We start from the raw sequence: 70765 nt of genomic DNA on the forward strand, positions 1-70765 counted from the left end.
TCGAGGAGGTCAGGGCAATGACCAGAGCCTGCCGCATCTGTGCGGAATGCAAGCCTCGTTTCTACAGGCCTGACCGTGCACACCTTATCAAAGCCACACGGCCATTCGAGCGCCTAAGTCTGGAATTCAAGGGACCCCTTCCCTCTGCCAACCGTAACGTATACTTCCTCAATATCATCGATGAATATTCCCGCTTCCCCTTCGCCATTCCCTACCCAGACATGACCAGTGCCACGGTCATCAAGTGTCTCGGTAATCTATTCTGCATTTTTGGCATGCCGAACTACATACACAGCGATAGGGGGACGTCATTTATGAGTGACGAACTGCGCCAGTTCTTGCTCTCAAAGGGGATAGCCACTAGCAGAACCATTAGCTACAACCCCCGGGGTAATGGGCAAGTGGAAAGGGAGAATGCTACTGTTTGGAAGGCTGTCACGTTAGCCTTAGTCAAAAGGCCTTCCGACCTCCCGCTGGCAGGAAGTCCTCCCAGACGTGCTCCACTCCATAAGGTCTCGGTTATGTACAGCCACTAACGCTACCCCTCACGCAAAGATGTTAGTTTTCCCCCGGAATCTACCTCGGGCATATCTCTACCCACGTGGCTGATGTCTCCGGGGACAGTAATATTGTGGAAGCACGAGAGAGAGGCCATAAAACAGACCCCCTTGTGGAAAAGGTACAGCTCCTCCATGCAAACCCTCAGTACGCCTATATCGAATACTCTGACGGGAGAGAGGACACTGTTTCCATAAAAGACCTCGCTCCCTCGGGGAGCGGAGAGAACGATGAGAGACTACCCGAGGAAGACCTACACCAAAAAGAGACAGGACGCCCAGAGGTATCAATATCCAACTTTAACATGGAGAATACTGCGGAGGCCCGGACAGCGGAGGAACCAGAATCCACTCCCCTAGAGGCACGCCAACCGGCTTTGCGCCGATCACCGAGAGCCGCAAAACCTCCTGACAGACTCACTTATACCAACTTTTAAGAAACATCACCCCGATGGACTAAATCTAAAGAAGGGGTGAATGTAATGAAATGTGTTTGGCTTGCCTGTATTCGTTTTGCACTCATGTATATTACCCTCCCCCACACAGTGTATCGTTCCACTTCCTCTTTCCTGACTAACCTGGAATGTTCCAGGTCTTGGCTCTTGGCTCCGCCCCTGACTTCTCTTACATAAAGATCCCAGGATCTGTATGACTCATTCCTGCGAGCCAGTCAGTGTGTTGAGATGTTAGCTCTGATCTTAGTGATTAAAAGCCAACTTGTTAAAGTCTAAAACTTCTAGTTTTGTGGTTATTGAAGGCACATCAACTTCCCCTTCATAAAACCATGCTGACTCTGTCCTATTAAATTATGTTTATCCAAATGCTCTGTTACAGTTTCCTTAATAATGGACTCCAACATTTTGCCAACCACAGATGTTAGGCTAACTGGTCTATAGTTTCCAGCTTTTTGGTCTACTTCCCTTCTTAAATAAGGGTGTTACATTAGCAGTTTTCCAATCTGCCAGGACCTTTCCTGAGTCCAGGGAGTTCTGGAAAATAATCACCAATGCATCCACAATCCCTACCGCCACTTCTCTCAAAACCCTAGGATGTAGGCCATCAGGTCCAGGGGATTTATCCGCCTTAAGTCCCATTATTTTACTGAGTATCATCTCCTTAGTGATTTTAATCGTGTTTAGCTCCTCTCTCCCCCCTCATGGCCCCCTGTTTGTCCAGTGTTGGGATATTTTTAGTGTCCTCCACCATAAAGACTGATACAAAATATTTGTTCAGCATCTTTGCCATCTCCATGTTCCCCACCAGTAGTGTCCCGGTCCCATCCTCTAAGGGACCAACGTTCACTTTAGCCACCTTGTTCCTTTAAAAAAAAAAAAATATATATATATCCGTAGAATCTCTTGCTATCTGTTTTTATATTTGTTGCTAGTTTACTTTCATAATCTATCTTCCCTTTTGTAATTAATCTTTTAGTTATTGTTTGCTGGCTTTTAAATGCTTCCCAATCTTCTATCCTCCCACTAGATTTGGCTACTTGATATGCCCTTGTTTTCAGTTGGATACTATCCTTTATTACTTTACTAAGCCACAGATGGCTGTCTTTTCTTTTACTCCCTTTTTCCTCAGTGGAATATATTTAGCTTGAAAGATGTGAAATATCTCCTTGAATGTAGACCACTGCTCTTGTACCGTCTTACACTTGAATCTGTTTTCCCAGTCCACTTTAGTCAATTCTACTCTCATACCTTCATAGTCTCCTTTATTTAAGCTCAGTATGCTGGTTTGAGATCCAACTCACCCTCAAACAGAATTTGGAATTCAACCATATTATGGTCACTCATTCCAAGGGAATCCTTTACGAGGACATTTTTATTAATCCGGTCTCATTACACAACACCAGATCTAAGATTGCCTACCCCCTGGTTGGTTCAGTTACATACAGCTCAAGGAACCCATCCCAAATACTCTCGATGAACTCTTCCTCAAGGCTGCCATGCCCAATTTGATTAGTCCAGCCCATATGAAAGTTAAAATCCCCCATGATTATAGCTGTTCCCTTATTACAAGCCCCAACTATTTCCTGATTTATAATCCGACCCAGAGAGTTACAACTGTTAGGAGGCCTATAGACTACGCCCACTAGTGACTTCCCCCCCCCTTCTTATTCCTCATCTCCACCCAAACTATTTCACTACCCTGATCCTTTGACCCAATATCATTTCTGACTATTGCAGTGATTCCATCCTTGATTAACATAGCAACCCCACCTCCCTTTCCTTCCTGTCTGTCCTTCCTAATTGTCAAATACCCTTGTATGTTTAGTTCCCAGTCATGATTATCTTGCAGCTATGTTTCCGTAATGGCCACCAGATCATACCCATGTGTAGTTATTTGTACCGTCAACTCAGCTCAATTTTGTTACGAATGCTGCGTGCATTCAGATAAAGAACTTTAATATCTTTTGGCAATTTATTCCTGCTTTTACTACTTTACCTTTATTATACATTCTGTCCCTTCCTGACACGCTCTGGTTTTTAATTCCCCCACTGCTACCTTGCTCTATTGCCTTCTCTGCTGTCATTTTTCGCTCTTCAATCCTCCCCACCCCCCCTAATTAGTTTAAAGCCCGCTCTACAGCCCTAGTTATTCGATTCGCCAGCACTCTCGTCCCAGCACTGGCCAAGTGAAGTGCATCCCAACAGAACAGCTCTCTCCTGTCCCAGTACTGATGCCAGTGTCCAAGGAAGCAAAACCCATTTCTCCCACACCAGGCTTTGGAGCCACGTATTTAACTAATTTTATTTACCCTAGCCAAATTTGCATGTGGCTCAGGTAGTAATCCAGAGATTATTACCCTTGTGGTTCTGCTTTTTAATTTGACCCCTAGCTGCTCAAACTCACTCAGCAGAACCTCTCATCTGAAAAGGGCATTTGTCACCTGCTGGATGCAGCAATGTACCGCGAACTGGGAGATATTGGCAATGTCCCCAATAGCAGATTGGAAGGAGCCAGTGACATAGAAGTTGAGCCACCATCACCTTCACTGCCACCGACAGACATCCTGCTCCTCATCTGTGGCTGCAGATCTCTGCGAAGCAGGTGGCAGATCTCAGTGACCACCTCCCTTCTGCATCACAGCCTCCGAACACACTACTCCTCAGACATGTCCAGATATGAGAACTGCTGGCGGTATAGCCTGGGTAGGCAAGGCCTCCTGTGCCAACACCTGTTGGCCCTTCTGTCTGGCCACGATTGGCACTCACGGCATCGGAGTCGTTTGAATGCAATGCAGAAAGCCAACGTTTCCACCCATTGCAGCCCCTATTAGATGTGGCGACTATAGGCTGTGGCACTGAAAGTTAAATCCAAGTACAAAGCTCTGGCCTGAAGCCAGAAGTACCTGTGCGAGCACTGAGTCAAAGCAGAAAGCTCTCCCCCAGAAGGATTGGCACAAAATGGCTGCCACTTATAATACAGGAAGAGTACCACTTAAATAGCACCCCCCGCAGCAACTGGGAACCGTTCCCCCTACCAGTCGCTGGGGGCGCCAGGCGCACAGAGGGGGTGCCACTGAAGTTCCAGATCAGGGTGCCCCAAGGGCGTTGCACCATGAAATGACTTCAGGATCTGTGCGCGCTTCTGAGTGGGCACTGCAGTTTTGTGCTGCCGCTAAATCTTGACTGAAGTTCGAGAGGCGCAGATCGCGCCATGCCTGGGTGCTAGCTGCTTCGCGCCCCACTTCTCCGGCACTAACAACTGAATTTCTAATCAATGTTTCCACTGCCGCTTTAGTGAGGCCCAACCCAACCATTTATTGTAGTTTACCTGTAGAGAATGCCAGTCACATGTACCTACATCACCCCTGACCAGTGAAACAATGGGAGCCTGGAGACCTGTATCTCTGCCAGGCTCCAGTCACAGATCCAGTAATCTCCAAGCATCTGGAGTTCAAATCTAAGTGTGATGGAATACTCTCCACTTGCCTGGATGAGTACAGATCCAACACCACTTGAAGCGCTACTCCATCCAGGACAAAGCAGCCCGCTTGATTGGCACCCCATCCACCATCTTACACAGTCACTGCCCCACCGGTGCACTGTGGACCATCTACAAGATGCACTGCAGCAACTCGCCAAGGCTGCTCCAGCAGCACCTCCCAAACCGGTGACCTCTTCCACCTAGAATGACAAGGGCAGCAAGTGCATGGGAACACCACCACCTACAAATCACACAACATCCTGACTTGGTAATATCGCCATTCCTTCATCACTGGGTCAAAATCCTGAAACTCCCTCCCTAACAGCACTGGGAGTGTATCTTCACCACAGACTGCAGCAGTTCAAGAAGGCACCTCACCACCACCACCACAAGGGCAATAAACGCTGCCGTGGCAGTGACACTCACATCCCAGGAACGAATAGAAAACTGCTCTGGAACTCAAATTTGGCTGATTTTTTTTGGGCAGGCACAATTGTTAAGGCAGCTGAGAGAAGCGGCCCAATAGATTCTCAAAACAGGCTACAAATTAACACAAGGACAGTAAAATCCAGCCAGAATTTGGAATATAACGAGATCAGGTTTCATGTATAACAGGGGTTTATTATCCAACAGACACATCTACAGTTCCATGGAGCTGCACTCGGAGCCCACCCTGCGGCGATGGTCCATTTTCCACATGGCAACAGTCCCAACCAACAGGGCCACGGAGAGCAGAGCTACCCCAACCGCGACTCCAGGAACAACACGGGAGGGGGAATCAGCAGCAGCATCTGTGGGGAGAAGGGAGGGTTAGATGGGCACCAGTTACTCCATCACTAGACAGCGGCAGGGCCTCCTTTACCTTTCTCTTCCTGGTGGATGCCAGCAGCCAATCGCTCCTCATCTTCCAGGAAAATGATGGCTCCATCAGCAGTCACCAGGGACCCAGCCCGAACATCGGCGCTTCTTCGCCTCTCTGGGGGAGACAAGAGACAGAGACAAGAGTTCAAGGTGGGCGATTCAATGTGCAGCTGTCTGAAGCCCCAAATCAGGTGGTCAATCCGATGGCCCAATACAAAAACCCTCGGGCAGTGAGCACCGGAGTGAGATTGGACTAGTTAAATACGGTTCCCTCACTGTCAGACTAAGATTCACTCCCTATTCTCAGAAAGACCCGCTTCAACCCAGCAAAGTTTGCAGTCGTTGACGGGTCCAATGGCCAGTCTGGTCTCCTGGGGGCGGGGGAGGGAAAGAGACCCGTTTTGAAGCACTAGTTACGACCAGCGGCTACACTGGACATACACACATTGCCCAGGTCTCCCCCAGATATCGGTTCGATGCCACCCTGGAACTCCCGGTGACAGCAGGATGCTAGATCAATGTTCAAGGCCAGAGGTGGGTTCCATTCAGAACCAGTGCAAGATGTGCTCAGAGCCGCTGAGCCAGATTGCTATTCTGCAATAGACTAACTGGGATAGAGTTGAGCGGGCAGATTGAGGACACTGCTCCTGTGCCCAGTGTTGGGCCCTTGCTGAGTGAGGCCAGTGTCCAGATGCCCCACACCCACCCCTCCCCATCAGGGTTCAGTTTCTAGTCAGATCCCAGCTACTTACTGGGGCTGCAGGGAGCCGTGCAGTTCTCTCGGGTGGAAGGGAAGCAAACCTCAGCACTGCAGTGGAAGTGAACCTGAAAAGAGACAGTGCGGTCTGGTCAGTGCCACAGATCCCAGTCAGGAGATTCATGCTTCTACAGTCAAAGGGTCAACAGGGGCCTCCTCACTGTGAGCAAGACCCAGGGAACAAGTTCAACCAAGAGAAAGACTGAAGGAAACTCACCTCCCCGCTCAGAGCCCGGCCCGAAACTCGGTCCCAGAAAGCGAAAGTGCTGACTACAAACCGATTATGGTGAGTTGGGAACGGCAAATGGGAAGCGGCGTCTACCGGGAGGAGGCGGGTTTTGTAATTGTCTCCAGTAAAGGGGCACCTGGAACAGAGAAAGAGCGGGTTATATGGAGAGGGCACCTGGAACTCCCAACTACAGAGTTACAGCGGCACATCAAAGCAAAGTCCCGAGATTAGACTAGGGAAAGAAACCAGTCCATTCAAGTCACCAATCGTCAACCTGGAGCTCAGATTGGTTTGATTATTGGCCGTTACATAGATACATAGAAGATAGGAGCAGGAGTAGGCCATTCGGCCCTTCGTGCCTGCTCCGCCATTCGATGAGATCATGGCTGATCCTTTAATTCAGTATCCCGTCCCCGCCTTCTCTCCATAACCCTTAACCCCTTTTGCCCGTAGAAATATATCTAATTCCCTCTTAAATATATTTAATGAGCTGGCGTACACTGCCCTCTGTGGCAATGAGTTCCACAGGTTCACCACTCTCTGAGTGAAGAAATTCCCCCTCATCTCTGTCCTAAATGGTTTAGCCCTTATCCTTAAATTATGTCCTCTAGTTCTGTTCTCACCCGCCAAGGGAAACATTCCTTCTGCATCCAGTCTGTCTAGACCTGTCAGAATTTTATACACTTCTATGAGGTCCCCTCTCAATCTTCTAAACTCCAGTGTGTACATCCCTAAACTACATAGTCTCTCCTCATAGGTCATTCCCGCCATTCCTGGTATCAGCCTGGTGAATCGCCGCTGCACCCCCTCCATGGCAAGAACATCCTTCCTCAGATGAGGCGACCAAAACTGTACACAGTACTCGAGGTGTGGTCTCACCAGTGCCCTGTACAGCTGCAGCAAGGTATCCCTGTTCCTGTATTCTAACCCTTTTGCTATGAAGGCCAGCATACCGTTTGCCTTCTTGACCGCCTGTTGCACCTGCATGCTCGCCTTCAGTGACTGGTGTACAAGAACACCCAGGTCTCTCTGTACTTCCCCCTCTCCCAATCTATTGCCATTTAAATAATAATTTGCCCTCCCGTTCCTGCACCCAAGGTGGATAACTTCGCACTTGTCCACATTATAGTGCATCTGCCATTTATCCGCCCAATCGCCCAGTCTGTCCAAATCGCTCTGGAGCTTCCTGGTCTCTTCCTCTGAGCCCACCCCCCCTCCTAGTTTAGTGTCGTCTGCAAATTTGGAAATGCTGCATCCGACTCCCTGATCCAGGTCATTAATGTAAATTGTGAACAACTGGGGGCCCAGGACAGATCCCTGTGGTACCCCACTTGTTACTGCCTGCCATTCAGAAAATGAGCCGTTTATTCCAACTCTCTGTTTTCTATCTGACAGCCAGTTCCCTATCCACGCCAAAACTTTCCCCTTTATCCCATGAGCCTCAATTTTCCATGCTAATCTTTTATGTGGGACCTTATCGAAGGCCTTTTGGAAGTCCAGGTACACCACATCTACTGGCTCTCCCCCATCTATTCTACCAGTTACTCCCTCAAAAAATTCCAATAGATTAGTCAAGCACGATTTACCCTTTGTAAATCCATGTTGACTCTGTCCTATCCTGTCCCCATTTGCTAAGTGCTCCGCTATTTCATCCTTAATGATGGACTCCAGCATTTTGCCCACAACTGATGTAAGGCTTACAGGTCTGTAATTACCTGCTTTTTCCCTACCCCCCTTTTTGAATAGTGGGGTAACGTTAGCTACCCTCCAATCCATCGGCACTGTTCCCGAGTCTAATGAATTCTGAAAAATCATCCTTAGTGCATCCGCTATCTCTAGGGCCACCTCCTTCAGTACCCTAGGATGCATGTTATCAGGCCCTGGGGATTTGTCCACCTTCAATCCCTTTAGCTTCCTTAACACCATATCCTTAGAGATATTGATTTGCGTCAGTTCCTCCTTTGCCAATGTCCCTATTTTTCCCGATATCCCAGGGAGGTTTTTTGTGTCTTCCTTCGTAAAGACTGACCCAAAGTATGTATTTAGTTGATCTGCCATTTCCTTATTTCCCATTATATATTCCCCCGTTCCTTAAGAACATAAGAAATAGGAGTAGGCCAATCGGCCCCTCGAGCCTGCTCCACCATTCAATAAGATCATGGCTGATCTGATCCTAACCTCAAATCTTCTATCACTCTGCATCCACCCGAACCCATGTGATCTCCCGGGAGAGGCGAACAACCAGATAAAGACCCAATGGCCAATTTGGGAGAAAAAAATCTGGGAAATTCCTCTCCGACCCATCTAGGCGATCGAAATTCTTCCAGGAGATCACTCTGTCCCTATATTTTCTACAGTACTTACCTTCTGTAAAGGCGATCTCCACCCCAGCCAGGAACAGGAATAAAACCATCTCCTGAAATCTAACACAGAATTAGAACATAGTAGGAGCAGAACAAGGCTACACGGCCCCTGGGCCCACTCCGCTACCCACAGGGCCATGACCATTCCGAACCTAGACTCATGTCCAATTTCCTGCCCGCTCCCCGTAACCCTTAATTCCCTTTACTTCTAGGAAACTATCTATTTCTGTTTTAAATTTATTTAATGATGCAGCTTCCACAGCTTTCTGGGGCAGCAAATTCCACAAACCTACCACCCTCTGAGTGAAGAAGTTTCTCCTCATCTCAGTTTTGAATGAGCAGCCCCTTATTTTAAGATTATGCCCCCTAGTTCGAGTTTCACCCATCATTGGGAACATCCTCACCGCATCCACCCGATCAAGCCCCTTCACAATCTTATATGTTTCAATAAGATCGCCTCTCATTCTTCTGAACTCCAATGAGTAGAGTCCCAATCTACTCAACCTCTCCTCATATGTCCATCCCCTCATCCCCGGGATTAACCGAGTGAACCGAGTCCATGTCGCCCCCCCTCCCCAACCTGCCCCAAGGTCCCTCACTCGCTGCCTTACCTGCCCACCAGGAGGTCCCATCGGAGCCCCGAATGCGGCTCGGGGGTGGAGGTCGCCCAGCAGTCATTGAGCACCAGCACAAGGGACGGATCGTTCCGGTTCAGGACTCGAACCTCCACAAACACGGGGTCCCGGAGCACACTCAGGATCGGGTAGTCACTGGCCACGTACCAGCTCCGGTAGCCACCATCTGCAAAGAGAAAGATGAAGGACGGCCACTATTTGGAGAGAGAGAGCGCCTGAAGTTGGACACTAACCATCAGCAGCACTCGCTACCTCTCGCTATTCTCAGCTCCAGAACCAGGATCCCGGCCTCAGTGGCAGGCAGTGGCGGAGAAAGGCTGTAAACTCGGGGCTTCACCTGCAGTTCAGACTCCTGGCTCCCCTTGTAACTGCACTGGACATGGAGCCTGCAAGAGAACGGACACGGCTGGAGAATTCAGCTCCTCACCTTCTCTACCCGCTCCATGTGCTCCCAGTCTCACCTGAAGGGGCTGTCCCGGGTCACCGATCCCAAAGCTCCATCCAAGATCTCAAACTGACCCAACACATCCGTTTCATAGACGGCGTTCACCCCGTCCAGCTACAAGAGACAGAAGACCATCATTACAGAGGACCAGGAGTAGACCGATTGCAGAGAAATTGAGCAAGTCTGCCATTGCCTGATCACATGTAGCGTCTTTAAGGGCCCCCATTGCCCTTTAGACCCCCTCTTTCCCACCCGACTGACAGCCATTGATGGGGCTCCCAGCCCACAATACCTACCCGCTGAGTAGTGCCACACTCAGTGACTGCGAACTGAAAGAGCACAGTGTCTGCAGAGGCCACGGTCGGACTGCACTCCGCTCCGTGTCCATCCTTCAGATGGACCGTTGTCAGGTCTACAGGAGGCAGCGTCAAATCCTTGGAGATGGCGATCAGGACCCGCCCATCCTTGGTGCACACTGCAAGAGAGTCAATGAAAGGCGGTTAGTTGCTGCACGGGGAATGGCAAGGGAACCGTTACCGGGAGGGGGAGAAACTCCGCCCAGCTCAGCACCAGCTTCTAGTTTCCTTCTCTCCCCGTCCACTCCCCAATTCTCCATCTAATGGAGACGGGTTCACCAACTCCATCCCTACTGGACTGGTTACACTCAAGACCGGCATCATATCCACAGCCTGTCCGGTCAGTGCCAGCCAGGGACTGATCTTCACTCTGCCCTCCTATCCTGGGGCGCAATTCAACCATCAGAAGTCCCAAGTCGCATAGAGAAGGAAGGAGAGATCCTGGGTCAGGATCTCAATGATCAGACTTTCAAACTGTAGAATTGAACAGTTCGTAAACCCGCCAGCACCCGGACTGGAGAGGTTGGAGACTCCAGCTGATGTTTCAGGACAGGAGGAGAGAGAGGATACTGTCCAGGGAATCCCCAGTGCAGTTAGATGGCGGCTGGTCCTGGGAAGCCCTGGCCCAGAATATAGGCGAGCCGAGAATACACCCACCTGGCAGATTGTGGAGTGAATAGAAACACGGCGGCACATCCCGGCTCCCGGCATCAAAGCAGCAGCCTCTCCGCACACACTCACTGCCTTCAATTCCCCCAAACCCGCAGTCTTGGCGGAATTTGGGAGACAGCCAACATTGATCGGCGGGGAGAAGGAGAGAGGGCGGCTGAGATGAACAGATTGTAAGAAAGAACAAGCCCAGAACCCGCAGCCCCTCCATTCTAACAAGCGAGGCTCCCAGGTAAGTGAGGCTGTAGAGCCAACTCCCCCTTTTTATCCCCTGTTTAACCCGCAGTAAATGAATGGTCTGATTGTCCCACGGGCTCCCCATGTGAACCCGCATTCCCACGGGGCACACGGAGATATTGGGGCCTTGTGTTTTCTGCTCCTTGAGTGGAGGGAACTGTGTTTTAACAAAATATAGATGTGTATTTATTTGAAGTTGTAAAGTATGATTAAATTTACATCGGTTGAACACAATGTCTGTTCTTTAAGAGTCTGTACATGTTTATTTCCTTATATTCTGTTTCAGTTCATCAATAAAGAAACGCTGAACGTGTCTCGTTCCCATAGACCCAGATTGTCCATGTTTATACCGAGTGTGAGAGGTTGCAGCCTCTCTTCCATTATTTGAAGGGGCTGATCCTCGATTTTTGGCTGCACTTCAGTCCCACTCTCCTGATCTACGGCCACCCGGTGCGGAGGGGAGCGGGCAGGTCGGGGACCTCCTTGTGGGACTGCTCCTGGGCCTGGCCAAAGTGCCCATTAACTGTTCCAGGCAGCGGGCGGTCCAGGGGGTCATTCGGCCCACCTCTCTTCCGCGGCCACGTTCACCCCTGGGTGGCCCTGGAGATGGAGCACGCGGTGTCTGCCGGCACGCTCGAGGCATTCCGCGACCGGTGGGCACCGCAGGGACTGGAGTGCTGCATCACCATAAGGAACAGTACTTTAATTTAATTTGTTCAATTTCCTTTTAACCTTTTTTAAAGTTACAGCACATGGTCATATAATCATGGAATCATAGAATGGTTACAGCAGGGAAAGAGGCCATTCGGCCCGTCGAGCCCGTGCCGGCTCTCTGCAAGAGCACTTCAGCCACTCCCACTCCCCCGCCCTTTCCCCGTAGCCCTGCACATTTCTTCCCTTCAGATACTTATCCAACTCCCTTTTCAAAGCTGTGATTGAATTTGCCTCCACCGCCCTTTCAGGAAGAACATTCCAAATCCTAACCACTCGCTGCGTAAAAAAGTCTTTCTTTCGTGGCCTTTGGTTCTTTTGCCAATCACCTTAAATCTCTGTCCTCCGGTTCTCCACCCTTCTGCCAATGGGAACAGTTTCTCTCTATCTACTCTGTCCACACCCCTCATGGATTTGAACACCTCTATCAAATCTCCTCTCAATTTTCTCTGCTCCAAGGAGAACAACACCAGCTTCTTCAGTCTTTCAACATAACTGTACTCCAGACTGGGGAATGAGGTTGGTCAGGTGGAGCAAGTTTCAATAGGTGAACATTTAGGGAACAGTAATCATAGTATCATAATGTTTTGGTTAGCTATGAAAAAGGACAGGGAGCAATCTAGAGTAAAAATGTTTAACAGGGGGAAATGCAATTTCAGTGTGATGGCCCGGGTAAACTGGAATCAAAGATTGGCAGGCAAAACTGTAATGAACAATAGGCTGCCTTTAAAGAGGAAATAGTTCAGGTGCAGTTGAGGTACATTCCAACGAGGGGGAAAGGCAGGGCAACTAAAGTCAGGGCTCGCTGGATGATGAAAGAGATAGAGAATATGATGAAGCAGAAAAGAGCGCGTATGACAGATGTCAAGTTGCAAATGCATCTGAGAATCAGGCTACATATAGAAAGGTCAGAGGAGAAGTGAAAAATCAAATAAGACGGGCAAAGAGAGGGTATGAGAATAGAATTGCAGCCAACATAAAAGGTAATCCAAAAGTCTTCTATAGGCATATAAATAGTAAAAGGGTAGTAAGAGGAGGGGCGGGGTCGATTAGGGACCAAAAAGGAGACCTATTCATGGAGGCAGAGGGTATGGCTGAGGTACTAAATGAGTATTTTGCATCAGTCTTCACCAAGGAAGAGGATGCTGCCATAGACATAGTAAAGGAGGCGGTAGTGGAGATACTTGATAGGATAAAAATTGATAAAAAGAGGTATTAGGAAGGCTGGCTGTATTTAAAGTACATAAATCACCAGGAGCGGATGGGATGCATCCTACGATGCTGCGGGAATTTAGGGAAGAAATCGCGGTGACACTGGCCATAATCTTCCAATCCTCCTTAGATACAGGGGTGGTGCCAGAGGACTGGAGAACTGCAAATATTATTCCCTTGTTCAAAAAAGTGTGTAAAGATAAACCCAGCAACTACAGGCCATTCAGTTTGACCTCGGTAGTGGGGAAGCTTTTAGAAACAGTAATCAGGGACAAAATTAACAGTCGCTTGGAAAGTGTGGTTTAATTAAGGAAAGCCAGCACGGATTTGTTAAAGGCAAATCGTGTTTAACTAACTTGTTTGAGTTTTTTGATGAGGTAACAGGGAGGATTGATGAGGATAATGCAGTTGACGTAGTGAACATGGATTTCAAAAAGGTGTTCGACAAAGTGCCACATAATATGCTTGCCAGCAAAGTTGAAGCCCATGGAATAAAAGGGACAGTGGACATGGATACGGAATTGACTGAGTGACAGGAAACAGAGAGTAGTGGTGAACGGTTGTTTTTTGGACTGGAGCAAGGTATACAGTGGTGTTCCTAAGGGGTCGGTTCTAGGACCACTGCTTTTCTTGATACATATTAATGACTTGGACATGGGTGTACAGGGCACAATTTCAAAATTTGTAGATGAGACAAAACTTGGAAGTATAGTGAACAGTGAGGAGGAGAGTGACAGAAGTCAGGAAGACATAGACAGGCAGGTGAAATGGGCGGACACGTGACAGATGAAATTTAGCACGGAAAATTGTGAAGTGATAGGTTTTGGTAGAAAGAATGAGAGGACACATAATCTAAATGGTCCAATCCTGAAGTGGGTGCAGGAACAGAGCGACCTGGGGGTATGTGTGCACAAATCATTGAAGGTGGAAGGACAGGTTGAGAAAGCAGTTAAAAAGGCTTACGGGATTCTGGGCTTCATAAATAGAAGTATAGAGTACAAAAGTGTGGAAATTGTAGTTGACTTTAAATTGACAATTGCCAGTAATAAGAAGAGTCAGCTCCACAAGTGTCCCTCTTAAGGAGGCAGCACCAATAGAATTTAGACACCAAGACCTAGAAATTCAGTATAGCCACATTTGGGGCGCTACAGCATGGCGTTCGCTAACTTTTGCGCCCGGCGCAACTTAGCACCACCTTCGCCGATATTCAGTTGCATCGCCCCAAGAGGTTACTGCTGCGCTAAAGCAGGCGATGCACGACTATCATTAGGCGCTAAGCCGGCGATCCAGGGTGCAAACACCGAGGGCGGGCGCAGCGCAGGTGCGGCGAGTTGCTCATTGAGGGCAGACAGTCAGGCGCCGGTCAGCACTTAAAGGGGGAGGGTGGACTTGCTTGGCTGCCACACCCTGCACGCTGCAGCCCTAAGGCAAGGCCTGAACACTGCTTCTGGAACAGCTCCATGCCCAGGAGAATGGAGAAGGCCAGGGAGAGAGTGCAGCTCTTCGGCGAGGGTGACCTGAGGGTGCTGGTTGGTGCAGTGGACCACAGGCGCCATATCCTCTTCCCTGAGGGTGGCAGGAGGCCGCTGCCCGCCGAATATCGGAAAGCATGGAGGGATGTGGCAAACAAGGTCATGTCCAACAGCGTGGTTGGCAGGACACCAACCCAGTGCTGGAAAAATTTCAACGTCCTCACTCGCGTTGTCAGGGTGAGTACCCTTTCCAGTATCCTCCTCATCCCTGCATGTGCACCTCACTTTATAGCCAAACGAGTCTGAAAGCTCTAATGGCCAGCCCTCATCCAGCAGCTATGGGACTGTCATGAAAAGCACTTGCACATTCAGGACTTTAGACACTGTCAGGGCTATTCGACCATGGGAGGCAGTGCGGGCAATATCAGGGCTTGACACTGTACTTAGAGGCGGTCCTTTCTCTTGCAGTCCAAGCTGGCGCATAACAGAAGACAGCAGCGACAGACCGGGGGAGGCCGTCCTGACCTGAAACAGGTGAGCGACCTCGAGCAGAGAGTGGAGCAGATCATGGCAGGCCGGCTGAGTGGCCCCGTCGCCACTGGAGATGCTGACCCTGTTCTGGGCACCAATGGTAAGGTCATCACCTTTTTGACCTCTCCCTTTCCACTTGCACCTCACACCAGCATCCTTTGCCACTATCGAACCAATGCAGTGCACAGCAGCACTCATGCCTCCCTCGCTGCCGCCCTGTCCTCACAATAAAGCAACTCTTGTGCCTCCCTGCTTTCAGATGGTGGCTCACCAGGTGAGAAGGCGGCCCCTCAAGCTGACACTGTGTCTGAGTCAGACATAGAGGAGGAGGAAGAGGTGATTGGGCAAAAGCATGGCAGATGCAGTATAATGTGGATAAATGCGAGGTTATCCACTTTGGTGGCAAAAACAGGAAGGCAGATTATTATCTGAACGGCAATAGATTGGGAGAAGGGGAAGTGCAATGAGACCTGGGTGTCCTTGTGCACCAGTTGCTGAAGGTAAGCATGCAGGTGCAGCAGACGGTTAAGAAGGCAAATGGTATGTTGGCCTTCATAGTGAGAGGGTTCGAGTACAGGAACAAGGATGTCTTGCTGCAGTTGTACAGGGCCTTGGTGAGACCACACCTTGAGTATTGTGTGCAGTTTTGGTCGCCTTATCTGAGGGAGGATGTTCTTGCCATGGAGGGAGTGCAGTGAATATTCACCAGACTGATACCTGGGATGGCAGGAATGACATATGAGGAGAGATTGGGTCGATTGGGCTTATACTCGCTGGAGTTTAGAAGAATGAGAGGGGATCTCATTGAAACTTATAAAATGATGACACGACTAGACAGACTAGATGCAGGAAGGATGTTCCCGATGGCCGGGGAGTCCAGAACCAGGGGTCTCAGTCTAAGGATAAGGGGTAAGCCATTTAGGACAGAGATGAGGAGGAATTTCGTCACCCAGAGAGTGGTGAACCTGTGGAATTCTCTACCAGAGAAGGCAGTGGAGGCCAATTCATTAAATATATTCAAGAAGGATTTAGATATATTTCTTAAGGCTAAAGGGATCACGGGATATGGGGAGAAGGAAGGGACAGGGTCACAACCTGAGAACTGTTTAAAATTAAGAATGTTTAAAACTAATATTGAAAGTAGCAAATGTAATACAAAGACTGTATAAAATTAATATTGTTTCATGGGATATGTGGAACACTCTTTGTTCCAGTCCGACTCGGGTCCCCTCCCTCACCTCTTTTTCCGGTACATTGATGACTGTATTGGTGCCGTTTCCTGCTCTCGCCCTGAACTAGACAATTTCATTCACTTTGTCCCCAATTTCCACCCTTCCCTCACCTTCACATGGTTCATCTCTGACTCTTCCCTTCCCTTCCTCGACTTCTCCATCTCCATCTCTGGGGATAGGTTATTGACCAACATTCACTATAAGCCCATTGACTCCCACAGCTACCTGGACTACACTTCCACCCACCCTGCCTCCTGTAAGGACTCTATTCCATTCTCCCAGTTTCTCCGTCTCCGCAGCATCTGCTCCGACGATGCCACCTTCCACACCAGTGCTTCCGACATGTCTTAATCTAGAGCCGTCTTTTGTCTCTTTACTGGTCCCAACACCATTTCGTCTGGTTTTAAATATCTCTTAATGTCTCTTCACTTCTCTTTTGTTCTTTATCCCCATTTCCCAGCCTCCAAACTGGCCTTTTAATTTGTTTCATTTCCTGTGTTTTTTCTGAGTCCTGTCGAAGGGTTTTGATCTGAAACGTTGACTCTGTTTCTCTCGCTATGGATGTTGCCTGGCCTGCTGAGTTTTTCCACCATTTTCTGTTGTTATTTCGGATTTCCAGCATCCGCAGTATTTTGCTATCAGAAATAAACCAGTACCGCAGCCTCTTCTACAGCAGCGCCCCTCGCAGACAGTCGCCGGTACCGCAGCCTCATCTACAGCAGCGCCCCTCGCAGACAGTCACTGGTACTGCAGCCTCATCTACAGCAGCGCCCCTCGCAGACAGTCACTGGTACTGCAGCCTCATCTACAGCAGCGCCCCTCGCAGACAGTCGCCGGTACCGCAGCCTCATCTACAGCAGCGCCCCTCGCAGACAGTCGCCGGTACCGCAGCCTCATCTACAGCAGCGCCCCTCGCAGACAGTATCCGGTACCGCAGCCTCATCTACAGCAGCGCCCCTCGCAGACAGTCGCCGGTACCGCAGCCTCATCTACAGCAGCGCCCCTCGCAGACAGTCGCCGGTACCGCAGCCTCATCTACAGCAGCGCCCCTCGCAGACAGTCGCCGAAACATAGAAGATAGGAGCAGGAGTAGGCCATTCGGCCCTTCGAGCCTTCTCCGCCATTCAATGAGATCATGGCTAATCATCCAAATTCAGTACCCAATTTCCAATTTAAATGCTTTATTGGCATGAGAGTTTACAGAGAAACATATTGCCAAAGCTAACATAGTAAAAAATTACAGTTTTCTAAATATTCTTTTGATATTTGTTGGTTAAATACAGTATTACTTATAAACAATATTAATTTTATAGTCTTTGTATTACATTTGCTACTTTCAATATTAGTTTTAAACATTCTTAATTTTAAACAGTTCTCAGGTTGTGACCCTGTCCCTTCCTTCTCCCCATATCCCGTGATCCCTTTAGCCTTAAGAAATATATCTAAATCCTTCTTGAATATATTTAATGAATTGGCCTCCACTGCCTTCTCTGGTAGAGAATTCCACAGGTTCACCACTCTCTGGGTGACGAAATTCCTCCTCATCTCTGTCCTAAATGGCTTACCCCTTATCCTTAGACTGAGACCCCTGGTTCTGGACTCCCCGGCCATCGGGAACATCCTTCCTGCATCTAGTCTGTCTAGTCGTGTCATCATTTTATAAGTTTCAATGAGATCCCCTCTCATTCTTCTAAACTCCAGCGAGTATAAGCCCAATCGACCCAATCTCTCCTCATATGTCATTCCTGCCATCCCAGGTATCAGTCTGGTGAATATTCACTGCACTCCCTCCATGGCAAGAACATCCTCCCTCAGATAAGGCGACCAAAACTGCACACAATACTCAAGGTGTGGTCTCACCAAGGCCCTGTACAACTGCAGCAAGACATCCTTGTTCCTGTACTCGAACCCTCTCACTATGAAGGCCAACATACCATTTGCCTTCTTAACCGTCTGCTGCACCTGCATGCTTACCTTCAGCAACTGGTGCACAAGGACACCCAGGTCTCATTGCACTTCCCCTTCTCCCAATCTATTGCCGTTCAGATAATAGTCTGCCTTCCTGTTTTTGCCACCAAAGTGGATAACCTCGCATTTATCCACATTATACTGCATCTGCCATGCTTTTGCCCAATCACCTCTTCCTCCTCCTCTATGTCTGACTCAGACACAGTGTCAGCTTGAGGGGCCGCCTTCTCACCTGGTGAGTCACCATCTGAAAGCAGGGAGGCACAAGAGTTGCTTTATTGTGAGGACAGGGCGGCAGCGAGGGAGGCATGAGTGCTGCTGTGCACTGCATTGGTTCGATAGTGGCAAAGGATGCTGGTGTGAGGTGCAAGTGGAAAGGGAGAGGTCAAAAAGGTGATGACCTTACCATTGGTGCCCAGAACAGGGTCAGCATCTCCAGTGGCGACGGGGCCACTCAGCCGGCCTGCCATGATCTGCTCCACTCTCTGCTCGAGGTCGCTCAGCTGTTTCAGGTCAGGACGGCCTCCCCCGGTCTGTCGCTGCTGTCTTCTGTTATGCGCCAGCTTGGACTGCAAGAGAAAGGACCGCCTCTAAGTACAGTGTCAAGCCCTGATATTGCCCGCACTGCCTCCCATGGTCGAATAGCCCTGACAGTGTCTAAAGTCCTGAATGTGCAAGTGCTTTTCATGACAGTCCCATAGCTGCTGGATGAGGGCTGGCCATTAGAGCTTTCAGACTCGTTTGGCTATAAAGTGAGGTGCACATGCAGGGATGAGGAGGATACTGGAAAGGGTACTCACCCTGACAACCCGAGTGAGGACGTTGAAATTTTTCCAGCACTGGGTTGGTGTCCTGCCAACCACGCTGTTGGACATGACCTTGTTTGCCACATCCCTCCATGCTTTCCGATATTCGGCGGGCAGCGGCCTCCTGCCACCCTCAGGGAAGAGGATATGGCGCCTGCGGTCCACTGCACCAACCAGCACCCTCAGGTCACCCGCGCCGAAGAGCTGCACTCTCTCCCTGGCCTTCTCCATTCTCCTGGGCATGGAGCTGTTCCAGAAGCAGTGTTCAGGCCTTGCCTTAGGGCTGCAGCGTGCAGGGTGTGGCAGCCAAGCAAGTCCACCCTCCCCCTTTAAGTGCTGACCGGCGCCTGACTGTCTGCCCTCAATGAGCAACTCGCCGCACCTGCGCTGCGCCCGCCCTCGGTGTTTGCGCCCTGGATCGCCGGCTTAGCGCCTAATGATAGTCGTGCATCGCCTGCTTTAGCGCAGCAGTAACCTCTTGGGGCGATGCAACTGAATATCGGCGAAGGTGGTGCTAAGTTGCGCCGGGCGCAAAAGTTAGCGAACGCCATGCTGTAGCGCCCCAAATGTGGCTATACTGAATTTCTAGGTCTTGGTGTCTAAATTCTATTGGTGCTGCCTCCTTAAGAGGGACACTTGTGGAGCTGACTCTTCTTATTACTGGCAATTGTCAATTTAAAGTCAACTACAATTTCCACACTTTTGTACTCTATACTATAAATAGTTATGAAGCCCAGAATCCCGTAAGCCTTTTTAACTGCTTTCTCAACCTGTCCTTCCACCTTCAATGATTTGTGCACACATACCCCCAGGTCGCTCTGTTCCTGCACCCACTTCAGGATTGGACCATTTAGTTTATGTGTCCTCTCCTCATTCTTTCTACCAAAACCTATCACTTCACAATTTTCCGTGCTAAATTTCATCTGTCACGTGTCCGCCCATTTCACCTGCCTGTCTATGTCTTCCTGACTTCTGTCACTCTCCTCCTCACTGTTCACTATACTTCCAAGTTTTGTCTCATCTACAAATTTTGAAATTGTGCCCTGTACACCCATGTCCAAGTCATTAATATGTATCAAGAAAAGCAGTGGTCCTAGAACCGACCCCTTAGGAACACCACTGTATACCTTGCTCCAGTCCAAAAAACAACCGTTCACCACTACTCTCTGTTTCCTGTCACTCAGCCAATTCCGTATCCATGTCCACTGTCCCTTTTATTCCATGGGCTTCAACTTTGCTGGCAAGCATATTATGTGGCACTTTGTCGAACACCTTTTTGAAATCCATGTTCACTACGTCAACTGCATTATCCTCATCAATCCTCCCTGTTACCTCATCAAAAAACTCAAACAAGTTAGTTAAACACGATTTGCCTTTAACAAATCCGTGCTGGCTTTCCTTAATTAAACCACACTTTCCAAGCGACTGTTAATTTTGTCCCTGATTACTGTTTCTAAAAGCTTCCCCACTACCGAGGTCAAACTGAATGGCCTGTAGTTGCTGGGTTTATCTTTACACACTTTTTTGAACAAGGGAATAATATTTGCAGTTCTCCAGTCCTCTGGCACCACCCCTGTATCTAAGGAGGATTGGAAGATTATGGCCAGTGTCACCGCGATTTCTTCCCTAAATTCCCGCAGCATCGTAGGATGCATCCCATCCGCTCCTGGTGATTTATGTACTTTAAATACAGCCAGCCTTCCTAATACCTCTTTTTATCAATTTTTATCCTATCAAGTATCTCCACTACCGCCTCCTTTACTATGTCTATGGCAGCATCCTCTTCCTTGGTGAAGACTGATGCAAAATACTCATTTAGTACCTCAGCCATACCCTCTGCCTCCATGAATAGGTCTCCTTTTTGGTCCCTAATCGGCCCCATCCCTCCTCTTACTACCCTTTTACTATTTATATGCCTAAAGAAGACTTTTGGATTACCTTTTATGTTGGCTGCAATTCTATTCTCATACCCTCTCTTTGCCCGTCTTATTTGATTTTTCACTTCTCCTCTGACCTTTCTATATGTAGCCTGATTCTCAGATGCATTTGCAACTTGACATCTGTCATAATTGCTCTTTTTCTGCTTCATCATATTCTCTATCTCTTTCATCATCCAGCGAGCCCTGACTTTAGTTGCCCTGCCTTTCCCCCTCGTTGGAAAGTACCTCAACTGCACCTGAACTATTTCCTCTTTAAAGGCAGCCTATTGTTCATTACAGTTTTGCCTGCCAATCTTTGATTCCAGTTTACCCGGGCCATCACACTGAAATTGCATTTCCCCCTGTTAAACATTTTTACTCTAGATTGCTCCCTGTCCTTTTTCATAGCTAACCAAAACATTATGATACTATGATTACTGTTCCCTAAATGTTCACCTATTGAAACTTGCTCCACCTGACCAACCTCATTCCCCAGTCTGGAGTACAGTTATGTTGAAAGACTGAAGAAGCTGGTGTTGTTCTCCTTGGAGCAGAGAAAATTGAGAGGAGATTTGATAGAGGTGTTCAAATCCATGAGGGGTGTGGACAGAGTAGATAGAGAGAAACTGTTCCCATTGGCAGAAGGGTGGAGAACCGGAGGACAGAGATTTAAGGTGATTGGCAAAAGAACCAAAGGCCACGAAAGAAAGACTTTTTTACGCAGCGAGTGGTTAGGATTTGGAATGTTCTCCCTGAAAGGGCGGTGGAGGCAGATTCAATCACAGCTTTGAAAAGGGAGTTGGATAAGTATCTGAAGGGAAGAAATGTGCAGGGCTACGGGGAAAGGGCGGGGGAGTGGGACTGGCTGAAGTGCTCTTGCAGAGAGCCGGCACGGGCTCGACGGGCCGAATGGCCTCCTTCCCTGCTGTAACCATTCTATGATTCGATGATTCTATGACCATGTGCTGTAACTTTAAAAAAGGTTAAAAGGAAATTGAACAAATTAAATTAAAGTACTGTTCCTTATGGTGATGCAGCACTCCAGTCCCTACGGTGCCCACCGGTCTCGGAAGGCCTCGAGCGTGCCGGCAGACACCGCGTGCTCCATCTCCAGGGCCACCCAGGGATGAACATGGCCGCGGAAGAGAGGTGGGCCGAATGACCCCCTGGACCGCCCGCTGCCTGGACCAGTTAATGGGCACTTTGGCCAGGCCCAGGAGCAGTCCCACAAGGAGGTCCCCGACCTGCCCGCTCCCCTCCGCACCGGGTGGCCGTAGATCAGGAGAGTGGGACTGAAGTGCAGCCAAAAATCGAGGATCAGCCCCTTCAAATAATGGAAGAGAGGCTGCAACCTCTCACACTCGGTATAAACATGGACAATCTGGGTCTGTGGGAACGAGACAAGTTCAGCGTTTCTTTATTGATGAACTGAAACAGAATATAAGGAAAGAAACATGTACAGACTCTTAAAGAACAGACATTGTGTTCAACCGATGTAAATTTAATCATACTTTACAACTTCAAATAAATACACATCTATATTTTGTTAAAACACAGTTCCCTCCACTCAAGGAGCAGAAAACACAAGGCCCCAATATCTCCGTGTGCCCCGTGGGAATGCGGGTTCACATGGGGAGCCCGTGGGCCAATCAGACCATTCATTTACTGCGGGTTAAACAGGGGATAAAAAGGGGGAGTCGGCTCTACAGCCTCACTTACCTGGGAGCCTCGCTTGTTAGAATGGAGGGGCTGCGGGTTCTGGGCTTGTTCTTTCTTACAATCTGTTCATCTCAGCCGCCCTCTCTCCTTCTCCCCGCCGATCAATGTTGGCTGTCTCCCAAATTCCGCCAAGACTGCGGGTTTGGGGGAATTGAAGGCAGTGAGTGTGTGCGGAGAGGCTGCTGCTTTGATGCCGGGAGCCGGGATGTGCCGCCGTGTTTCTATTCACTCCACAATCTGCCAGGTGGGTGTATTCTCGGCTCGCCTATATTCTGGGCCAGGGCTTCCCAGAACCAGCCGCAATCCAACTGCACTGGGGATTCCCTGGACAGTAGCCTCGCTCCTCCTGTCCTGAAACATCAGCTGGAGTCTCCAACCTCTCCAGTCCGGGAGCTGGCGGGTTTAAGAACTGTGTTCAGTTCTACAGTTTTGAAAGTCTGATCATTGAGATCCTGACCCACGATCTCTCCTTCCTTCTCTATGCGACTTGGGACTTCTGATGGTTGAATTGCGCCCCAGGATAGGAGGGCAGAGTGAAGATCAGTCCCTGGCTGGCACTGACCAGACAGGCTGTGGATTTGATGCAGGTCTTGTGTAACCAGTCCAGTAGGGATGGAGTTGGTGAACCGTCTCCATTAGATGGAGAATTGGGGAGTGGATGGGGAGAGAAGGAAACTAGAAGCTGGTGCTGAGCTGGGCGGAGTTTCTCCCCCTCCCGGTAACGGTTCCCTTGCCATTCCCCGTGCAGCAACTAACCGCCTTTCATTGACTCTCTTGCAGTGTGCACCAAGGATGGGCGGGTCCTGATCGCCATCTCCAAGGATTTGACGCTGCCTCCTGTAGACCTGACAACGGTCCATCTGAAGGATGGACACGGAGCGGAGTGCAGTCCGACCGTGGCCTCTGCAGACACTGTGCTCTTTCAGTTCGCAGTCAGTGAGTGTGGCACTACTCAGCGGGTAGGTATTGTGGGCTGGGAGCCCCATCAATGGCTGTCAGTCGGGTGGGAAAGAGGGGGTCTAAAGGGCAATGGGGGCCCTTAAAGACACTACGGGCTGTATATTGAGTTCCGGCGCAGTTCCGGCGTTGAACTCCGGCGCTGGGAAACTTTAGCGCCCGCCGGAATTAGCAGCCCAGCTCGCCGATATTCAGTTTTTTCTGGCCACTTTTCTGGCGAGCGCTGAAATAGGCGTTGGCGCCTCTGTTCAGGCGCTATTCCAGCGATGCTGCGTTTTAGCGCTGTTTTCCGGCGCAGCGCAGGCGCGATCATGTGAGAGTGTCAGCAGACAGGCACACGCTGTAGAGCTCTTAAAGGGGGAAGGGTGAACTTTGCCTGCAGCCACACCTTGCATGCTGCAGCCGTGGAAGTAGGCCTTTGCACTGAATCTTAGAGAAACCTACTGCTGCAGCTGATGGAGGGGGCCCGCGAAAGAAGCCAGCGGTTCTCTGAGGAAGCGCTGGATGTGCTCCTTCGTGCAGTGCGGAAGAGACGCCGCATCGTCTGCCCGGCTAATGGAAGGAAGGCTCCCAGGAGCCAGTTCAGGGATGCCTGGACAAAGATCGCGCGGAGGGTGTCGTCCAACACCGATGTGCCCAGGAGTGCGGACCAGTGCCGCAAGAAGTTTAACCACCTCTGCCGACTGGTGAAGGTGAGTACCATTTGCACTGTCCCCCTCATTCTTGCATCTGCACCTCCCATTAGGCCCAAAGGGAACTCAAAGGTCTAATGGCCAGGGCTCCCCCCGCTCCAAACGCACTTGCATGTTAATCAGCAGCTCTTTCTGGACTTCTCACACTCTCCAAGCTATTCCACCATGGGAGGGCTCGCACACACACTAACAGGGACCTCACTCTCCAAGCTTCTCCACCATGGGAGGGCTCGCACACACACTAACAGGGGACCTCACTGTACTTAGCCGGCCTCCTTTCTCTTGCAGGGAAAGATGGCGATGAACGCCAGGAGCCTGCGTGCCACTGGCAGAGGCCGTCGGGACTACCGGGAGCTGACAGCACTGGACGAGAGGGTGGTGCGCCTCATGCGTCACCCTGTCATTGAGCCTGTGGCGATAGGAGACGCAGACCCTATCTTACAACCCACTGGTAAGGACTTGATTGGGTGCACGTCTCTCCTTGCCCTTGCGCAACCACATGTTCATCCTTCCCCACTGTCCGCAAAAAGCGCATAAATCATCCGTTCACCCTCCCTCCTTGTAGGCCTGTGGTCACTGTAACGCGACACTTGTGCCTTGCTGCTTTCAGCTGCTGCTGAGGAGGATGTGCTCCCTGAAGGCCACGCAGCCAGGGCCTCGGAGGAGGAGGACGTCGCGGGGCAAGAAGATGGCGACACCTCGCCGGCACCAGCAACACCAGCAGCAGAAGCCACTGAGGGGGAGACTTGTGCCGTTCCGGAGAGCCAGCGGGAGGAGGGGGAGGGGAGCCCCCAGGCTGGACCTAGTGGAATGGACGCATGGGGCAGGGCTCGGCCGGCACGGCAGCCTTCTCCGCAGACAGGGGAGGCTCATTCGAGCCACGATTGTGACGTCGGCCAGGAGGTTCGCGTGCTGACCGAGATGAGTGCGGCGTCGGAGCGCCAGCATGAGCAATTCATGCAGGTGTTCTCGCACATGCCTGACTCCGTGGACAACCTTGCACGAAGCGTGGCGGCATTTGGGGAATCCCAGGCGAGGCTGATGGAGCAATTCTCCGCCGAACACGCCAGGGGGCACGAGCTCCTTCTTGCCTCGCAGGAGAGGCTGCTCCATCAATTTGAAGCCGCAGAGCAGGCCAGTCGCCAGCTGAGAGGTGTGGGCCAGACTGTGGCACGGCACTTGCGTGCACATGGCCGAGCAGTGGGGAATCTCGCATCTGCCACCCTTGCCCTGGCGTGGATGCAGCGACAGGCCAGCCGCCAGCATGCTGCCGCACACCGGGCTGCCGAACACCAGATTGGCCCGATAGCTGCACGTCCGGGACGCCCTCGTGCAGGCCGACCCGCCAGGGCTTCCGGCGACACGACCTCCCGGCCTGCTGACCCTTCCCCAAGCCTCCCCACAGACTCAGGGGTCAGCTTGAGGCGCAGCAGCAGGACGGGCCGGGGACAAAGACGCATGGCCCCAGACTCAGCCTCTCGCCAAGGGGCTGTGACAAGCGATTTATCCGGCTCTGGGGGGCATGGTGCTCCTTAGTGATATGGGGGTGCTTGTGTTGGGGGGCTTCCTTGTTTCTGTTACCCGAATGTTGTGGCAACTTGTTTCTGTTGTCTGGGATGCTCCTCCCCAGGTTGAGTGTGCGACACAAGGTCGTGTGTGTTTTTTGCACTTCTTTTGTGATCTGATGCTCGTGTGGGAAGGGGCGGGGGTTTTCACAATAAATATGTTGATTTAATCACCATGTGTAGGTGTCATGATTGAAAAGTGTGCTGTGTTAACCGGGGTTTGCCACGCCGAATGTCCCCTCGGCGTCTAGCCATGCCTGGCCCTATCTCAATTCGTCCGCGCGCCCTTTCCAAAGCATCTCGGTAGTGAGGGTTGACCCCCCATGCAGGCCCCATAACAACTTTTCCAGCACAACATTCACAGGGATCCAAATGTCAAAACAGTGGCTAGCAGCCACAAATACCTTTCCTATAGTGTCCGAAATCCGTTTTGTCTGTGGCTTGCTATCTGTCCAGAAATGCAGAGCAGTCTCGTCATTGCTGCGAAGTGGCTGGCTTTGATGGTTGAGTGGATGTGCCCTTTAATTAGCGCTCCCCGCATCCCACACGGCCTGTGTTGAGTTGCATTTAACACTTCCTAACAGCGCCACGCCAGAATGGGACGGGCGCGGCTGAATTTCCGGTTTGGGGCGCTCAAACAGCGTTGCGCACGCAGATGACGTCATAAGTTGCGCGCGCAGCTGAACGGGCGCTAACAGTTAGCGCCGGCGCTAAAACACAGGTGAATTTCGGCGTAGGCGCATTACCGGCGCTGAACGGGTGCTAAGCTGCTAGCGCCGTAATTTTGGCGCTAAAGACTGGCGCTAACACTTGAATATCCAGCCCTACATGCGATCAGGCAATGGCAGACTTGCTCAATTTCTATGCAATCAGTCTACTCCTGTTCCTCTGTAATGATGGTCTTCTGTCTCTTGTAGCTGGACGGGGTGAACGTCGTCTATGAAACGGATGTGTTGGATCAGTTTGAGATCTTGGATGGAGCTTTGGGATCGGTGACCCGGGACAGCCCCTTCAGGTGAGACTGGGAGCACATGGAGCGGGTAGAGAAGGGGAGGAGCTGAATTCTCCAGCCGTGTCCGTTCTCTTGCAGGCTCCATGTCCAGTGCAGTTACAAGGGGAGCCAGGAGTCTGAACTGCAGGTGAAGCCCCGAGTTTACAGCCTTTCTCCGCCACTGCCTGCCACTGAGGCCGGGATCCTGGTTCTGGAGCTGAGAATAGCGAGAGGTAGCGAGTGCTGCTGATGGTTAGTGTCCAACTTCAGGCTCTCTCTCCAAATAGTGGCCGTCCTTCATCTTTCTCTTTCCAGATGGTGGCTACCGGAGCTGGTACGTGGCCAGTGACTACCCGATCCTGAGTGTGCTCCGGGACCCCGTGTTTGTGGAGGTTCGAGTCCTGAACCGGAACGATCCGTCCCTTGTGCTGGTGCTCAATGACTGCTGGGCGACCCCCACCCCCGAGCCGCATTCGGGGCTCCGATGGGACCTCCTGGTGGGCAGGTAAGGCAGCGAGTGAGGGACCTTGGGGCAGGCTGGTGATTGGGGAGGGGGGGCGACATGGACTGGGTGAAGGAACGGCCGATAATCAAACCAATCTGAGCTCCAGGTTGACGATTGGTGACTTGAATGGACTGGTTTCTTTATCTAGTCTAATCTTGGGACTTTGCTTTGATGTGCCACTGTAACTCTGTAGTTGGGAGTTCCAGGTGTCCTCTCCATAAAACCCGCTCTTTCTCTGTTCCAGGTGCCCCTTTCCTGGTGACAATGACAAAACCCGCCTCCTCCCGGTAGACGCCGCTTCCCATTCGCCATTCCCAACTCGCCATAATCGGTTTGTAGTCAGCACTTTCGCTTTCTGGGACCGAGTTTCGGGCCGGGCTCTGAGCGGGGAGGTGAGTTTCCTTCAGTCTTTCTCTCTGGCTCTCTTGGTTGAACTTGTTCCCTGGGTCTTGCTCACAGTGAGGAGGCCCCTGTTGACCCTTAGACTGTAGAAGCATGAATCTCTTGACTGGGAGCTGTGGCACTGACCAGACCGCACTGTCTCTTTCCAGGTTCACTTCCACTGCAGTGCTGAGGTTTGCTTCCCTTCCACCCGAGAGAACTGCACAGCTCCCTGCAGCCCCAGTAAGTAGCTGGGATCTGACTAGAAACTGTACCTTGATGGGGAGGGGTGGGTGTGGGGCATCTGGACACTGGGCTCACTCAGCAAGGGCCCAACACTGGGCACAGGAGCAGTGTCCTCAATCTGCCCGCTCAATTCTATCCCAGTTACAGTCTACAGCAGAATAGTAATCTGGCTCAGCAGCTCTGAGCACATCTTCCACTGGTTCTGAATGGAATCCACCTCTGGCCTTGAACTTTGATCCAGCATCCTGCTGTCACCGGGAGTTCCATGGTGGAACCGAACTGATATCTGCCCAGGTCTCCCCCGCCACCAATATGTGTATGTCCAGAGTAACCACTGGTGAAACTAGTGCTTAAAACGGGTCTCTACCAGCCCCCCCCCCCCACCCCCAGCAGACCAGACTGACCTTTGCACCTCAACGACTGCAAACCTTGCTGGGTTGAAGCGGGTCCTTCTGAGAATAGGGAGTGAATCTTAGTCTGACAGTGCGGGCACCGTATTTAACTGCAGTCCAATCTCTCTCTGGTACTCACTGGCCGAGGGTTTTTGCATTGGGCCATCGGATTGACCATCTGATTTTGGGGCTTCAAACAGCTGAACATTGAATCGCCCACCTTGAACTCTTGTCTCTGTCTCCCCCAGAGAGGCGAAGAAGTGCCGATGACTGGGCTGGGTCCTTGGTGACTGCTGATGGAGCCATCACTTTCCTGGAAGATGAGAGATTGGCTGCTGGGATCCACCAGGAAGAGAAAGGTAAAGGAGGCCCCTGCTACTGTCTAGTGATGGAGTAACTGGTGCCTATCTAACCCTCCCTTCTCCCCACAGATGCTGCTGCTGATTCCCCCTCCCGTGTTCTTCCTGGAGTAGCGGTTGGGGTAGCTCTGCTCTCCGTGGCCCTGTTGGTCGGGACTGTTGCCATGTGGAAAATGGACCATCGCCGCAGGGTGGGCTCCGAGTGCAGCTCCATGGAACTGTAGATGTGTCTGTTGGACAATAAACTCCTGTTATACATGAAACCTGATCTCGTTATGTTCCAAATTCTGGGTAGATTTCACTGTCCTTTCCTGTGTTAATTGGGTGTCTGTTTTGAGAATCTATTGGGCCGCTTCTCACAGCTGCCTCAACAATTGTGCCTCCCAAAACTGTGCCTGCTGCCCTTGTCCTTCTATGTGGAAGAGGTCGCGGGTTTGGGAGGTGCTGTCAAGGAAGCCTTGGCGAGTTGCTGCAGTGCATCTTGTGGATGGTACACACTGCAGCCACAGTACACCAGTTTCAGCACAATAACCTCTACACTGTCCCATCAGTCACTTCCAGGTCGAGTATGGCACAGGGCTTTGTACCTTGGACTTGCTGTCCAGTGGATGGGAATCTGCTTTTAAAGCTCCCTCTTCAGCATCATCTACCCTATTTTCCATTTCCCACACCAGCGTTCCTAGTAGTCTCCCTAAGGGAGGATTGTAGTGCCACCAGGTTTTTGCTGCACCCATTGGGACAGGCTCAAAATCCCTAATCTTTCTCATGGGACCAGTGTAAGTAGTGGAGAGAAGCTACACCATGGGCAAGGGGGAAGCTCTTGTGAGAAGCGCAGAGAGAATGCTGTTAAAGCACAATGTTTGTATGAAATTTAAAAGTTCAAGCTGAGAATTTGACCTTCAGTGTTTGTCCAGGTGAAGGGGCTTCAGCCTCACTGCCGTATAATTCAGGAACCAATTCCCTCAGAGCTCTGGTGCTGAGTGTCCTGGGCCCCATAAGAGAAAGCTAGGTGTGCTAACTCATTGACCGCCACCCTGCCCACTGCTCCCTAACCCCCCCCCCAGGCTACTGACCATCCAAGTTCCTGCTGGAGCCCCCAGACTGGGGCTACCGGAGGCTGCAGGGTGAAGGACTGATGCTGGTCGCACTGACTGGCAAACAATAAGGGTCCTTGCAGGAAAGGGGCAGACTTACATTTCTGTAGCACCTTTCACAATGTCCCAAGTGATTTACAGCCAAGAGAAGTACTTTTATTTTACAAGTGTTGTCACTGTTGAAGTGTAGGTAACACAGCTGCCAATTTGTGCACAGCAAGCTGCCACACACAGCAATGAGAGAATCTGCTTTCACAATGTAGGTCGAGGTGGTAAATGTGGGGCCAGCGCACCTGGGTGAACTCCCCTGCTTTTGGTTGAAACAGTGCCCTGGGATCTTGTATGCCCACCTGAGAGGGCACCATTAGAGAGATGGCCCCTCCCACAGTGCAGCACCCCCTCAGTACTGCCCTGAAGTGTTAGTCTGGATTATAGGCTTCAGTCTCTGGAGTGGGGCTTGAACCCACAACACTCTGACTCAGGGGTGAGAGAGCTACTCACTGAGCCAAAGCTGACAATAGGGGTACTTGGGACTCGATGGGATTATACCAGGGGAAAGTGTTCCTTTGTGGATATTTGAACCTTTATAGACTTAATGATAAACTGATTAGGACACGATTGGTCTGGTACAGCACATTCAAGAAGTTTATTTTGGATTAGTTTAGAATTACAGTCAGTGTTACACTAAATTATTGCAATGTATCAGTAAATGCAGCTGCTGTTAATGGTCTTTCCAACACAAGCCAATCAGCTGCCTGTGAGAAATCGCACCCCGAGATCTGAAATGAACAAATAAAGAGCGTTAGAATTGGCTTCCTCAATTCCAGCAGAAAGAACAGACGTGCCGTGATGCAGGATTTCACCATCATAGCCCAACATCGCAACCACTGGCTCACTTTTGAAGTATTTACACTGGTGCAATTAAACCTGGCAGTCATTGGTGCACAGCAAGATCCTAAAGTTAACAACGGGATGTAAAACCAGTTGGTCTGTATTTGTTTTGCGGTAGTGGAGAGCAGAATGTTCCCTATCCTTCCAATAGTGTCCTTTACCTGAACCATAAATGGAACCTTCGGCTACGGTCTCATCAAAGAGATAGCACCTCCGACAATGCAGCAGTCCCTCAGTACTGACCCTCCGACAATGCAGCACTCCCTCAGTATTGCCCCTTCCGGAAGTGCAGCGCTCCCTCAGTGCTGACTCGCCGACAGTGTGGCGCTCCCTCTGTACTGACCCTCCAACAGTGCAGCACTCCCTCAGTACTGACTCGCCGACAGTGCGGCACTCCCTCTGTATTCCCCCTTCCGACAATGCAGCATTCCCTCAGTGCTGCCCCTTCCCACAGTGCGGCGCTCCCTCTGTACTGAACCTCCGACAGTGCAGCACTCCCTCAGTACTGACTCGCCGACAGTGCGGCACTCCCTCTGTATTCCCCCTTCCGACAATGCAGCATTCCCTCAGTGCTGCCCCTTCCCACAGTGCGGCGCTCCCTCTGTACTGACTCGCCGACAGTGCGGCACTCCCTCTGTACTGACCATCTGACAGTGCGGTGCTCCCTCAGTACTGTACTGATGTGTTAGCTTGTATTATGGGCTCTCGACTCTGGAGTGGGACTTGAATCCACGACCTTCTGACTGAGGTGCTGAAGACTGAGGCAATCTGATACTTTACCTCTTTGACCAAGCTTTCAGTCCCCCTCCTAATATGATCTACTTTGGCTAAGTGAACATTGGTTTGATTCTGCAATGAGCCATGGGATGATTATCTTCATTAAAGGCACTATATCAAGGCAAGTTGTTGAATTGGACACAAAGGATAAATGTAATACGATGAACAATAAAAATGGGACGTACCAGAAATGATTCACTTTAACAATGTCCGCTCACTGGGACCTTCGACCCATAGACCTCAACCTCACAAAGGGTCAGAATTTTTCTATTTCGTGGGATGACGATAAACACATATTGACCCTCCATTCCATTGCAGGAAAAAGAGAATGTTTTTATATGTAAACTTGAGCCGATCGTTCCACATCTGAAAGAGATGACGTTAAGCACTATCAGCAGTCAAATGCACCTGGCGTTCCAGATTTTTAAGAAAATCCATTCTCTGGCTGTGGGCGTCACTGGCAAGGCCGGTGTTTATTGGCCGTCCCTTGTCCTGAGAAGGTGGCGGTGGGCCTTCTTCTTGAACCATTGCTGTGCAGTTTGATCCAAACTGAGGGCTCGCTGGGCTACTTCAGAGGGCAGTTAAGAGTCAACCAGACAAAAAGAAAATACTGCAGATGCTGGAAATCTGAAATAAAAACAGACAATGCTGGAGATACTCAGCAGGTCAGGCAGCATCTGTGAAGAGAGAAACAGAGTTAATGTTTCAGGTCGATGACCTTTCGTCAGAACTGGAAAAAAGCAGGAAATGGAACAGATTTTTAAGCAAGGGGAGGGGCTGGGAAATGGGGGAGGGGATGAAAGAACAAAAGGGAAGGTCTGTGATAGGATAGAAGGCCGGAGAGGTTAAGAGACATTCAGAGATATTCAAGGCAAGAGGAGATGGTAATGGGGCAGGTTAAGAAACAAAGGATGGCTCGAGATGAAGTATAAATTGCGCTGGTAGAATGAAAGACAGCGGCCATGTGGGAGAGAAGAACAGGAGGCACAAACAAAAAGTGTGGATAATAAATATATATATGATCGGGGCTGGGGTTATGATCTGAAATTGTTGAACTCGATGTTGAGTCCGGAAGGTTGTAAAGTGCCTAATCGGAAGATGAGGTGCTGTTCCTCGAGCTTACGCTGAGCTTCCGTGGAACAATGCAAGAGGCCGAGGACGGTGAGGTCTGAGTGGGAGTGGGGCAGTGAATTAAAGTGACAGGCGACCGGAAGCTCGGGGTCACCCTTACGGACTGAACGGAGGTGTTCCCCAATGCGGTCACCCAATCTGCGTTTGGTCTCCCCAATGCAGAGGAGACCACATTGTGAGCAGCGAATACAGTTCACTAAATGGCAAGAAGTACAACTAAATCGCTGCTTCACCTGGAAGGGGTGTTTGGGGCCCTGGACAGTGGGAAGGGCGGAGGTATAAGGGCATGTGTTGCATCTCCTGCGCTTGCACGGGAAGGTGCCGGGTGAAGGGGTGTTGGGGGGTGATAGAGGAGTGGACTAGGGTGTCACAGATGGAGCGGTCCCTGCAGAATTCTGAAAGGGGAGGTGAGCAGAAGATGCATTTGGCGGTGGGATCATGCTGGAGGTGGCGGAAATGGTGGAGGATGATCCGTTGAATGTGGAGGCTGGTGGGGTGAAAGGTGAGGACAAGGGGAACTCTATCGTGGTTCTGGGAGGGAGGGGCAGGGGTGAAGGCAGAAGTGCGGGAGACAGAACGGTCACGGTGAAGGGCCGTGTCAACCACTGTAGAGGGGAATCCTCAGTAGAGGTAAAAGGAAGACATGTCAGAAGCACTGGTATGGAAGGTGGCATCGTCAGAGCAGATGCGGCAGAGACGGAGAAACTGGGAGAATGGAATAGAGTCCTTAAAGGAAGCGGGGTGGGAGGAAGTGTAGTCCAGGTAGCTGTGGGAGTCAGTGGGCTTATAGTGAATGTTTGTCAGTAGCCTATCCCCGGAGAAGTCGAGGAAGGGAAGGGAAGAGTCGGAGATGGACCATGTGAAGGTGAGGGAAGGGTGGAAATTGGAAGCAAAGTGAATGAAATTATCTAGTTCAGGGCGAGAGCAGGAAACAGCGACGATACAGTCATCAATGTACCGGAAAAAGAGGTGAGGGAGGGGACCCGAGTCGGACTGGAACAAAGAGTGTTCCACATATCCCATGAAAAGGCGGGCATAGCTAGGACCCATGCTGGTACCCATGGCAACACCTTTGATTTGGAGGCAGTGAGTGGGGAGCGGGGCTGGGGAGGCAGTGAGTGGGGAGCGGGGCTGGGGAGGCAGTGAGTGGGGAGCAGAGCTGGGGAGGCAGTGAGTGGAGAGCAGGGCTGGGGAGGCAGTGAGTGGAGAGCGGGGCTGGGGAGGCAGTGAGTGGAGAGCGGGGCTGGGGAGGCAGTGAGTGGAGAGCGGGGCTGGGGAGGCAGTGAGTGGAGAGCGGGGCTGGGGAGGCAGTGAGTGGAGAGCGGGGCTGGGGAGGCAGTGAGTGGAGAGCGGGGCTGGGGAGGCAGTGAGTGGAGAGCGGGGCTCGGGAGGCAGTGAGTGGAGAGCGGGGCTGGGGAGGCAGTGAGTGGAGAGCGGGGCTGGGGAGGCAGTGAGTGGAGAGCGGGGCTGGGGAGGCAGTGAGTGGAGAGCAGGGCTGGGGAGGCAGTGAGTGGAGAGCGGGGCTGGGGAGGCAGTGAGTGGAGAGCGGGGCTGGGGAGGCAGTGAGTGGAGAGCGGGGCTGGGGAGGCAGTGGGTGGAGAGCAGGGCAGGGGAGGCAGTGAGTGGAGAGCGGGGCTGGGGAGGCGGTGAGTGGAGAGCAGGGCTGGGGAGGCGGTGAGTGGAGAGCGGGGCTGGGGAGGCAGTGAGTGGAGAGCGGGGCTGGGGAGGCAGTGAGTGGAGAGCGGGGCTGGGGAGGCAGTGAGTGGAGAGCGGGGCTGGGGAGGCAGTGAGTGGAGAGCGGGGCTGGGGAGGCAGTGACTGGAGAGCGGGGCTGGGGAGGCGGTGAGTGGAGAGCGGGGCTGGGGAGGCGGTGAGTGGGGAGCGGGGCTGGGGAGGCGGTCAGTGGAGAGCGGGGCTGGGGAGGCTGTGAGTGGAGAGCGGGGCTGGGGATGCAGTGAGTGGAGAGCGGGTCTGGGGAGGTGGTGAGTGGAGAGCAGGGCTGGGGAGGCAGTGAGTGGAGAGCGGGGCTGGGGAGGCGGTGAGTGGAGAGCGGGGCTGGGGAGGCAGTGAGTGGAGAGCAGGGCTGGGGAGGCGGTGAGTGGAGAGCGGGGCTGGGGAGGCAGTGAGTGGAGAGCAGGGCTGGGGAGGCGGTGAGTGGAGAGCGGGGCTGGGGAAGCGGTGAGTGGAGAGCGGGGCTGGGGAGGCAGTGAGTGGAGAGCGGGGCTGGGGAGGCTGTGAGTGGGGAGCGGGGCTGGGGAGGCAGTGAGTGGGGAGCGGGGCTGGGGAGGTAGTGAGTGGAGAGCGGGTCTGGGGAGGCAGTGAATGGAGAGCGGGGCTGGGGAGGCGGTGAGTGGAGAGCGGGGCTGGGGAGGCAGTGAGTGGAGAGCGGGGCTGGGGAGGCAGTGAGTGGAGAGCGGGGCTGGGGAGGCGGTGAGTGGAGAGCGGGGCTGGGGAGGCAGTGAGTGGAGAGCGGGGCTGGGGAGGCAGTGAGTGGAGAGCGGGGCTGGGGAGGCAATGAGTGGGGAGCAGGGCTGGGGAGGCAGTGAGTGGAGAGCGGGGCTGTGGAGGCAATGAGTGGGGAGCAGGGCTGGGGAGGCAGTGAGTGGAGAGCGAGGCTGGGGAGGCAATGAGTGGGGAGCAGGGCTGGGGAGGCAGTGAGTGGAGAGCGAGGCTGGGGAGGCAGTGAGTGGAGAGCGGGGCTGGGGAGGCGGTGAGTGGGGAGCGGGGCTGGGGAGGCAGTGAGTGGAGAGCGGGGCTGGGGAGGCAGTGAGTGGAGAGCGGGGCTGGGGAGGCAGTGAGTGGAGAGCGGGGCTGGGGAGGCAGTCAGTGGAGAGCGGGGCTGGGGAGGCGGTGATTGGAGAGCGGGGCTGGGGAGGCAGTGATCGGAGAGCGAGGCTGGGGAGGCAGTGAGTGGAGAGCGGGGCTGGGGAGGCAGTGAGCGGAGAGCGGGGCTGGGGAGGCAGTGAGCGGAGAGCGGGGCTGGGGAGGCAGTGAGTGGAGAGCGCGGCTGGGGAGGCAGTGAGTGGAGAGCGGGGCTGGGGAGGCAGTGAGCGGGGAGCGGGGCTGGGGAGGCAGTGAGTGGAGAGCGGGGCTGGGGAGGCAGTGAGTGGAGAGCGGGGCTGGGGAGGCAGTGAGTGGGGAGCGGGGCTGGGGAGGCAGTGAGCGGAGAGCGGGGCTGGGGAGGCAGTGAGTGGAGAGCGGGGCTGGGGAGGCAGTGAGTGGAGAGCGGGGCTGGGGAGGCAGTGAGTGGAGAGCGGGGCTGGGGAGGCAGTGAGTGGAGAGCGGGCCTGGGGAGGCAGTGAGTGGAGAGCGGGGCTGGGGAGGCAGTGAGTGGAGAGCTGGGCTGGGGAGGCAGTGAGTGGGGAGCGGGGCTGGGGAGGCAGTGAGTGGGGAGCGGGGCTGGGGAGGCAGTGAGTGGAGAGCGGGGCTGGGGAGGCAGTGAGTGGAGAGCGGGGCTGGGGAGGCAGTGAGTGGAGAGCGGGGTTGGGGAGGCAGTGAGTGGAGAGCGGGGCTGGGGAGGCAGTGAGTGGGGAGCAGGGCTGGGGAGGCAGTGAGTGGAGAGCGGGGCTGGGGAGGCGGTGAGTGGAGAGCGGGGCTGGGGAGGCAGTGGGCGGAGAGCAGGCCTGGGGAGGCGGTGAGTGGAGAGCGGGGCTGGGGAGGCAGTGAGTGGGAGAGTTAACCATGTTGGTGTGGTACTGGAATCATACGAAGGCCCAGACCGGGTAAGGACGGCAGGTTCCCTTCCCTAAAGGACATTAGTGAACCAGTTGCGTTTTTATGACAATCCGACAGTTTCATGGTCACTTTTACTGATCCCAGCTTTTTATTTAAATTTAATTCAAATTCTCAGTGTCACGGTGGTATTTGAGCTCACGCCCTCTGGATTATTAGTCCTGGCCTGTGGCTGCAAAGGATTCCTGGTAACAAACCCTCTGGTCCTAATAAAGGGAGCTCGGGGAAAGTCAATAAACATAGTGGGGACCACATTTTAGGAATGATGTCCAGGTCTTGGAGAAGGTGTGGAGGAGATTTACTAGAATGGTACCAGGAATGAGGAACGTCAGTTATGTGGAGAATCTGGGATTGTTCTCACTAGTGCAGAGAAGGTTAAAGGGAAATTTAATAGAGGTGTTCCAAACTGTGGTAAACCACTGTAGTTCACTGTGTTCACTTGTTGTTGTTGTTGTTGTTGTTGTCGTTCACTCTTGTTTCACTGTTAATGCCTGACTATGCCTCAGCTGACTCCGCCCCCGGCTACCGAGTATAAGGACGGCCACATGGCAGCTCCTGGCATTCGGTCGTCCACTAGAGGCATAGTCCTGATCTGTCTGAAGTGCTATTCAGTAGTTAATAAAAGCCTGTCGTTCTGAACTCTGCTCAGCCTCTTATTAGAATTGATACATAGATACATAGAAGATAGGAGCAGGAGTAGGCCATTCGGCCCTTCGTGCCTGCTCCGCCATTCGATGAGATCATGGCTGATCCTTTAATTCAGTATCCCGTCCCCGCCTTCTCTCCATAACCCTTAACCCCTTTTGCCCGTAGAAATATATCTAATTCCCTCTTAAATATATTTAATGAGCTGGCGTACACTGCCCTCTGTGGCAATGAGTTCCACAGGTTCACCACTCTCTGAGTGAAGAAATTCCCCCTCATCTCTGTCCTAAATGGTTTAGCCCTTATCCTTAAATTATGTCCTCTAGTTCTGTTCTCACCCGCCAAGGGAAACATTCCTTCTGCATCCAGTCTGTCTAGACCTGTCAGAATTTTATACACTTCTATGAGGTCCCCTCTCAATCTTCTAAACTCCAGTGTGTACATCCCTAAACTACATAGTCTCTCCTCATAGGTCATTCCCGCCATTCCTGGTATCAGCCTGGTGAATCGCCGCTGCACCCCCTCCATGGCAAGAACATCCTTCCTCAGATGAGGCGACCAAAACTGTACACAGTACTCGAGGTGTGGTCTCACCAGTGCCCTGTACAGCTGCAGCAAGGTATCCCTCTTCCTGTATTCTAACCCTTTTGCTATGAAGGCCAGCATACCGTTTGCCTTCTTGACCGCCTGTTGCACCTGCATGCTCGCCTTCAGTGACTGGTGTACAAGAACACCCAGGTCTCTCTGTACTTCCCCCTCTCCCAATCTATTGCCATTTAAATAATAATTTGCCCTCCCGTTCCTGCACCCAAGGTGGATAACTTCGCACTTGTCCACATTATAGTGCATCTGCCATTTATCCGCCCAATCGCCCAGTCTGTCCAAATCGCTCTGGAGCTTCCTGGTCTCTTCCTCTGAGCCCACCCCCCCTCCTAGTTTAGTGTCGTCTGCAAATTTGGAAATGCTGCATCCGACTCCCTGATCCAGGTCATTAATGTAAATTGTGAACAGCTGGGGGCCCAGGACAGATCCCTGTGGTACCCCACTTGTTACTGCCTGCCATTCAGAAAATGAGCCGTTTATTCCAACTCTCTGTTTTCTATCTGACAGCCAGTTCCCTATCCACGCCAAAACTTTCCCCTTTATCCCATGAGCCTCAATTTTCCATGCTAATCTTTTATGTGGGACCTTATCGAAGGCCTTTTGGAAGTCCAGGTACACCACATCTACTGGCTCTCCCCCATCTATTCTACCAGTTACTCCCTCAAAAAATTCCAATAGATTAGTCAAGCACGATTTACCCTTTGTAAATCCATGTTGACTCTGTCCTATCCTGTCCCCATTTGTTAAGTGCTCCGCTATTTCATCCTTAATGATGGACTCCAGCATTTTGCCCACAACTGATGTAAGGCTTACAGGTCTGTAATTACCTGCTTTTTCCCTACCCCCCTTTTTGAATAGTGGGGTAACGTTAGCTACCCTCCAATCCATCGGTACTGTTCCCGAGTCTAATGAATTCTGAAAAATCATCCTTAGTGCATCCGCTATCTCTAGGGCCACCTCCTTCAGTACCCTAGGATGCATGTTATCAGGCCCTGGGGATTTGTCCACCTTCAATCCCTTTAGCTTGCTTAACACCATATCCTTAGAGATATTGATTTGCGTCAGTTCCTCCTTTGCCAATGTCCCTATTTTTCCCGATATCCCAGGGAGGTTTTTTGTGTCTTCCTTCGTAAAGACTGACCCAAAGTATGCATTTAGTTGATCTGCCATTTCCTTATTTCCCATTATATATTCCCCCGTATCTGACTGCAATGGACCAACTTTGGTTTTCACCAGTCTTTTCCTTTTGATATACTTATAAAAGCTTTTGGAGTTAGTTTTTATATTTTCCGCCAGCTTGTTTTCGTAAGCTATTTTGCCCCTCTTGATTATGCCCTTTGCCCTCCTTTGCTCTATCTTAAACTGTTCCCAATCTTCCGCTCTGGCGCTTTTTTTGGCTATTTTATACGCCCTATCTTTGGATTTTATGCTGTCTCTAATTTCCCCTGTTATCCACGGTTGAGTCACCTTTTTAGATTTCCTTTTATGCCAGATTGGTATAAACAATTTTTGCAATTTTGTCATTCTATCTTTAAATGTTTGCCATTGTTTATCTACCTCCAGTCCTCCCAGGAACGTTGTCCAATCAGACCTACTCAGTTCCCGTCTCATGGCATCATAATTCCCCTTGTTTAAATTCAGGACCTTAGTCTCTGAGTCAATTTCTTCGCTCTCCATTTCGAGTGAGAAATCGATCATGTTATGATCGCTCTGACCCAAGGGTCCCCGTACAACAAGATTACTGATTAGTCCCTTCTCATTGCACAGTACCCAGTCCAATATAGCCTGTTCCCGAGTTGGTTCCTCGACATATTGATCCAGATAACCATCCCTCAAACACTCAAGGAATTCCTCCTCCTCATTATTTTTACTGATTAGGCTAGTCCAATCTATATGTAAGTTAAAGTCACCTATGATGACAGCTGTGCTCTTATTGCACGCTTCTCTAATTTCCCTCGTGATGCCCTCCCTAACCTCTATTTTACTATTTGGAGGCCTATATACCACTCCTATTAATGTTTTTCGCCCCTCGCTATTTCTTAGCTCCACCCATATAGATTCTGTATTAACTGAGTTAATATCCTTCCTTTCAATTGCATTTATCCCCTCTTTTACTAGCAATGCTACCCCTCCTCCCTTTCTTTTTTGTCGATCCTTCCTAAATACTGAATACCCCTGTATGTTAAGCTCCCAGCCCTGCTCACCCTGCAACCATGTTTCCGTAATCCCAATTAGATCATAATTATTAACCTCTATTACCACAGCTAATTCATCTACCTTGTTCCTGATGCTTCTCGCATTAAGGTATAAAACCCTCAGGCTTTTTTTATGCTCACATTTTTTATGAATTAGTTTGGCCCTTTGTTTTTTGTTCCTCACCCTTTTATCATTTATTTCTGTCTGCCTTTCACTTTCCTCTATTTCACTACATAGGTTTCTAGCCCCCTGCCATACTACTTTAAATGCTCCCGAACTGCTTTATCAAAAATTACCCCGAGAACATCAGTTCCATCTCTGCGCATCAATTTTATTAACTACTGAAAAAAAAAAATAACGATGCTGCAGATACTTAAGATCAAGTGCCTGGAACTCGACCCGCAAGAACCGGACTCGACTGCTAAGTTCTCGCACTGGCTGAACTGTTTCGAGTCCTTTCTGGCTGCATCCGGCGCGACCGTCGCCACCGACGCCGACAAGCTCAGGGTGCTGAATTCTAAAATAAACCACCGAGCTTTTGCCCTTATCCGGGACGCTACGAGCTACCGGGGGCTCTCGACATGTTGAAGGAGCAATATGCACGCCCGGTCAACTATGTTTACGCAAGACATCTCCTGGGGTCCCGCAAACAACAGCCCGGGGAACCCACAGAAGCATACATACGGGCGCTGAAGGAACTCGGCCGAGCCTGCGAATGCAAGCAAGTATCAGCCACGGAACATACGGAGGAGCTCATCCGTGACGCCCTCGTTGCGGGCCTCAGGTCCACTCACACGCGGCAGCGACTGCTGGAAAGTAGCGAGCTCGACCTGAAGAAGGCGATTTCACTCACCCTTTTGTTGGACGTAGCCCACCGGAACATGGAGGCCTACTCCCCGGACCGCGCGGCCGCTTCATGGACGCCGCAGCCGCCGCCATCTAGGGACGCGGCGCCGCCACGGGCCCCGGCCTCAACTGCTGCAGCGATGTCCCACCCGAGCCAGAAATTTTACTTCTGTGGCCAAACCAAACACCCCAGGGCGCGCTGCCCGGCGAAAAACGCGGTCTGCTCTGCCTGCGGTAAGAAGGGACACTACGCTGGCGTCTGCAGAAGTCAGAAGACCCCTACCTCCAGCAGCGTCGCGTGCGATTCGTGGGAGCGGCCATCTTGCCTTCCTCCAGCCTCGTGGGGATCGGGATCGTCATGGGCGCCGCCATTTTGCCCTTCCTCTCTGACGCCGCCATTTTGCCAACGGGCCCCCGACTCACCCACCTACAGCGACGCTCCCGACTCCACAGCGGCCTCCATTATGCTGGATCAATCCAGACCCCATCAGCTAGCCAGGTCCAAGATGGACATCCAGGTAAATGGCCGCGCCACAACTTGCCTTTTTGATTCCGGGAGCACGGAGAGCTTCATACACCCTGATACGGTACGGCATTATTCCCTCTCGGTCCGGCCAATGCGCCATCGGATCTCCATGGCCTCAAAATCTCACTCAGCAGACGTCGGCGGCTACTGCGTAGTGACCCTCTCGGTGAAGGGCTGCGTTTATAAAAATGTAAAGCTATTCGTCCTGCCACAGCTCTGCACTGCCATTCTGCTGGGGTTGGACTTTCATTGTCACTTTAAGAGTATCACCTTGACATACGGTGGACCTCTTCCCCCGCTCACTGTCTGCAACCAGCAGTTTTTAAATTGCCCGCCGTGCCCCACCTGCAGTCTCTCCACCCTCAAAATCACCCCCCCCCTCCGTTCGCCAACCTCACCCGCGACTGCAAGCCTATCGCCACAAAGAGCAGTTGATACAGCACCGGGGACAGATCCTTCATAAGATCTGAGGTGACGTGGCTCCTGAAAGAGGGGATTATTGAGGATAGTACCAGCCCCTGGCGAGCTCAGGTGGTAGTCGCTAAGACTGGCAACAAGCAGCGCCTGGTCATCGACTACAGCCAGACTATCAACAAGTACACCCAGTTGGACGCATCCCTCTCCCCCGCATAGCCGACATGGTTAATAAGATAGCACAATACCGCGTTTTCTCGACCATTGACCTCAAGGCAGCATACCACCAAATCCCTATCCGCCCTGAGGACCGCCAGTACACAGCCTTCGAGGCAAATGGCCGTCTTTTTCACTTCCTCAGGGTTCCTTTCGGCGTCACCAACGGTGTCTCCGTCTTCCAGAGGGAGATGGACCGGATGGTCGACGAGAATGCGTTACAGGCCACGTTTCCCTACCTGGACAACGTGACCATCTGCGGCCATGACCTGCAGGACCATGACGCCAATCTTGATAAGTTCCTTCGCACGGCCCAACTCCTAAACCTCACGTACAACAAGGAAAAGTGCATATTCCGCACAGCCCGCCTCGTTATCCTTGGTTGCGTGGTGGAACACGGAGTCATCGGCCCTGACCCTGACCGGATGCGCCCATTGATGGAACTTCCCCTGCCCCACTGTCTCAAGGCCCTCAAAAGGTGCCTGGGCTTCTTTTCCTATTACGCCCAGTGGGTCCCTCATTATGCGGACAAAGCCCGTCCACTTATCAAGTCCACTTCCTTCCCCCTGACGGCGGAGGCCCGCTCAGCCTTTCACCGTATAAAGGACGACATTGCCAAGGCCACCATGCACTCGGTAGACGAGTCCATCCCCTTCCAGGTGGAGAGCGATGCATCCGACTTTGCCCTGGCCGCTACCCTTAACCAGGCGGGAAGATCCGTGGCCTTTTTTTCACGAACCCTCCAGGGCTCCGAACTCAGACACTCCTCTGTGGAAAAAGAGGCCCAGGCCATTGTGGAGGCGCTGCGCCACTGGCAGCACTACCTGGCTAGAAAACGATTTACCCTGCTTACTGACCAACGTTCAGTCGCTTTCATGTTCAACAACAAGCAGAGGGGCAAAATCAAAAATGACAAGATTTTGAGGTGGAGAATCGAACTTTCCACCTACAATTACGACATCTTGTACCGGCCCGGGAAACTCAACGAACCCTCAGACGCTCTATCGCGAGGCACATGCGCCACCGCGCAGATCGATAGACTACGGGACCTCCACAACGACCTCTGCCACCCGGGGGTCACCAGGTTCTTCCATTTCATTAAAGGCCGCAACCTGCCTTACTCCATCGAGGAGGACAGGACCATGAGCAGGAGCTGCCCAGTCTGTGCAGAGTGCAAGCCGCGCTTCTATACGCCTGACAGAGCAAACCTGATCAAGGCCACCCGCCCTTTTGAGCGCCTGAGTGTCGACTTTAAAGGGCCCCTCCCCTCCTCTGACCGTAATGTGTACTTCCTCAACATAGTTGATGAGTACTCCCGTTTCCCTTTCGCCAACCCCTGCCCGGACACGACCACCGCTACGGTCATTAAGTGCCTGCACAACCTCTTTGCTCTGTTCGGTTTTCCCAGCTATATTCATAGCGACCGGGGCTCGTCCTTCATGAGCGACGAACTCCGTCAGTACCTGCTCATGAGAGGTATTGCCTCAAGCCGGACCACCAGCTACAACCCCCGGGGGAACGGACAGGTTGAAAGAGAGAACGCAACGGTCTGGAAGGTCCTTAAAATCTAGGGGCCTTCCGACCTCCCGTTGGCAGGATGTCCTACCTGATGCGCTCCACTCCATCCGGTCACTGCTGTGTACGGCCACCAACACCACTCCCCATGAGCGAATGTTCGTTTTTCCCCGGAGGTCCACATCCGATACCTCACTACCACACTGGCTGATGTCCCCAGGGCCCGTCCTGCTGAGGAAGCATGTAAGGTCCCACAAAACGGCTCCCCTGGTAGAAAAGGTTCACCTCCTCCATGCCAGTCCCCAGTACGCCTACGTGGCATACTTGGACGGGCGGGAGGATAGTCTCCATTAGAGATCTGGCACCCTCGGGGTCCACTGACCCGTCACCATTGCCCTCCACCACGACCCCCTTCGACACGGCCCAAAACTCAGTTGACCAAATTCTCACCCCTGTCCATTCCACCCCAGTAGATGGCATGCCGCGACCCCAGGACCAGCCGGAGACCGCTCGCCCACCCGACACCAAAGGGGACGATACACCGGTGCCCGACCCCGCTCAAGACGCGTCGTTGGAAGCTGTACCATCGCAACCGTCACCACGAAGATCTCGACGGCAAACGAGGCCTCCCGACAGACTCGCCTACTCGAACTTTTGATACACTTCACCCCGCCGGACTTAATTTTAAACGAGGGGTGAATGTGGTAAACCACTGTAGTTCACTGTGTTCACTTGTTGTTGTTGTTGTTGTTGCTGTCGTTCACTCTTGTTTCACTGTTATGCCTGACTATGCCTCAGCTGACTCCGCCCCCGGCTACCGAGTATAAGGACGGCCACATGGCAGCTCCTGGCATTCGGTCGTCCACTAGAGGCATAGTCCTGATCTGTCTGAAGTGCAATTCAGTAGTTAATAAAAGCCTGTCGTTCTGAACTCTGCTCAGCCTCTTATTAGAATTGATAGCGCATCAAAACCTTGAAGGGTTTAGATAGAGTAAATAGGGAGAAACTGTTTCCACTGGCAGAAGAGTTGGTACGGTATGACCAGAGGACAGAGCAGGAGTTTGATATAAATCAGTTAAGGCAGATTTCCCACCCTCTATCGTCCTGCTAGTGCCCCAAATGTTGGAAGATGGAAATCTAACTATCGATCTAATCTATGAACAAAAACAGGTGGCCACAGCATTCTATTGGCATTGCGCCTGTAGGTGTTACTCTAAGGGTAACGTGATGTGACTCATTAAAGTGCCCTCCCCCCGCCCAACCTTACTTGCCCGTCAATCAACTGATGATACCCTGTTTATTCGAAGTTTCCCGGCAGTTTCAATATTTGCCCCAGGGTGGCACTGCTCCAATACATTTGCTGGATTATGCTGGACACCTTGGTAAAGGAGAGTAACTAAGTGTTTTTACTCTTTCTACCCAGCCCTACTGTCCACACGCCCACCCCGACCCCAAAAAATATTACTGCTCCACTGCTCTTCGCCCTGACCTGTCTCCCAGCAGCATTGAGAAAATTCCTTCCCTCCATTGAGAGATTATGTTGATGGAAACTCTCACTTCATCTCCTCCCCTCCCTCTCTCCCCTTCTCATGCTCGCCAACTCGTCCTCTTCCACTTCTCCCCCTCGCTCGTCCTCTTCCCCCTCTCCCCCTCGCTCGTCCTCTTCCCTCTCTCCCCCTCGCTCATCCTCTTCACTCTCTCCCCCTCGCTCGTCCTCTTCCCTCTCTCGCCCTAGCTCGTCCTCTTCCCTCTCTCCCGCTTGCTCGTCCTCTTCCCTCTCTCCCCCTCGCTCGTCCTCTTCCCTCTCTCTCCCTCGCTCGTCCTCTTCCCTCTCTCCCCCTCGCTCGTCCTCTTCCCTCTCTCCCCCTTGATCGTCCTCTTCCCTCTCCCCCCCTCGCTCATCCTCTTCCCTCTCTCCCCCTCGCTCGTCCTCTTCCCCCTCTCCCCCTCGCTTGTCCTCTTCCCTCTCTCCCCCTCACTCGTCCTCTTCCCTCCCCCTCGCTCGTCCTCTTCCCTCTCTCGCCCTCGCTCGTCCTCTTCCCTCTCTCCCGCTCGCTCGTCCTCTTCCCTCTCTTCCCCTCGCTCAACCTCTTCCCTCTCTCTCCCTCGCTCGTCCTCTTCCCTCTCTCGCCCTAGCTCGTCCTCTTCCCTCTCTCCCGCTTGCTCGTCCTCTTCCCTCTCTCCCCCTCGCTCGTCCTCTTCCGTCTCTCCCCCTCGCTCGTCCTCTTCCCTCTCTCCCCCTCGCTCGTCCTCTTCCCTCTCTCCCCCTTGATCGTCCTCTTCCCTCTCCCCCCCTTGCTCATCCTCTTCCCTCTCTCCCCCTCGCTCGTCCACTTCACCCTCTCCCCCTCGCTCGTCCTCTTCCCTCTCTCCCCCTCACTCGTCCTCTTCCCTCCCCCTCGCTCGTCCTCTTCCCTCTCTCGCCCTCGCTCGTCCTCTTCCCTCTCTCTCGCTCGCTCGTCCTCTTCCCTCTCTTCCCCTCGCTCAACCTCTTCCCTCTCTCCCCCTCGCCTGTCCTCTTCCCTCTCTCCCCCTCGCTCATCATCTTCCCTCTTTCCCCTCGCTCGTCCTCTTCCCTCTCTCCCCCTCGCTCGTCCTCTTCCCTCTCTCCCCCTCGCTCGTCCTCTTCCCTCTCTCCCCCTTGCTCGTCCTCTTCCCTCTCTCCCCCTCGCTCGTTCTCTACCCTCTCTCCCCCTCGCTCGTCCTCTCCCCTCTCTCCCCCTCGCTCGTCCTGTCCCCTCTCTCCCCCTCGCTCGTCCTCTCCCCTCTCTCCTCCTCGCTCGTCCTCTCCCCTCTCTCCCCCTCACTCGCCCTCTTCCCTCTCTCCCCCTCGCTCCTCCTCTTCCCTCTCTCCCCCTCGCTCGTCCTCTTCCCTCTCTCCCCCTCGCTCGTCCTCTTCCCTCTCTCCCCCTCGCTCGTCCTCTCCCCTCTCTCCCCCTCGCTCATCCTCTTCCCTCTCTCCCCCTTGCTCATCCTCTTCCCTCTCTCCCCCTCGCTCGTCCTCTACCCTCTCTCCCCCTCGCTCCCCTAAACCTTTCTCTCTCTCTCCCCTGATTTTTTCTGTCATCCTCCACTTCCTCACTTTCTCCTCTCCCCCTCCCCTCATAAAGCCCATATCTGCGGTAACTGTTTTCTAAACTAACGTTATTTGACATACTGTACTGTCAGATCTATCAGTAGCACCTACAGCTGTACCTCGTATTAAGAAGCTGCCTCAGTTCATCTGCTGTCTGTGTTAACTCCAGATGTGACTATTCCTCCGCTCTCCTGTCCGCACTCCCATTCTCTGTAAACTTCAGCTCATCCAACACTCTGCTTCCCCGTGTCGCAACTCGCACCAAGTCCCGTTCACCCATCACCCCTGTACTCGCTCACCTACATTGTTTGATAATCGCTCCTGTGAAGTGCTTTGGGAGGTTTTGCGATGTTACAGGTGCTATACAAATGCAAGCTGTTACTACAGTAGATTTAAAATGCATTTTGCCGTAGACAGGGTCTGGGAGTTTACAATACAGATTCCAGTTAAAATTTGAGTTTCAGAGATCGATCGATGTAATAACACAACGGGCTCCTGGAACGGGATATGGACTCTTCAATACATCAGTCACGATTAAACTTCCTGAACAACCATACAACACATTCCACTAATGCCCAGCTTTAACAGTCCCGGCGCTCGCTGCGGGATAGTTACAGTGTGGTGGAATTTCCTTTCTCCTCCAGCGAGTTGACGATGTGAATCTGGGCTCCTGAGAGCCGTCCCGAGCAGCAGTCTGCTCTGTTAGTGATGATAACTGAAGACACCAGGTACTTCTGCTTTAAATCCAGTCTCCACCACGGGGCAACCATTTCTGGGGTGTGTGAGCACGAATCCTTACTCCAATCCATGGCTACATGGCCGTCAATGGCTCGAGATGCCTCTCCGGAGTGAGCTGTGCCAGATTGGGTCGCAGTCCCCCTCAGGGCCACATTTTCTTCTGTGGGAAAACATAAGAACATAAGAATTAGGAGCAGGAGTCGGCCCTTCGGCCCCTCGAGCCTGCTCTGCCATTCAATAAGATCATGGCTGATCTTCAACCTCAACTCCACTTTCCCCCCCGATCCCCATATCCCTGGATTCCCCATGAGTCCAAAAATCTATCATCTCAGCCTTGAATATACTCAAAGACTCAGCATCCACAGCCCTCTGGGGCAGAGAATTCCAAAGATTCACAACCCTCTGAGTGAAGAAATTCCTCCTCATCTCAGTCTAAAATGGCTGACCCCTTATCCTGAGACTGTGACCCCTAGTTCTAGACACTCCAGCCAGGGGAAACAATCTCTCAGCATCCACCCTATCAATCCCCCTGATATACCTATCAATTCAGTCCATGAAAAGCGATGAGTTAAGGTAGTAACTATAGGTTTTTATTGGCTAAATAACAGAGCCCACCCTCGTGGGTGATCGGTTCCAACAAGGAAGAATACTAGCCAAGCGGTCACCTTTATACCTGGGCAAGCAGGCGGAGCCATGGGCGGAGTCAGCTGAGGTCAGCCCAGGTGTAACAGTGTGCGTGGCAAGAGGTAACCTTGTGTAGTGATAACAACAGTGTAAACAATGATAACAACAGTGTAACAATAGTGAACGGTTGTGAACGATAACAGGGGGAAACAACCTCTCAGCATTTACCCTGTCCACCCCCTCAGAATCTTGTATGTTTCAATGAGATCACCTCTCATTCTTCTAAACTCCAGAGCGTATCGGCCCATTCTACACAATCTCTCCTCATAGGACAGCCCTCTCATCCCAGGAATCAATCTAGTGAACATTCATTGCACCGCCTCTAAAGCATGTATATCCGTCCTTCGATAAGGAGACCAAAACTGTGCCCAGTACTCCAGGTGTGGTCTCACCGAGGCCCTGTACAATTGAAGTAAGACTTCCTTCCTCTTGTACTCCAACCCCCTTGCAATAAAGGCCAACGTGCCATTTGCCTTTCTTATTGCTTGTTGTACCTGCATGCTAGCTTTCTGTGTCTCCTGTACAAGGACACCTGTACAGGAACACTAAATTCCCCTCAACAGCAGGATTAAATCTCAGGTTAACCCTTCAAGCAACTGGGCCACACATCTTTTTTAGTAGATTAGATAGATAGATAGATTTCCATCTTGCAACTCCCTGATTTGTGGCACTAGCGGAGCGATAGAGGCTGGGAAATATGGCGGAGCTGATTTCTACCAAATTCCTGCTCTGTCCTCTGGTCAGGCCGCCTGAAGCAAGGGGAACCTTCATTACAGTCTCCACCATCCAGACAGTGGAAACAGAATCCACCCCCTCCACCAGATGGTCCACTCGAGAACCCTCCCCTGCTCCAGAACCCTCCCCTAGCGCCCAGACCCCCTCCCCAGACCCCCTCCCCAGACCCCGTCCCCAGACACGCTCCCCCAGACCCCATCACCAGACCCCCTCCCCAGACCCCCTTCCCCTGACCCCCTCCCCCGAAACCCCTCCTCAGACCCCCTTCCACCAGACCCCCTTCCCCAGACCCCCTCCCCCGAATCCCCTCCCGAGACCCCCTTCCACCAGACCCCCTTCCACCAGACCCCCTACACAGACCCCCTCCCCCAGACCCCCATCCCCAGGCCCCCCTCCCCAGATCCCCTCCCCCAGACACCCTCCCCCAGACCCCCTCCCACAGACCCACTCCACCAGGACTCCCTCCCCTTTCGATAAGGTCCCGCATAAGAGATTAGCATGTAAAGTTAAAGCACACGGGATTGGTGGTAAGGTACTTACTTGGATAGAGAACTGGTTGGCAGACAGGAAGCAAAGAGTTGGAATAAACGGGTCTTTTTCTGAGTGACTGGTAGTGACTAGTGGGGTACCGCAGGGATCAGTCCTAGGACCCCAGCTATTCATAATATATATTAAATGATCTAGACGAGGGAACTGGATGTAATATCTTCAAGTTTGCAGATGACACAAAGCTGGGTGGGCGTGTGTGCTGTGAGGAGGATGCAGAGAAACACCAGTATGATTTGGACCAGGGTGATTGTGCAGATGCATGGCAGATGCAATATAATGTGGCTGAATGCGAGGTTATCCACTTTAGTTGCAAAATTATTATCTGAATGGCAATAGATTGGGAGAAGGGGAAGTGCAACGAGACCTGGGTGTCCTTGTGCACCAGTCGCTGAAGGTAAGCATGCAGGTGCAGCAGGCGGTTAAGAAGGCAAATGGTATGTTGGCCTTTGTAGTGAGAGCATTTGAGTACAGGATCAAGGATGTCTTGCTGCAGTTGTACAGGGCCTTGGTGAGACCACACCTTGAATATTGTGTGCAGTTTTGGTCGCCGTATCTGAAGAAGAATGTTCTTGCCATGGACAGAGTGCAGCGAAGATTTAGCAGACGGATACCTGGGATGGCAGGAATGAAGTATGAGGAGAGATTGGGTCGATTGGGCTTATATTTGCTGGAGTTTAGAAGAATGAGAGGGGATCTCATTGAAACTTATAAAATTCTAACAGGACTAGACAGACTAGATGCAGGAAGGATGTTCCCGATGGTTGGGGAGTCCAGAACCAGGGGTCACAGTCTAAGGATAACTGGTAAGCCATTTAGGACTGAGATGTGGAGGAATTTCTTCACCCAGAGAGTAGTGAACCTGTGGAATTCTCTACCACAGAAGGCAGTAGAGGCCAATTCATTAAATATATTCAAGAAGGAGTTGGATATATTTTTTGAGGCTAACGGGATCAAGGGGTATGGGGAGAAAGCAGGGACAGGGTACTGAGTTTGGATGATCAGCCATGATCTCATTGAATGGTGGAGCAGGCTCGAGGGGCCGAATGGCCTACTCCTGCTCCTATCTTCTATGTTTCTATGTTTCTATAGCGTGACGTGTTTACTTAGGAAATGTCCATTCTAACTGTAATCAATGTATAATAGTAACTTTCAAAAGGGAATTGGATAAGTACTTGAAAAGGAGAAATCTGCAGTGCTCTGGGGAAAGAGCAGGGCAGTGGGATGAATTGGATCGATCTTTCAAAGAGCTGGCACAGGCACGATGGGCCGAGTGGCCTCCTCCTGCTCCGTATCATTCTGTGATGCTATGAATCTATGTGGATGTAAGAATCTACAATGGAGAACTTTGACAGGAACAAGATTTATCACATGGAGATTATTTGTGATTTGAGGTCAGGCACTGAGGGAGTGTTCGATAGTCATCATGGGGGATGTAGCTGCCTTTAACAGGCCTGTATTATAAAGAGAGGCTGGCCAAAGACCTCCACCTCACACAGGGTCAGACGCTGCTTCTTTCCGGGCCGGATGATGTTGATAAATCGACCTTGCATTCCTCCGCACTCGGGCTCGAGGGGCGGAATGGCCTACTCCTACTCCTATTTTCTATGTTTCTAAGTTTCCAGCTCCCACTTCACCAGTCCCCCCTTCCCCAGACATGCCTTCACCAGACAACACTCCACTGTCGGAGGGGCAGTACTGAGGGAGCGCTGCACTGTAGGAGGAGCAGTACTGAGGAGCGCAGCACAGTCGGATGGGCAGTACTGAGGGAGCGCTGCACTGTTGGAGGGCCAGTACGGAGGGAGTGCTGCACTGTCGGAGGGGCAGTACTGAGGGAGCGCTGCACTGTCAGAGGGTCAGTACTGAGTGAGTGCTGCACTGTTGGAGGGGCAGTACTGATGGAGGGCCGCATTGTCGGAGGGGCAGTACTGAGTGAGCACTGCAGTGTCGGAGGGGCAGTACTGCGGGAGCGCTGCTCTGTCGGATGGCCAATACTGAGGGAGCGCTGCACGGTCGGAGGGGCAGTACCGAGGGAGAGCTGCACTGTGGGAGGATCAGTACTGAGGGAGCACTGCACTGTCGGAGGGCCAGTACTGAGGGAGCTCTGCACTGTCGGAGGGGCTGTACTGAGCGAGCACTGCCAGAGGGGCAGTAGTGAGTGAGTGCAGCACTGTCAGAGGGGCAGTTCTGAGGGAGCGCTGCACTGTCGGAGGGGCAGTACTGAGGGACTGCCACACTGTGAGGGGCAGTACTGAGGGAGCGCTGCACTTTTGGAGGGGCAGTACTGAGGGAGCACTGTCAGAGGGGCAGTAGTGAATGAGTGCAGCACTGTCGGTGGGACAGTACTGAGGGAGCGCTGCTCTGTCGGAGGGGCAGTACTGAGGGACTGCTGCACTGTGAGGGGCAGTACTGAGGGATCGCTGTACTGTTGGAGGGGCAGTACTGAGGGAGCACTGCAGTTTCGAAGGGGCAGAACTGAGGGGGCGCTGCAATGTTGGAGGGCCAGTACGGAGGGAGTGCTGCACTGTCAGAGCGGCAGTACTGAGGGAGCGCTGCACTGTCGGAGGGGCAGCACTGAGGGAGTGCTGCACTGTTGGAGGGGCAGTACTGAGGGTGCGCTGCACTGTCAGAGCGGCAGTACTGAGGGAGCACTGCACTGTCGGAGGGGCAGTACTGAGTGAGCACTGCAGTGTCAGAGGGGCAGTACCGCGGGAGCGCTGCACTGTCGGATGGCCAATACTGAGGGAGCGCTATACGGTCGGAGGGACAGTACCGATGGAGAGCAGCACTGTGGGAGGATCAGTACTGAGGGAGCACTGCACTGTCGGATGGCCAGTACTGAGGAAGTGCTGCACTGTCGGAGGGGCAGTACTGAGGGAGCACTGTCAGAGGGGCAGTAGTGAGTGAGTGCAGCACTGTCGGAGGGGCTGTACTGTGGGAGCGCTGCACTGTCGGAGGGGCAGTACTGAGGGACTGCCGCACTGTGAGGGGCAGTAATGAGGGAGCGCTGCACTTTCGGAGGGGCAGTACTGAGGGAGCACTGTCAGAGGGGCAGTAGTGAGTGAGTGCAGCACTGTCAGAGGGGCAGTACTGAGGGAGCGCTGCACTGTCGGAGGGGCAGTACTGAGGGACTGCCGCACTGTGAGGGGCAGTACTGAGGGATCGCTGTACTGTTGGAAGGGCAGTACTGAGGGACTGCCGCACTATGAGGGGCAGTACTGAGGGAGCGCTGCACTGTCGGAGGGGCAGTACTGAGGGAGCACTGCACTTTCGAAGGGGCAGTACTGAGGGGGCGCTGCACTGTTGGAGGGCCAGTACGGAGGGAGTGCTGCACTGTCGGAGCGGCAGTACTGAGGGAGCGCTGCACTGTCGGAGCGGCAGTACTGAGGGAACGCTGCACTGTTGGAGGGGCAGTACTGAGGGAGCGCTTCACTGTCAGAGGGGCAGTACCGAGTGAGTGCTGCACTGTTGGAGGGGCAGTACTGATGGATGGCCGCACTGTCTAAGGGGTAGTACTGAGTGAGCACTGCACTGTCGGAGGGGCAGTACCGCGGGAGCGCTGCACTGTCGGATGGCCAATACTGAGGGAGCGCTACACGGTCGGAGGGGCAGTACCGAGGGAGAGCTGCACTATGGGAGGATCAGTACTGAGGGAGCACTGCACTGTCGGATGGCCAGTACTGAGGGAGCGCTGCACTGTCGGAGGGGCACTACTGAGGGAGCAATGTCAGGGGGGCAGTAGTGAGTGAGTGCAGAACTGTCGGAGGGGCTGTACTGTGGGAGCGCTGCACTGTCGGAGGGGCAGTACTGAGGGACTGCTGCACTGTGAGGGGCAGTACTGAGGGAGCGCTGCACTTTCGGAGGGGCAGTACTGAGGGAGCACTGTCAGAGGGGCAGTAGTGAGTGAGTGCAGCACTGTCGGAGGGGCAGTACTGAGGGAGTGCTGCACTGTCGGAGGGGCAGTACTGAGGGAGCACTGTCAGAGGGGCAGTAGTGAGTGAGTGCAGCACTGTCGGAGGGGCAGTACTGAGGGAGCGCTGCACTCTCGGAGGGGTAGTACTGAGGGAGCACTGTCAGGGGGGCAGTAGTGAGTGAGTGCAGCACTGCCGGAGGGGCAGTACTGAGGGAGCGCTGCACTGTTGGAGGGGCAGTACTGAGGGACTGCCGCACTGTGAGGGGCAATACTGAGGAATCTCTGCACTGTTGGAGGGGCAGTAATGAGGGACTGCCGCACTATGAGCGGCAGTACTGTGGGAGCGCTGCATTGTCAGAGGGACAGTACTGAGGGAGCGCTGCATTGTCAGAGGGACAGTACTGAGTGAGTGCTGCATTGTCAAATGGTCATGTAGTTTGCGCTAACAGACGGCACAAAGGCACCGAATTTCACCCCCTTTATCTGCTTATTATCTCGATGCTGTTTGGGGGATCTTGCTGTGCACAATGGGCTGCCGCGTTTCTTACATTACAACAGTGACTACACTTCAAATGTACTTCATTGGCTGTAAAGCGCTTTGGGACGTCCTGAGGCCTTGAAAACTGCTGTAGAAACACAAGACTTTCGTTTTCTTTTTGAAGTGTAAAATGATTGCTGATCTGATCTTGTGTAACAAGGAAACTATCAACAAGGACCAAAGAGCCACCTGCAGCCCATCCAATGGACAATATCCCAGAGAGACAGGTGACTGGCAACAGGTGAAGCAGCGCCATCCTGTGGAGAGAACAAACAATGCAATCAGTGCCCCTCACCACAGTTGGTGGAAGGATTGGCCAGGTACTATTCCCAGCATCGCGTACTCTCACCAAACTCTTTCATCTTCTCAGAAGGGCAATGAATAAAGCAGGATAGCTTCTAGGATGGGAAAACCCCTGCATTGGTCTTCCCAACTCTTTGATGCATTTAAGGGGAAGCTGGATAAGTAGCCGAGGGTGGAAGGAGCAGAAGGATCTGTTGATAGGGTTAGAGGAAGGAAGGTGGGAGGAGGCTCGTGTGGAGCACAAACCCCGGCACAGACCAGTTGGGACGTGTTGTGTATGTACCTTTAAGGGAAGAACTGGCTAAGACTGCAGTACCGGCAGTGACCACCCCTGTATAAAAGGCCCTAGCAGGCTTCTGTATTTGAGTCTGACGTAGCCCTCCTGTTCAGACCTCATTCTCAGCATTGCTGGCTGTGCAGCTGCCTCAGCAAGCAGAAGGAGAAGGAGAAGCCAGACCAGGAGAAGGAGGAGAGTGGAAAGTGGTGGTCTCCTGACCAGGAAGAGGAGGACAATGAAAGACCACCACCACCAACTCCACCATCATCATCGTAACAACTGGGGTGCCTGGAGAGAGAGGACAGAGGAGGAGAAGGAGAAAGGAGGCCAACAAACATCATCAACCAGGGGACAGGCCTTTTCCATCACTGCCTCCCCAAATTGGCCTCCACTTCAGGAGAGGGAGCGAGGGGAGAGAAACCACCATTAACAGAAAACAACCAACTGTTTGGAAGGAGGGAAGGAGAACATCTTTCTGAACATCTACAGGTGGATGTTGTAGTGTATGTGCTTCAAGTCAGAACTACGTTTTACAGCTCCTGTATACTGTAGTACCGGCAGAACAACACATGACCAGAAAGATTATTGGTTAAGGACCAAGTGTGCAGACAGTGTGGGAAAGCAGGACACATAGCAAGAGTCTGCAGGTCTGGGAAGAAAACCAACAGTAAGAAATCTCCACAGGAGAAATATAAAAAGGTACACCAGGTGATGGACAGTGGTTCAGACGAACAGAAAAGTGACACAGACTCTGGAAGCAAGGAGCTGGGTTGTCTGAAACTACATAATGTAACCGAAATGGAGGATCACCAGACTATCTGGGTTACACTCAAGATAGATGGAGTCCAAGTGGAAATGGAATTGGACACAGGGTCAGCTCTAACAGTCATAAATCAAAGAGACTACAAGCGGCTATTTTCACACATACCCTTGAAAGCTACACAGATTGTCTTGAAGACATATACGGGGCAAAAAGTCTACCCCAAAGGAAAAATAAGGGTGAAAGTGTAGTGTATGTAACTTTAAGAGGAACTATGTTTTTGAAGCCCCTGTATACTGTAGTACCAGTAGTGACCACTTGGGTATATAAGCCTGTATAGCATCTTGTGTAGTTAGTTCACCTCCAGACTTTGTTCAGTAAACACTTGTTAAATCAACTCCTGCATTCCGTGTCTCCATTAACACACAGATCTAACAGTGGCGACGAGTTAGAAACGAACTTACCTGCAATTCGGCAGCACCTCAAGGAGATCGATTCCTCAGACGAAGGTCGAAGCCAGAAGCAAGAAAAAAAACAAAACTGTGGTTTCACCAGCTAAACGTGCTGGTGGCAGGTAGTGCACTGATCCTTCCTGGGCTGTGGCGGGCTCGAGCTCGATCGGGTGGCTCTGCAACGGGGCCGGGCAGCGTGTCGGGAAGCAGAAGCAAAGAGAGAGAGAGGGTGGAGCACTAAGGGCGCGGCCGGTGCTGCAAAGCAGGTCGGTGTTCAGACCGAGCAGAGGGAGGGGAAAGTCCCAGAGGGTCCGCTCCACGACGGGAACGGTTCTCCAAGTAACGGAGAAACTATTGAAGCGATATATTAAAAAAAAAATAGAAATACCGCGAAAAGCTGCAAGTCGCAACGGGAACCGCGGAGAACAGCGTTGGCAGCAGCGGCAGCGGCGGTAAAGCGTGGGAGGCACCATCTTAACTCCATCGGGATGGAGGAAAAGCGCGGGAAGCACCATTTTAGATTTTCAAGATGCCGAAGACTGGCAATATTACTGCTTTCGATAGTGATATAGAAGATTGGACCACATATGTGGAAAGAGTGGAGGTATATTGCAAGGCGAATGAAGTAGCGGATGATAAAAAGGCATCGGTACTTCTAAATCTGATGGGCGCAAGGACATACGGGCTGTTATGAAACTTGATCACTCCAGCCAAACCGATGGACAAGAATTTTAAGGAGATTGTTGATACCTTACAGGAGCACTTAAACGCAACACCGCTGCTGATAGCGGAACGATTCAAATTCTTCAGGAGGAATCAGCACAAGAATGAAAGAAACGCTGATTACCTCACCGAATTACGAAAGCTGTCAAAGCACTGCCAATTCGGGGCAGGACTGGCAGATTTTCTACGAGACAAATTCGTCTGCGGTCTCCTAAGTGAAGGAACACAGAAAAGATTACTTTCTGAGAAAGATTTGACACTGGACAAGGCTTTCAGTGTGGCTGTATCATACGAAGCAGCAGCAAGAGGAGCTGCAGAGATACAGCAAAAGCCACAGGACTTTGGCACCCATGAAATGACATGGGGTTTCGAGAGATGTTATCGCTGCGGCAGATCCACCCATGACCAGAAGGACTGCTGGTTCAAGGACAAAGCATGCAGGCAATGCGGAAAGATGGGACACATTGCACGTGTATGCAGATCTGGAAAGAAATCCGCTGACAGTAAAAAGGTCAATAAGGAAAAGTACAGAAAGGTACAAATGATGACGGACAGTAGCTCCGAAGACCAGAAGAGCGATAGCGACTCCGGAAACAAGAGACTAAGCTGTCTCAAATTACATAATGTAATTGCCAAAGAAGATTACATGACCATTTGGGTTACCCTCACGATAGCGGGGTCCCCAGTCAAAATGGAGCTAGATACAGGATCAGCTCTGACCGTCATGAGTCAACGGGATTACGAGCGGCTATTTCCGCATATACCTTTGAAAGACACATCCATTATCTTGAAGACATATACGGGGCAGAAAGTATACCCCAGAGGGAAAATAAGTGTGCCTGTTGTATACAACGGCAAGGAAATACAGAAGTTGTATTTATACGTTCTGCAAGATGGTGGTCCACCGTTGTTGGGACGTGAATGGATCAGAAAGATACGTTTAGACTGGCACTCCATTCAGGCACTGACGGTGATCAGTAAGAAAAAAAATGATGATGATGTCACACAGAATCACAGAAACCCCACAGTGCAGATAGAGGCCATTTTGGCCCATCGAGCCTGCACCGACACATATCCCACCCGATCCCTGTAACCCCTACACCAACACATATCCCACCCTATCCCCGTAACCCTACGTATTTAATGCCCCTAACACTAAGGGTCAATTTATCATAGCCAATCAACCTAACCCGCCTGGACGATTAAAAGAAATCTTGGCTAACGCCAAAGAAGTGTTTCAACAGGAACTAGGAACCCTGAAAGGCGCCACCGCCTCAATAAAAGGGGAAGATGCGGCAATTCCCAAGTTTTTTAAGGCAAGGCCGGTACCATACGCAATTCGTCCAGCCGTCGAGGCAGAGCTGGAGAATTTGGAAAAAGCAGGCGTGTTATCCAAGGTAGATTGGAGCGAGTGGGCAACACCCATTGTCCCGGTCATGAGGAAAACGTTGAATAATGATAAATCTGAAGAACAGAGAAAAGTTCGCATCTGTGGGGACTTCAAGGTGACTGTAAACCCAGTTCTTCACACGGTACAGTATCCTCTTCCGAGGATAGAAGATATTTTCGCCTCACTATCCGGAGGGAAACGTTTCACCAAAATTGACTTAGCACAGGCATATCTACAGATGGAGGTTGAGGAGGCCTCTAAAAAGTATCTCACGATAAACACACACAAAGGCCTGTACCAGTACAATCAACTGGTTTTCGGAGTGGCATCAGCTCCGGCTATCTGGCAAAGAGCTATGGAGCAAGTCCTGCAAGGGATTCCAGGGACTCAATGCTACCTAGACGACATCCTTGTAACAGGAGAAAATGACAACGAGCACCTTGCCAACTTGGAGCAGGTGCTCATGAGGCTGAGAGAACAGGGCCTACGAGCAAATCGCCCCAAGTGCGAATTTTTCCAGAAACAAATATCATATTGTGGCCATGTCATTAACGAAGAAGGGTTACATAAGTCACCTGAAAAAATTGAAGTGGTCGTAAAGGCCCCAGCGCCTGAAAATGTCTCACAATTAAGGTCATTCCTGGGATTAGTAAATTACTATCATAAATTTTTACCAAACTTGTCGACGGTTCTGCACCCTCTTAAAGCACTGCTACAAACGGGAGTAGTTTGGAAATGGAACGAAGACTGTAAACGTGCCTTCAATAAATGCAAAGGCTTGATCACATCCAGGGAAGTGTTGGCTCATTACAACCCATCACTGCCAATCAGACTGGCGTGTGATGCATCCACTTACGGCGTGGGAGCAGTATTATCGCATAGATTCCCTGATGGCTCGGAGCGGCCGATAGCTTTTGCGTCACGCTCATTGAACTCAGCTGAGCGTAACTATGCCCAGATCGACAGGGAGGCACTCAGCCTGGTGTGGGGGGTGAAGAAATTCAACCACTACCTACACGGACAAAAATGTACCTTGTTGACTGACCATCAACCCCTCGTCTCCATATTCAACCCTAAAAAGGGCGTTCCCATTATGACAGCGCAAAGGCTACAAAGGTGGTCCCTTTTCCTAGGGGCATACCAATATGACATAGAATACAAAGGATCAAAACAGCATGGGAATGCTGACGGTTTATCGCACCTACCGTTACCAACGCTAGAAGAGGCACCTACAGTGGACCCAGTGGAAATGTTCCACTCAACCATAGTAGAATGTCTACCAGTAACAAATTCTACCATTGAAAAGGAAACGAGAAATGACCCGACTCTCTCACGAGTCTATGATTTAACGGTGAAGGGATGGCCAGCACATGGCGAACCACTGTTGCCAGCATTCTCGCAAAGAAGAGAACAGCTGTCAGTGTGCCGAGGAACCTTGATGTGTGGATCCAGAGTGGTGATTCCACCCAAACTCAAGGATAGAGTGCTAAAGGAGCTTCATGAGGGGCATCTGGGTGGAGTGAAAATGAAGAACTTAGCCAGAGCATTTGTGTGGTGGCCAGGTATCGATGGAGACATCGAAGAAATGACCAAGAGCTGTCTAGGATGCCTGAAGGTCCAAAACGCCCCACCACAAGCCCCTCTACATCCATGGGAGTGGCCCTCATCTCCATGGCAAAGGGTACATATCGACTTTGCTGGTCCATTTATGGACTCAATGTTCTTAATCGCAGTGGATGCACACTCCAAGTGGCCGGAGGTAATAAAGATGTCCTCCACCACCACAGAAAAAAACATCACAGTATTAAGGACCATATTCACCAGGAATGGGCTGCCTGAACAGATCTGTTCTCATAATGGACCGCAATTTGTATCCGAAGAATTCAGGAAGTTCTTAAAAAATAATGGGGTTTATCACTACATGTCCGCCCCATACCATCCCGCCACCAATGGATTGGCTGAAAGGTTTGTCCAGACCTTCAACAAGGTCATAAAGGCCATGGGTAATGAAGACATAAATCTACAACATAAGGTAGATAACTTCTTGTTTGCGTACAGGAATGCAACACATGTGGTTACAAACCAAACCCCTGCCATGATGTTTTTCAATAGAAGCCTAAGATGCCGGCTGGATTTGGTCAAGCCAAACGTCAGAAGGGACGTAGAGAACCGGCAATTTCAAAGCATGAATGAAAGGCCAACTAGAACCTTCCAGATAGGTCAACCAGTTTTGGCCCGGGACTACTGTACCGAGAAATGGCAGCCTGGAACTATTTGCACACGACTAGGACTGCTGATGTATACCGTGGACATTGGAGAAAGCATAATAAGGCGCCATGCTGACCAGATCATAGAGTCATCCGAAAAAGGACAACCTACACCACAACTCTATACACCTAGTGATGAAGCAGAGATACCCATAGTATCTACCTCCGATCCGGTGATACTGGAACCAGATGAACCCGACACTGGCATTGAAGCCGAATCGACCTTGCCAAAAGAACCTACTACACCACCGAGGCGTTATCCGGACCGAGTCAGGAAGCCTCCAGAGAGACTGAATTTGTAATTGATTAACTTCAGCAAATGTGTATATTATTGTTCTTGTAAAAATGTTATTTAATGATTACTTAAAATGTTATGTACTATTTATCTAAAAGGGGAGGAATTGTAGTGTATGTACCTTTAAGAGGAACTATGTTTTTGAAGCCCCTGTATACTGTAGTACTAGTAGTGATCACTCGGGTATATAAGCCTGTGCAGCGTCTTGTGTTGTTGGTTCAGCTCCAGACTTTGTTCAGTAAACTCTTGTTAAATCAACTCCTGCATTCCGTGTCTCCATTAACACACGGATCTAAAAGAAAGTGACATATAAAGGTCAGGAAATACCTAAAATGGATATATATGTATTGCCAAATGGAGGACCACCACTGCTAGGACGTGAATGGATCTGGTAGATACATTTAGATTGGCATTCCATACAGGCACTGAAGGTGGAGGCCAAAAAGGATGACGACGTCACACCTGGATGACTGTCAAAAATGCTAACTGACGCAAAAGAAGTGTTCCAGGAGGGACTAGGAACACTAAAAGGAATAACAGCAATAATTAAAATAGAGGATAATGCAAGCCCAAAGTTTCTGAAGGCCAGACCAGTGCCTTATGCGATCAGACCAGCGGTTGAAGCAGAGCTGGAAGGGTTGGAACGTTCAGGAGTACTGTCCAAAGTGGACTGGAGCGAGTGGGCTACAACCACCATTCCTGTAATGAAGAGGTCGTTGAGTAATACGCCTGGGGAACCAAAGAAGGTCCGCATCTGTGGGGATTTTAATGTGACAGTGAACCCAGTCCTTCACACGGTGCAATATCCGCTTCCACGAATTGAGGATATTTTCGCCTCGCTATCTGGTGGTAAACGCTTCACAAAAATTGATCTAGCCCAGACGTACTTGCAAATGGAGGTAGCAGAAGCTTCGAAACATTACCTTATGATCAACACCCATAAAGGTCTCTGTCAATACAATCGGCTGGTCTTGGAGTAGCCTCAGCTCCGGCTATCTGGCAAAGGGCGATGGATCAGGTCCTGCAAGGGATTCCAGGGACCCAGTGTTATTTGGACGACATCTTGGTCACGGGTATATGAATTGACGGTGAGGGGATGGCCAACACATGCCGACTCACTGTTGCCAGCATTCTCATCCAGAAGAGAACAGCTGTCAGTATGCCAGGGGACAGTGATGTGTGGATCCAGAGTGGTGATTCCACCCAATTTAAAGGAGAGAGTGCTAAATGAGCTACATGAAGGTCATCTGGGGGGAGTGAAATTGAAAAGCCTAGCTAGGGCTTATGTGTGGTGTCCGGGAATCGATCAACAAATCGAAGACTTAACTAAGAGCTGCTTAGGATGCCAGAAGGTCCAAAATGCACCACCACATGCCCCTCTACACCCATGGGAGTGGCCCTCCTCTCCATGGCAACGGGTGCACATTGATTTTGCTGGTCCATTCATGGACTCAATGTTCTTAATAGCAGTGGATGCTCATTCAAAGTGGCCTGAGGTGATAAAGATGTCTTCAACCACTGCAGTGAAAACGATTGCAGTCCTACAGACCATATTTGCCAGAAACGGGTTGCCAGAGCAGATCTGCTCTGATAATGGACCACAGTTTGTGTCCGATGAGTTCCAAAAATTCATGAAAAGGAATGGGGTAAGGCATTACACATCCACCCCGTATCATCCAGCCACCAATGGATTGGCTGAGAGGTTCGTATAAACCTTTAAGAAGGCGATAAAGGCCATATGCGACGAGGAAATTCCACTACAGCATAAGATGGACAATTTCTTATTAGCCTACTGAAATGCGACACATGCAGTTACCAACCAGACCCCGGCCATGATGTTCTTTAACCGAAGGTTGAGATCTCGTCTGCACTTGCTCAGACCAAATGTGCGAAGAAATGTTGAGGACAAACAATTCCAGCACATCAACGAGAAGCCGACAAGGAGCTTCAATGTAGGGCAACCAGTCTTGGCCCGGGACTATCGAACAGAGAAGTGGCAACCCGAAACAATATGTACAAGGCAGGGGCCATTAATGTACACAGTAGATGTCGGGGAGAACATTGTGAGATGCCACGTCGATCAGATCTTAGCATCACAGGAATGCGTCAACCCCATGTCTCGAGTACCTGGGGATGAACCCGACATACCGGTAGTATCTACTTCAGACCCAGTAGCAGTGGAACCCGATGAGCTACCAGATGAAAGGGGGTCAGAATCTCCTCTGCACCAAGAACAAGAACCTCTGGAAAGGCGCTATCCCGAAAGGGTCAGGAAGCCGCCACAAAGACTGAATCTATAAATGGACTTTTGTTATTGAATGTACATGTAAAAATGTAATTGTTATTTGAATATTAAGGGGGTATTATTCATCTAAAAAGGGAGGAATTGTAGTGTATGTGCTTTAAGTCAGAACTACTTTTTACAGCTCCTGTATACTGTAGTACCGGCAGTGACCACACCGGTATATAAGCTGTGCTCATGCCTCTGTACTCCAGTCTGGAGATTGCCCTCCTCTAGTAAAGACCTGTTATTTGTTTATGTACAGCATCCGTGTAATTATTTATCCACTGAACCACGGATCTAACAGGTGTTATTTGGGGCACTCTCCCAAAGACTTTGTATTTTAGGTGGGGGGAGAAAAGAAGAAACAAGGCCGGGTCATCAAGGGGTGTCTGTGTGTGTGTGTGTGGCTCTTGTTAAAAACTAGGCCACACACACCACTATTAAATACCCCTTCTATTGCCTGACCTGGGACAGCTGGAGCTGCCTAGGTGAAGCCCAATTCACTTTAACATCGTTAAGACCTGGTGTGGGACTGAGCCTGGGGCATCTCCAGCTGTCCCAGGTGAAGACATCTTCTCCCCCTGCCAGAAGACCACCAAAGACTTTACTTTATTTCCATCGGAGAGTGCATCCCTGCTGACACCCACCCACCCACCATCCTGAGTGGCGACCCTGCCCTTGCGGCCTCCCTCCTTCCCACCCCCCTCTCTCTCTCTCTTTGTCTTTCTCTGCCTCTTTCTCTGAGGCACCTCAATCTCATCTATCTTAATTAATTACCTATTGAGCAGAGGGGAGATGGCCCCTCTCCCAATTTCAATCAATAAGGGGAGAGGTATGCCTTCAATCTAAACAGCTCCCTCTGCACAAATAGAAGACATACAAATAACTGAGGTCATTAACACCTTCAGGCCTGTGACTTGGGGTGAGTGTAGCCCTTTTTAGAAAACACCCCAAAATGGCGACTGCATCTTCACCGGTGGCGGGGCCAGCCAGGACGTATGCGGGAGTGGCAGCCACAGTCACAGCTGCTCCCGCTGCTTCTGCTGCCCCGTCACCATTCAGACTGATAACAAAAAAGCTTGGGGTGAAGAGCTACACTCACCCCACTATGACTATTGAGGCCTGTGTTAAAGCCATGGCTGGGGTTGTCGGCCCCTCAGCCATCGTAGCGGCCTCAAAAATGTACGGGAAGGCTGTGTTCTTCCTGGGGTCGGAGCGGGCGGTGTCCCTGGCCATCGCCAAGGGGCTCACCGTGGGCGGGACCTTCCTGCCGGTGGATCCTCTCGAGGCCACCGTGCAGAGAATTGTCATCTAGAACGTACCGCCCTATGTTCCTGGTGAGCTCCTCCTCCCACATTTGCGCCAACTTGGGGAGGTGAGGTCGGGGATCACGTCCATCCCGCTCGGCTTCTGGGAGGCCAGCCTTCGCCACGTCTTCTCCTTCCAGCGCCAGCTGTTTATCCAGCTGGCGCGGGAGGAGGACACTGACGGGGCATTCGTCGTCCTCCACGAGGGGACCACCTATCACGTCTTTTGGACGTTGGACGGTGTGTGGTGCCACGCCTGCAAGGAGGTGGGGCACATCAGGAAAAACTGCCCCGCCTCCAAGGCCACCAGTTCAACTCGTGCGGCCGAGGCTAGCGCTGCTGCCGCGCCTCCCACCGGATCTGCCCGCGCGTCATGAACATCTGATGCGTGGTCGACGTCGGGGGCCGATGCCACCAAGGCCTCCGGCGGGGGGAAGGGAGCGCGTGCGGCCGGAAACAAGGCGCGGCAAAAAAACTAAACACCTTAGGGCGGGTCCCCCCATGGAGGGCCAGCCCTTGCCCCTTGTGCCCCTTACACCCGTGCTCCTCGTGGAGTTGATCGGGGCAGACGAGGGCGGGAGGGGCCTCGTGCCCGAGCCTGTGGTCACAACCGCCGTAGCGGAAACACCAATACCTGCGGCCGGGATCAGGCCCGAGGAACCCGACAAACCTGCTCCGCCGGAGGGAGCAGAGGAGGAGGCCTCTGCAGACATGGAGGTCTCCCTCGCTCCCTCTGTGCTAAAAAGAAGGCGCGACCCCCTGGAAGAGGAGGAGGACCGGGAAGAGGAAGGTCCCTCTGAGCAGGGGGAGTCTTCGCCCGCCGCAGGTACTGCGCCCCCCCCGCCCGCTGTCGTCATCACCGACGATCGGCAGGGGTCGCCTGTCCCTCGGGAGGCTGAGGCAGATGTGTCTGTCCGGCACGTGCCTCCCGGGGATGGGGACGAGACCCTGCCCATGGGGGGTGTCGCGGAACATCCCGCGGCGGTTACTGATATTTTATCTGTACTATTACGCCTCGCCGGGTCGGGCGGCCTGGGGTCTGGGTCGGGCGAGCTCGAGGAAAATGAGCTCGCCCAATGTGACCCGGACATCTCCCAGGGGCTGCTCGACCTGGTAGAGGTTATAATTCAAAACGCCCCATCCGCTGGGTCAGAGGTTGGAGGCGGGGAGGACGATGGCCCCCTGGCTGCGTCTCTGGTGCCGGACGTACTGGAGGAGCTGGGAATTGTTCTCTTCCCGGTTTCTTCAATCGTTCTTGTTAGATCCATGGTTCAGTGGATAAATAATTACACAAATGCTGTACATAAACAAATAACAGGTCTTTACTGGAGGAGGGTAATCTCTAGACTGGGGTACAGAGGCATGCGCACAGCTTATATACCGGTGTGGTCACTGTATTGATTTCTTTGTGGGTTCAATGATGAGACATTTATGAAAGAGAATGTCTTTTAATCTAAAGTCTGTTCAACTCTTTATACAGCATTTTAGGGGACACCCTGCTAGTGATGCCTCTAAAGCAAAACTGAAACTAAACTCCTTTCTGCCTCTGTCACATGCCCTCTGCTGGTCAGGCATAAGTAATCAATCAAACAAACATGCTGGTAAGGCATGATAATCAAACAGGCAAATAACATCACTATTTGCTGATATCATTACATCTCCCTTTCTTAAAACAAAAGTATTTTACTTTTAACTAACAACATGTTTTCTTTGTATTAATCTGCATTTTAACTGTAACACTTAATGAACTTACATTAACATTATAATTATCAAGGTTTTTTAATCTTGCTTTGTGTGTTCACATGAAATATGTAAATACATTAGAACTTTAAGAAAGAATAAGATAACATTACTTCCTTCTATAACAAGAGTCCTTAAATTTGCTCAATGAGTCTCTCAGGAGGCTTCACATGTCTTGAGGATTTTCTGATTGATTGTCCTTGAATCTGAGTTGTTGCCTCAGATGATGGTTTCTCAGCTGTGTGATCAGGTTGTTCAACAGTATCAGTCTCTTGACCTGCTGTGTGATCAGGTTGTTCAACAGTATCAGTCATTTGACTTGCTGTGGCTGGTCCCATGAGAAGATCCTTACGATTTCTTCTCAGAACAGCACCCTCATCTGTCTGAATGGTGTATGATCTTGGTTGAACTTCACTCAGGACAGTACCCTTCTGAGTCCATGTGTTTGTTTTGTCATTGAACCTTACCTGATCACCAGTCTGGAGTTCAGGTAGGTTTTGTGTTCCTCTGTCATAGCAGTACTTTTGCTTTTCTTTCTGTTGTTCTTTGAACTTCCTCACTTTCTCCCCCTCTTTTGTTTTCAGGAGGTTCACCGGGATGGGTAGGTTTGACCTTAGCCGACGTCCCATAAGGAGTTGGGCTGGTGACATACCACACTCGAGCGGCGTTGTGCGGTGTACAAGCATGCTCTGGTAGAAGTCAGTTCCACTGTCTTTTGCCTTGTAAATCAGTCTTTTCACTGTGTTTGCGGGCTCTCCTGGGTCAACAGCTCTGGACAACGTGTCTGCTGTATACATCAGCTTACCCGGTGTGTACGCAACATTCAGTTCATCATAGACTGTCTCTCCTTCGCTTTCCACAACGAGGACTCTCTTTACCAGGTTCAGTCTCTCACAGGCTTTTAAACCTAGTATGGCTTGCACATCCTTTGGCACCACGATTAATGCTAGCGTGTGCTCGCTGTCCTTGTGTGTTACTTTGACAATGCATCTTCCTTTCACTGGTATATCAGTACCTGAGTATCCTGTCACTTTCACTTTTATTCCATGTATCTTTGGTCTGGGTCTAATTTTCTTAAAATCAGTCTCTGATATCACATTAACTTGTGCTCCAGTATCCAATTTAAATGGAATGTGTATGTCATTCACTTTTAGTGTCAACATCCAGTCTCTTTCTTCTTTTTTGTTTTCAGACACAACATCTACATTGAACTCCTCTATCTCGCTTTCATCTACTGCATGGACCTTGCTTTGTGTAAGGAATGACTCTGCCTCACCTCGCCACCAGGGGGCTCCATGAACTCTCTTAATTGTGTTCTGCTTTATTCATTATTGTATTCACCTGTGCATTGTTAGATGCTTACTATTTAAGTGGTGTTCACCTTATGTTCTTTGCTCAGTCTTGAGTTGCACTGCCTGGAGATATCGCTTGCTGGTTTGCTTGCCTGTACTCTGTACTGTTTGTTATTTTGTTTATGTCAAGTAAAGTCTACCTTTATTGTGCAACCTTACCTCTGTCTCAGTTTGCCTTACTGCAGTTGGGTCCACCGAGTTCCGATCCTTACAGCAAGACTGAGCCAAAACATGGACCCAGCAGTGAAGGACCAATGGCCAAGACAAGTTTCTGAACAGCTACAACTTATTTTGAACGAACTGCAGTGTCTCGTCACGGCAGTATCCCGAAACCAGAATCTGCTGGAGGGCCTCGTCATCACTTTCCATCAGAGCCAGAGACAGAGTCAAGTGATCCAAGCCGCTCCTGCACCGTTACCCGCTCCTACGGTTTTGCCCTCTCCTCTGAGAGAACCTCGATTACCTGCACCTGAGCGCTACGACGGTAACCCAGGAGGATGTCGAGGTTTCCTAATCCAGTGTTCCCTGGTTTTCCAACTGCAGGGTTCATTATTTCCCAGTGACTGTTCCCGAGTGGCCTACATCATTTTGCTACTTACCGGCAAGGCGCTTACCTGGGCTACAGCCGTCTGGGAACAGCAAACGCCGGTATGTTCAAACTACCAACTTTTCTCGGAAGAAATGAGAAGGGTTTTTGATCACCCTGTCAGTGGGAGAGAGGCATCTAACAGACTACTTTGGCTTCGCCAGGGGGTTCGTAGCGTTGCGGACTACGCTATTGAGTTTCGCACTCTCGCTGTTGAAAGCCAATGGAATTCGGAGGCGCTCATCGCCACCTTTCGCCATGGTCTCACGGATGAGATTAAGGACGAACTGGCTTCCAGGGATCCGGTGAGTGATTCGGAGTCTCTTTTTGATATCTCCGTTCGTGTGGATAATCGTCTCCGGGAGAGGCGAAGAGAACGCCACTCCTTTTGCACTCCGTTTCCAAAGACCAGAGCTTTTCCTGCTTTGAAGCCATCTGAGAACCTCTGAGTCATCCCGAGTCCATCTTCGACCGATCCAGAGAAGCCCATGCGAGTGGGAGTAACCCGCCTCTCACAGCCCGACCCCACTGTTTCTAGGGTTTTGCTGGCATCCTCCCTTTTCTGGGACAATCAACAATATGACCTTAAGGCCATGGTGGATTCGGGGTCTGATGGTAACTTCCTTAATCTGGGGTTAGCTAAACAGCTCAAGATTCCCCTGACTCATCCTGATCACCCCCTCACTGTTGTTGCCCTGGATGGAAGACCCCTGGGCTCTGGAACTGTTCATCATTATACTGCCCCTCTGTGTTTGGGCGTGGAAGGACAACATTTTGAGACCATCCAATTCTCCCTTATCCACTCTTCCCAGTTTCCATTAATTCTGGGTTACCCTTGGTTGGCCTGCCATAATCCTCGCTTAGATTGGGCCACCGGCCGGCTTACAGAATGGGGCTCCGCCTGCCATACTACCTGTCTTCGCGCAAAGTCTCCTTCCCAGCCCCAGGAGTTCCCATCACATTCTGAACTGTTCCGAGTGCCACCCGAGTATGAGGATCTAAAAGAGGTCTTCAGTAAGGTTCGAGCCACATCACTTCCCCCTCATAGGCCATATGACTGTGCCGTTGACCTCCTGCCTGGGACATGCCCACCTAGGGGTAGGATTTTTTCCCTTTCTGCTCCTGAGACCGCCGCCGTGGAGGAGTGCATCCATGATGCCCTCGCCGCTGGCTTCATCCGTCCGTCCACCTCTCCTGCTGGTGCCGGTTTTTTCTTCGTGAGTAAGAAAGATGGAGGTCTCCGTCCCTGCATCGACTACCATGGCCTTAACCGGATTACCATAAAGAACCGTTATCCTCTTCCACTCATGTCTACGGCCTTCGAGCTACTTCAGGGAGCCACGATCTTCACTAAATTGGACCTCCGCAATGCCTACAACCTCATCCGCATCCGCGAAGGGGACGAGTGGAAGACGGCATTCAACACACCCACTGGGCACTATGAGTACCTGGTCATGCCTTTTGGATTGACCAACGCCCCTGCTGTGTTCCAGGCGCTCATCAACGACGTTCTCCGAGACATGCTGAATCGCTTTGTTTTTGTCTACCTGGATGACATTCTCATATTCTCCAAAACTCGTCGCGATCATGTCCAGCATGTAAGACAAGTCCTGCAACTTTTGTTTAACAACCTCTTGTTTGTCAAGGCGGAGAAGTGTGAATTTCACGTTTCCACAGTTTCATTTCTGGGCTTCATCATCTCCAGCGGCAACATCCAAATGGACCCTGGCAAGACCCAAGCCGTCCGAGATTGGCCACCACCCACCTCTCTCAAACAGGTGCAACGTTTCTTGGGGTTTGCTAACTTCTATCGAAGATTCATCAGAAACTTTGGCACCATTGCTGCCCCTCTTAACGCCCTCACCAGGATCGCCTCTACCCGGTTCACCTGGTCCGCTGAGGCTGCGCAGGCTTTCGAGGATCTCAAGCGGCGCTTCACGTCTGCTCCTGTCCTCGTTATTCCGGATCCCTCACTCCCCTTCATTGTTGAGGTGGATGCCTCGGATATAGGAGTGGGCGCCGTTTTATCCCAATGGTCTAACGACAACAAACTGCACCCTTGCGCCTTTTTCTCTCGCCGACTCACTCCCGCTGAACGAAACTACGATATTGGGAATAGGGAGTTACTGGCAGTCAAGTTGGCACTCGAGGAATGGAGACATTGGTTGGAGGGGTCTAAACACCCGTTCATTGTCTGGACTGACCATAAGAATCTGGCCTATATCCAGGGGGCCAAACGACTTAACTCTCGTCAAGCTCGCTGGGCACTGGTTTTTAATCGGTTTGACTTTGTCCTGTCATATCGTCCAGGTTCCAAGAATCTCAAGCCTGATGCTCTCTCCAGGCAATTTGATCCACCCGAGCGGGAGGGACAACCAGAACCTATTATTTCTACTTCCCAAATTGTAGCACCGGTTTGCTGGGGAATCGAGACGCTAGTCAGAAAGGCGCAACAGAGGGAGGCAGACCCTGGCAACGGCCCACCCGGTCGCCTTTTTGTCCCCAACACGACTCGCTCACAAGTCCTGCAGTGGGGGCATTCGTCGCGACTCACCGGTCATCCAGGCACATCCAGGACACTGGAGTTCCTTCGCAGAAGGTTCTGGTGGCCCACCATGGAGAAGGACGTAAAGGCGTTTGTGGCAGCTTGTGCCATTTGTGCTCGAAACAAGAACCCTCGATCTCACCCCCAGGGTTTGCTGCATCCTCTCCCCATTCCCACTCGCCCCTGGTCCCACCTCTCGGTGGATTTCATCACAGGCCTTCCACCATCTCAAGGCAACACTGTCATCCTGGTCATCATAGATCGCTTCTCCAAAGCCTGTCGTTTTCTGCCCTTGCCCAAGCTTCCCTCAGCCCAAGAGACAGCCGAGCTCATGGTCCAGCATGTTTTCAGGTTATTCGGTTTGCCCCTTGATATCGTTTCTGACCATGGTCCACAATTCGCCTCCCGGTTTTGGAAAGCCTTCTACAAACTCATTGGAGCTACTGTCAGTCTTTCCTCGGGTTTCCACCCTCAGTCGAACGGTCAAACAGAAAGGATCAACCATGACCTGGAGACAACCCTGAGGTGTCTCGTGTCCGCTAACCCTGCAACCTGGAGTCGTCACATTGTCTGGGCGGAGTACGCTCACAACACGTTGCGCTGCTCCCCCACAGGACTGTCGCCGTTCGAGTGCCAGTTCGGTTTTCAACCTCCTCTATTCCAGGAGCAGGAACTCGAGGTGGGGGTTCCGTCCGTGGAGAAGTTTGTCCAACGTTGTCGGCGGACCTGGAGGAGAGCGCGTCAGGCCTTGCAACGAGCTTCTCGACAACGGCAGATCCAGGCCAACAAGCGGCGCAGACCGGCTCCTTCATTCCGTCCTGGTCAGAGGGTCTGGCTTTCTACGCAGGATCTTCCACTGCGAGTGGAGTCCCGCAAGCTGGCACCCCGTTTCATCGGTCCCTTCATGGTGTTGAGGAAGGTCAACCCGGTGTCCTACCGTCTAAAGCTACCCCGCTCCATGCGGA

The 70765-nt window shown here is 51.6% G+C and overlaps 2 protein-coding genes across 2 annotated transcripts; one reads left to right on the top strand and one right to left on the bottom strand.

The window, feature by feature from the left end:
• Positions 1–5113: 5113 nt before the first annotated feature.
• On the bottom strand, positions 5114–11023 carry LOC147101982 (zona pellucida sperm-binding protein 4-like). The gene is made up of 9 exons (XM_085964122.1): positions 10797–11023; positions 10080–10258; positions 9800–9897; positions 9591–9724; positions 9315–9504; positions 6329–6476; positions 6107–6179; positions 5356–5469; positions 5114–5284 (listed from the first exon to the last, which is right to left on the bottom strand). The coding sequence occupies exons 1-9, from the start codon at positions 11017–11019 to the stop codon at positions 5133–5135; spliced, it is 1311 nt and encodes a 436-aa protein (XP_085820248.1). The 5' UTR covers positions 11020–11023; the 3' UTR covers positions 5114–5132.
• Positions 11024–22633: 11610 nt separating this feature from the next.
• LOC147101983 (zona pellucida sperm-binding protein 4-like) lies at positions 22634–29727 on the top strand. Its single transcript, XM_085964124.1, has 9 exons — positions 22634–22859; positions 23396–23574; positions 26747–26844; positions 26920–27053; positions 27136–27325; positions 27570–27717; positions 27877–27949; positions 28593–28703; positions 28776–29727. The coding sequence occupies exons 1-9, from the start codon at positions 22637–22639 to the stop codon at positions 28925–28927; spliced, it is 1308 nt and encodes a 435-aa protein (XP_085820250.1). The 5' UTR covers positions 22634–22636; the 3' UTR covers positions 28928–29727.
• Positions 29728–70765: the final 41038 nt, after the last annotated feature.

This window comes from Somniosus microcephalus, chromosome 22 (assembly GCF_052327205.1).
Source record: "Somniosus microcephalus isolate GS21.2 chromosome 22, FLI_Smic_1.0, whole genome shotgun sequence".
Taxonomy (NCBI): domain Eukaryota; kingdom Metazoa; phylum Chordata; class Chondrichthyes; order Squaliformes; family Somniosidae; genus Somniosus; species Somniosus microcephalus.

Coding starts and splice junctions, on each gene's coding strand:
- LOC147101982 (XM_085964122.1), bottom strand. CDS start 11,019: ATGGAGGGGCTGCGGGTTCTGGGCTTGTTCTTTCTTACAATCTGTTCA. Junction 9,725..9,799: donor ACCCGGGACAGCCCCTTCAG/GTGAGACTGGGA, acceptor GTTCTCTTGCAG/GCTCCATGTCCAGTGCAGTT. Junction 9,505..9,590: donor GGAGCTGAGAATAGCGAGAG/GTAGCGAGTGCT, acceptor TTCTCTTTGCAG/ATGGTGGCTACCGGAGCTGG.
- LOC147101983 (XM_085964124.1), top strand. CDS start 22,637: ATGGAGGGGCTGCGGGTTCTGGGCTTGTTCTTTCTTACAATCTGTTCA. Junction 26,845..26,919: donor ACCCGGGACAGCCCCTTCAG/GTGAGACTGGGA, acceptor GTTCTCTTGCAG/GCTCCATGTCCAGTGCAGTT. Junction 28,704..28,775: donor GATCCACCAGGAAGAGAAAG/GTAAAGGAGGCC, acceptor TTCTCCCCACAG/ATGCTGCTGCTGATTCCCCC.